The 72,089-nt window shown below is 43.8% G+C and overlaps 1 protein-coding gene, 1 long non-coding RNA gene and 2 pseudogenes across 4 annotated transcripts; all 4 read left to right on the top strand.

Moving 5' to 3' along the window:
• The first annotated feature begins 39,515 nt into the window (after positions 1-39,515).
• LOC119323850 lies at positions 39,516-40,085 on the top strand (annotated as a pseudogene).
• Positions 40,086-40,968: 883 nt separating this feature from the next.
• LOC119321754 lies at positions 40,969-41,922 on the top strand (annotated as a pseudogene).
• Positions 41,923-48,447: 6,525 nt separating this feature from the next.
• Positions 48,448-66,982, top strand: LOC119324486. 3 transcript variants are annotated; one of them, XR_005156974.1, is made up of 4 exons: positions 48,448-48,461; positions 50,561-50,562; positions 63,538-63,545; positions 66,858-66,982. It is a non-coding gene; the product is annotated as an uncharacterized LOC119324486 (long non-coding RNA). The 3 variants fall into 3 exon arrangements; XR_005156973.1 differs by having other exon boundaries at positions 66,866-66,970; XR_005156972.1 differs by having other exon boundaries at positions 66,776-66,970.
• LOC119324485 (ATP synthase protein MI25-like) lies at positions 49,559-50,219 on the top strand. Its single transcript, XM_037598278.1, has one exon. It carries the CDS (start codon positions 49,559-49,561, stop codon positions 50,135-50,137), a length of 579 nt encoding a protein of 192 aa, XP_037454175.1. The 3' UTR covers positions 50,138-50,219.
• Positions 66,983-72,089: the final 5,107 nt, after the last annotated feature.

Genomic DNA, 72,089 nt, shown 5'->3' with positions numbered 1-72,089 from the left:
ATGGTTGTTTTTGAGGCAAAAAGGCAAATGACCAAAGTCCAAACTAAAGAGTGGCAAATGATTAATTACAATGTAACTAGTGGCAAATTATCAAAGTGCAATGTAAGTTGTGGCAAAAAATCAAATCGCCCATTTGAACCACTAAGATTTCTCTGTATCAAAACTAATGCATCAACTTCCTTCCCCTACAACCAACATCAACACCACCGAATATAGCATGCAACCAAGGAATTGAAACTATAAAAAGAAGCGAACTGGAGTCGCTAGACAGGACGAACTTCAGTGGTGGTGGAGGTTGAGGTTGCAGTGATGCTCGCTAGGTGCACGAGCTGAAGGGTTGCGGCGGTGAGGGGATGCCCGGTTGGGGCAGCGCTAGTCCGGCGGGTTGGTGTGCCGCGGCGGCGAGAAGACCGTAAGAGGACAGATCCAGGTGCTTTTGGTGGTCGCCCTGTTACCTGGCAGGCGCGGCACCGGCACCGGGTGCGCATCCTTGTTTTCTTCACCCAAGCCCCCAGATATGTCAAGCTTCCCAAGCGAATTTGCATCACCACCAAGACACCAGGCTGCTCACAGAAACAACATCAGGTAACACTGTATCTGTATCTGCTGAGCAAAATGTGCCACAATTCGACAATTTTCTAGGTAGAACTGTATATGTTACGGCCACCATTAGACACAAAAATATTTTGTTTATGTACAAGTAGAATTACCAAAACAATGCATTGTAGTATATCGAATGGGCTAAATCTATGTTTATACGTACAAGCTGAAACAAACACTATATTTTTAGCAGAATGATTAGCTAGCTCGCACACACACGAGGCACTGCGCATATGGTATCTGATCTTGACGTAAACGTGAAGTACAACCCATGCGCAGCAAGGGTAGAACCCAAAAGCCTGAACTAAAATTCAGTAGTGTTGAACATCTCCCTGAACTGAAATGGCCCATACTGTCTTGCAACATCTCACTGACCTGAAATCTTTGCTGAACTTGAACTATCTAGTGAGTACTAAGGTTCGTGCCAAAGCATACCACCAAAAATTTTCCATGAACCGATGAGCAACAGGAAGGTTGTTTTGTTGTGAACTTCCTTTTCTTTTGCTCAACTTAGTGGAACAATTCAGTGGTGTAGCTTCCTCCCATTTGTGAGATCCATCGATTCGTTACTAATTATTCAGCCATCTCCATTTCTTCAAAAGTACACATTGAACTGATGTGGCTGGCCAGGTTAAACTGAACTGAAATGTGATGGGATTGAACTGATGCAGCTTCACGGGGACGTAGGACGGCAACAAGAGTGATCAACTTGGCCACCATTGCCTACTTCTTTTTTAGAAAAGGAGGAGGACCCCGGCCTCTGCATCTGGACGATGCATGCAGCTATTTTATTAATTATTCACCCAAGACCATACAAACTCACCGTCCAGGCAACATGTGTCGCTACTCCTATCCATTTAATGAAGGGATGCTGATAGTCTGGACCTAATACCAAACAAACATCGCAGCCAAACCTAACATCTAAGACCTGAGGTCCCATCAGGACGCCTGCCGGGTATGGGGCACCTACCAGTCCGGCGCACTCCTCAACCAGGATGCCTGCCGGGTATGAGGCCGTCGCAGCCACCTGCCACCAATCCATCTTCAGTGTTGTACTGCTGCATCTACCTTGCCTGGTCTAGTTGCCGTCGAGTCCACCACGACGCCAGACAACGCCATCATCCTGCGCTCGTCCATTATCACACGCCCACCGGTGATACCCCGATGCTCCATGCCGCTGAGACCCGCCGATGTCGACGTGCCAGATGCCACGCCGCTCCTCCGTCGCGAACACCACCTGTTGCCACTGATCCCATCCCCTCCGCCTGTAGTTCCTCTAATCGAGTACCCAAACGCCCCAGGTGGCGCCTCCAAGAAGGGTACGACACACACAGTGCCGCCGCCGCCCAATCTAAGGAGATTTGGGTTTTCACCCGGGCATGGGGTCGGGGTAGAGGGCAGGGACCTCGACGACGCCTGCAAGTAGGAGAACAGCGACCATGGTCGTCGCCACCGTCGGGGTGAACGAGTCATCCAGAGTTTCCTCCGGTCCGATGTCACCTCTACTAGCCCCAGCGAACGCACGGGGTCGACGACCGCGATCGTAAGCCACCAAGTGCAGCGGGAGAAGGCCTGCAACGTGGAGGAGATCCACGGCAACTCACAGCCCAGACGGTCAAGATGTCGTCCATCCACCCCCCGCGAATGTCGCCAGCCGAGGGCGATGTCACCATGCCTAACGAGGCCGCCGCCCCAGGTCCAGGTTCGTCCATGATGGCCGGAGTGGCAAGATCCGCCACGAGCGACGAATTCCGGCACTGCGTGGACGACGCCATCGCCCAAGCCCGCCGTCGACCAATCCTGCCACCGCCGGGATCCCGCACGCTGCGGGAGACCCACACCCATGGATCTGGGCGCCCGTGCACCGCCGCGAGCCCGCCGCCTCCGGGATCCGCCACACCGCCGGGAGGGCCGCAACCCCTCGGATCAGGACGTCCGCGCCGCCGTGGATCCGGGAGAGGGAGGAGAGACCCTCTGCCGCCGCCGTCGCACGCACAGGCTTTGCCCGGCGCCGTTCATCGGCAGCGGTGGAGGGGGAGAAGAGCGCTGGAGGGAAACTAGGCGGCGGCGGCGGCTGAGCCCTTCCTAGCCGCCCGCGTGGGATGCGACGCGAGAGAGCCACCGTTGCCTACTAGCTCTCACTGTTGCGGCAGATGCGCGAGGGTTGAGTCCATCAGCATCCGGCAGAGAGGAGCATTCCCATGAGATTCCCGTTGGGAACGGGAACAGGGAACAACCTATGCGTGCTGGTGGCCGGAGTGGTGTGACGACGATGGTGGCGTGGAGCATCATCGGAAGGGTGAACATAAGAAGGGATGGTGCACCTTGCTGGAGATGGAGCGGCTTGAGCGGCCGCTCCATGGATGAACCTTCCTTCGGGAAGGTCAAGGTAGCCCTCATGAGAAGGTCCATGTGGCCGGACAGGACGACGCGAGGGCAGGGAATTCAAGCCAACGGGGTGAGGTGGCAGCCCGCATCAGCTTCGGTGAGGAAGGAGGGCATGAGCGGAGAAGAGTCACTGGGGCTGGGGAGCTCCACCATGGCACGGGCATGGGAGGGTCCTCTCCAGGGCGGCGGCGAGAGGAGGAACACGGGGGGTTGCCGTGGCTAGCTCCGCCGGTGGGATCTGGTAGGAGGTGGAGGCGCCTGGGTTTCTAGTGGGCGGCGGCGCCCAGGGTTTCTGGGGGCGGTGGCGTGCGGGGTTGGCCGGTGGCGGCGGCGCGTGGGGTTGCCGGAAGGGTGGTGCACGGGGCTACCGAGGGTGGCGGCCCGTGGGGTGTCTGGGGAATCATGGGGGTCGGAGTGGAGGTCGACGATGCGGGGTGGTTTTTTTTTTCTTTTCGGGTTGTACCCGTAGTTTCTTTAGTTCGGGAACAACATGATCGCTCCTATATATAGGGGACATTGTATCTGAATATTATTGTGATCTAGGATCAGAATATAGTTACTCTCTATATATACTCCTTCTGTCCTAAAATAAGTGACTTAATTAAAGTTAGTATAAAGTTAAGTCATTTATTTTGAGACGGAGAAAGTATGTATTATGCACTAATATATATATAGTGCTGGGAAAGAAAAAGGAAAGGAATAGAAAAGAAAATGAAAAAAAAGAAAGAAATAAGAAAAGGAAAGGAAAAATGAAAAATAATAAAAAGAAAAAGGAAAAAAGAGAAGGAAAATAAGGAAAATAAGAAAATAAAAACACTAGTTGTAGCTTGGGACTTACCGGACCACGCTACTGCTATGAGTCTTTTAGAATAAAACAAAAAGGGACAGTTAGCAGTAGCGTGGGGTCCTACATCAGTTCTATAGCTAACTTAGTTGTAGCGCGGGTGTGGGACCCCGCGCTACTGCTAATTTGACTAAACCCCCGCGCTAGCCTCCCTCCTTTCTCCCCCAATTCCCCCTTTTCCCTTTCTCTTCGCTGTCGCCTGAGCCCCTGTGTCGCCGTCGCCCCAGCCTCCTGCCTCGCCGTCGCCCGGGCCATCGTCATCGAACCCGCCCTCGAACTCACCGCAGCCGCCCGAGGCCCTGCCCCGTCGTCGTCGCTGCCCCGTAAGCCTCTTCCCTCCCCTCTCCCCTCCTCCCCTGCCCTATTCTCTCTCTCTCTCTGGTCTCTCTTTCTCTCTCATATGAACCCTAGGAGGCAGAAATTTAAACCCTAGCTATTTTACTGCTAGATTAAAATTTGTAGTCTTTTAGTGCTAGATTATGAACCATAGGATCAAATTCAAAAAAATGTCCTAGAATTAAAATTTGAGTGTATGAACCCTAGGATTTTTAGTTCTGTTCATAGTGATTTGGTGAACTTAGAACAAAAATGAGCTGTGAAGAGGAAGGAAGGAGTTCAGAATTGAGTTTTGGGCATCTATGAAATTTTCAGTTAACATACTAATTAAAAATACTTTATAAACCTCCTTTTGCTTCTAAACATAAGTAAAGAAGTTAATTTGTATTTGTTAAATTAGGGCTGAATTTTTTTAATTATTCAGTACATGAAAAATACTAGGTCTTGTTATTAGCAAAAATACTAGCAAAAATTCAGTTAAGACAATGTCAAACAAATTCAGTTAACTCTAAGATATATACAAAAAAATGTCATGTACTACTGTTGTGATGCTAATATATATGCCAGTTTGGCAATGAAACACTGGTTTTGATGTTATCAAGCACTTGAACCACTACTAGATTTGATGCTAAACTTTGATAAAAAAATGGTTTCATTTCAGTTGAGAAGTAGCACCGGGGATCCACTGCTGTTCTTCCTACATCGGCAACATCTACAAATAGGTAATAGCTTATGTAGTTTAGTGTTGAATGATGAGAGAGAGGTGAGATGGAACATGTGTATCCATAAGATCGTGTGCTGAAGTTCCTTGTCTGCATCAATAAGATCATGTTCCAGCAATGTCATGTGTATTTTGATTATCATGCACAAGATCATGTGATGATGTGGATCATGCACCCAAGTGCTATCTTGCCTTATATTATTTGCAGGGAAAATGACCCGAGTGGCCTATGTTTTGCTGGAATGTGGATTCATTTTCGTTCTGAGGAATTTCAAGCACTCGATATGTCCACTTTTTAGCAAAGGTTATGCCGAAATTACCCATGAATTTTAGCATAGAAAGTAGGACATGTCGAGGGCTCGGTATTTGGCGGGACGGGAATGGAACGATATACCCACAAAACATAGGCCTTTTTTATGTCATTATTCATTTTAGTATAGTTTGAGAATTAAACGAGCACGCTTAACCGTAGGAAACATGTCAAACAACGATGAAGTTGGGGCTTCTGATCACGCCGGCATCGCTATAGAGTATGGACACAATTACCTTGACTTTTTGGCTCGTCAGCAAGGAGAAGGGTTGTAGGGCCCCCTTGTCATAGCGGACGGTGGTACTGCCGCCGATCCCGACACCGACACCGGCACCAAGACTAGCACGGATGGTACCGGTGCCAAGCCGCTAAAGAAATGAAGAAGAAGAAGACGAGGACACAACACCCAAACAAGCTCGGCACTAGAAGACTGGTGGTCACAGAGGTGCACCCTAGCAAATTCGAGCCAATAGCGCCGGAGGAAGCTTGCAAGTGCTACATCAACAAAGTCAGATGCATCCTACAGGAAAACCGCGAGCATTAGCGACTCAGACTTAAGGAGTAAACCAAATATGGAGCACTTCCTCCTAACAAAGTTGCACAAAAGATTCCATTTCCCCAGCCGAGATGACAATAAACTTCAGTGGGAAGATGATGCCATGGACAAGATAAACAACCACACCACGGACAAGTTCAGCAACACATTGGCTCCCTGGAAATTCGAGGTGAAACGAGTGGTTGAAGATAAACAACCCTACTCCCAGATTTTTGCGGACAATCCAACACTTATGGAACCGGAGTACGACAAATTCAAGGACACTTACAAAACTGAAGAAACAAAGCTTAAGTCCGAGAAATTCAAGGGGCTTCAGGAAAGGAACACAGGGAACCACCAACTTGAAAGCTGTGGTTACATTGGCAAGAGGCCCATATGGGATAAGGTGGACATGGAACGTGAAGCCCAGAGGATCCCAGACCCCTCGGCAGAGTTCACCGACCCATAAGAGCATGACTTCACTAGAGCCCGATACAAGCGGGACAAGGAAAAAAGGTTTCGTACACAGACGCGCCCACGAGGCATCCGATGAGATTACTAGTAATTATTATTTTACCACCTTATATTAGCTTCTGATCAAGTCGACTGCACGTTCTAGTAACATTTGTAAACGCTTCACGTTCCTTTTGAAGAAACAACAACACAAGCTTGCGGCCGAAAGTGACTCATCGTCCCAGTTGTCGATGAGGCCCAAGTGGGACACCCCTCTCAACCGGGCCTTGAACATACTAGAGGGACTCCCGGTGCACCAGCGGCCGCAATATGGACGTGTGCACATTGCTGGAGATGGCACCAGGTGGAAGTACTACTACCACGAGGACTGGAGGCCAAAAGGCAGATAAGTAAGTCCAGTCTAGTGAACATCGATGATAAGGTGGCGCTTGCGGTCGAGAAAAAAACATATGAGGCCGCAGAAGCGACCAAAGCTGAGTTGGTCCACGAGGCAGTCCAGGCAGCGGTAGCTGCCTACAGCAATAATTTCGCAGCTATGGTTAGTAGCTTGATTCTAGCTGTTACCGACTGGATGAATCATAATCCAAACAAAAAGTTAAAGGATTATTCTCTGCCCAGCTTCGCCAGGAGCAACTCGGTGAACATCGCGCCAACACCTCCTCCCGCAACCGCACCTGCTCCTACACCTGCTCATACCAGCCCATCTTTCGTCTTTAATGTGCTTAGCGGGGCTTCGACTTGGCTGAGCTCGATGCTGAAAGGATCAAGAAGAGGTGTCTCGAGGGGGGTGATTAGACCTTCACCAGTAAAGGTAACAATTTTTAAGTTTTTCAAGTTAAGGTTGGAGATTAGCACAATTTCAAGCATTCACAATACAATTCAAGCAAGCATGGCAAGAGTATATGAGCAGCGGAAAATAAAGCATGCAACTTGCAAGAAATAAAGGGATGGGATTGTAGTGTGCAAACGCAATTGGAGACACGGAGATTTTTGTCGTGGTTCCGATAGGTGGTGCTATCGTACATCCACATTGGTGGAGACTTCAACCCACGAAGGGTAATAGTTGCGCGAGTACACGGAGGGCTCCACCCATGAAGGGTCCATGAAGAAGCAACCTTGTCTAACCCACCATGGCCATCGCCCATGAAGGACTTGGCTCACTTGGGTAGATCTTCATGAACTAGGCGATCTCCTTGACCTTACAAACTCCTTAGTTCAACTCCACAATCTTGACGGAGGCTCCCAAGTGACACCTAACCAATCTAGGAGACACCACTCTCCAAAAGGTAATAGATGGTGTGTTGATGATAACTCCTTGCTCTTGTGCTTCAAATGATAGTCTCCCCAACACTCAACTCTCTCTCATAGATTTGGATATGTTGGAAAGATGATTTGAGAGGAAAGCAACTTGGGGAAGGCTAGAGATCCAGATTGGATTGGAATGTCTTGGTCTCAACACATGAGTAGGTGGTTCTCTCTCAGAAAATGAGTAGTGGAAGTGTAGGCATGTTCTGATGGCTCTCTCTCTAATGGAGAAGGGGGTGGAGGGGTATATATAGCCTCCACACAAAATCTAGCTGTTACATACAATTTACCAAACTCGGTGGGACCAAATAGTGAAACTCGGTCAGACCGATATGGTTGAAAATGTGAACATTAGAGTTTTCGGTGGGACCGACAAGGTCAACTCGGTGAGACCGATGTGCTAGGGTTAGGGCAAAACCTCATCTTGGTGAAACCGATTGCATGAAATTGGTGGGATCGGTTTCAGCAATAAGCAAATAGAGACTTGGTCAAGCAAACTCGATCGGACCGACTGCATATCTCGGTGAGACCGAAATAACTGCAATAGGTAACAAAGAGTTTGCAAGGCCATCTCGGTGAGACCGAGATCCCATCGGTGTGCCAAACTGATTAGGGTTTCTGGCATTGGCTATGTCAAGTGAACTCGGTGGCGCCGGATAGATCAAATCGGTGTGGCCGAGTTTGACTTTTCGGTTTAGGACATATGTGGAAATGAGAAAGTGGTTGAGGGCTTTGGAGCATATCGCTAAGCACTTTGAGCAAGCAAGCCATTAAGCAACACCTCATCCCCTTTTAATAGTATTGGCTGTCCTATGGACTCATGTGATCTTGGATCACTAAAATAAAAATATAGGTCTTGAGCTTTTGCCAATATTTGTCCTTAGCAACTTGAAGGGGTTCCACATCCTCTTGTCCTGCCACTCCAATGTTGAACTCATCAGAAATATACTAGATAGAAGTATTAGTCCAACAAGAGATATGTTGACATAAATTGCCAAAATCACCCAGGGAGCACTTGTGCTTTCAGTCTCCCTTTTTTGGTAATTGATGACAACATACATCAAAGCTTTAGATAAAGATGTGAAGTGTAACAAGTAATGCTTTGGAAGAACATGCGACATGCATTGGCTCCCCTTACATGTATGCAATCATGTGAAGATAGATTATAAAAGTGTGTGAGTGCAGAAGCATGTCAGAGCAAGTAATGAGTTACATGTATCTTGGCTATATGCATCAGAGCAAATGATGTGAAATGCAGAAAATATACCTACATGTTCATGAGTCCTTCTTGCACAATATGTACATCATCAAGAGATCCTCATGCACATGAGTGTGATGCAAATACTTACCTTGTGGTGTTGAGTTAACTTGGGAAGAGATGAACCTGAGAAAACAGGGTTAGATAACACAGGAACATCTACTAAACAGAGCAAGAATGAGAAACCACAAGAGTACCAAGACTGGGATGACATGCAGAAAGTGAGTACTTAGTACTCTATTTGGATATTAACATGTACCCAAGGGATAAAGATATGCAATGAATTCCAAAGATTTTCTTCCCTTAAGTGTCTTTCTCCCCCTGAATCTGATATTGGATAATGGGAGAAGATAGGGTAATAGAAAATCAGAGCAAAAGACACAATGAAACATCTTCTACTAACATGTCTTTCCCCTCTTAAAGACATGTGGCTTCTCTCCTCTTTGTATACCAAGCATCTGGGAAGATTACGAAGTCTTTCTCTCCCATAGGGTCTCTCTCTCCCTTTGATGTGATTAAGCTTTGATGTGATCTCTCTCTCCCCCTTTGACATCAATTTCCAAGAAGGGATCTTCTAGAGCACAAGTCAACTAGGTTTGGCCCTTGAGTCACATGACAAAGCAACATGGAGAATGTGATGCAGGTAGAGGATAAGAATCATCGAGTGGGACTGGATTAGATATGCATGATGTAAATGGCAAAATGTTTCCATAGTAGTGAAATCGGTAGCACCGAGTCCTTTTCTTTGGTGAGACCGAGTTGTTTCGGTCTGGCTGAAAAGGAAAGATTGGTGAGGCCGAGTTCGACACAGAGAAAGATTTTGTCATCTCAGCTCACTAGGCAAATAAGATCTCACAAAGATTTTCAGGGAATTAACTAAAGGATTTGCAATGAATTAAATGCAGGGAATGCAAAAAATAACAGAGAAAAGAATTGAAATCTAGATGAAGTTTTTTTTGAAAGGGGAACAAACATGCAAAAGACAAATGCAAGAACACAGGGAAACACTAGAGAGCTTCATCTAGAATTGGTCGGCGACAAAGTGACCTATGTTAGAGTATATTGACTTAGGAGTCAAGTGAGGGCACTTGATCATAGGTCATACTCACCGTTTAAGCTCAAAACGGGGTTGCCATTTTTCGTTTAAGCATTTTGATGTATTTACATCTTGTTGAGTTGCTTTGACCCATGTGTTGTAGGGTCAAACCCTAGAGGGGATGTTTTCACACTTGGAGGGGGAAAAGGAGGAAGAACACTCAAGAACACAAGGAACAAAACACTCAAACAAACCCAAATATTGTTGGGTTTCGTAGTAATTTCAAAAAATTTCCTACGCACACGCAAGATCATGTGATGCATAGCAACGAGGGGAGAGTATTGTCTACGTACCCAACGCAGACCGACTGCGGAAGCGATGACACGACGTAGAGGAAGTAGTCGTACGTCTTCTCGATCCAACCGATCAAGTACCGAAACTACGGCACCTCCGAGTTCGAGCACACGTTCAGCTCGATGACGATCCCCGGACTCCGATCCAGCAAAGTGTCGGGGAAGAGTTTCGTCAGCACGACGGCGTGGTGACGATCTTGATGAACTACAGCAGCAGGGCTTCGCCTAAACTCCGCTACAGTATTATCGAGGAATATGGTGGCAAGGGGCACCGCACACGGCTAAGGAATAGATCACGTGGATCAACTTGTGTTAACTTGTGTGTCTTTGGGGTGACTCTACCTCAGTATATAAAGGAGCCAAGGGGGGAGGGGGCGCCGGCCAAGAGAGAGAGGCGCAGGAGGAGTCCTACTCCTACCGGGAGTAGGACTCCTCCCCCCAATCCTATTCCAACTAGGATTCCCAAGGGGGAAAGAGGGAGAGGGGTGGCCGGCCACCTCTCCTAGTCCTAATAGGACTAGGGGAAGGGGGGAGGCGCGCAGCCCCCTTGGGCTGCCCCTTTCTCCTTTCCACTAAGGCCCATGATGGCCCATATGGTTCCCGGGGGGTTCCGGTAACCCTCCCGGTATTCCGGTAAAATCCCGATTTCACCCGGAACACTTCCGATATCCAAATATAGGCTTCCAATATATCAATCTTTACGTCTCGACCATTTTGAGACTCCTCGTCATGTCCGTGATCACATCCGGGACTCCGAACAACCTTCGGTACATCAAAATGCATAAACTCATAATATAACTGTCATCGTAACCTTAAGCGTGCCGACCCTACGGGTTCGAGAACAATGTAGACATGACCGAGACACGTCTCCGGTCAATAACCAATAGCGGGACCTGGATGCCCATATTGGCTCCTACATATTCTACGAAGATCTTTATCGGTCAGACCGCATAGCAACATACGTTGTTCCCTTTGTCATCGGTATGTTACTTGCCCGAGATTCGATCGTCGGTATCCAATACCTAGTTCAATCTCGTTACTGGCAAGTCTCTTTACTCGTTCCGTAATACATCATCTCACAACTAACATATTAGTTGTAATGCTTGCAAGGCTTATGTGATGTGTATTACCGAGAGGGCCCAGAGATACCTCTCCGACAATCGGAGTGACAAATCCTAATCTCGAAATACGCCAACCCAACATCGACCATTGGAGACACCTGTAGTACTCCTTTATAATCACCCAGTTACGTTGTGACGTTTGGTAGTACCCAAAGTGTTCCTCCGGCAAACGGGAGTTGCATAATCTCATAGTCATAGGAACATGTATAAGTCATGAAGAAAGCAATAGCAACATACTAAACGATCGGGTGCTAAGCTAATGGAATGGGTCATGTCAATCAGATCATTCAACTAATGATGTGACCTCGTTAATCAAATAACAACTCTTTGTCTATGGTTAGGAAACATAACCATCTTTGATTAACGAGCTAGTCAAGTAGAGGCATACTAGTGACACTCTGTTTGTTTATGTATTCACACATGTATTATGTTTCCGGTTAATACAATTCTAGCATGAATAATAAACATTTATCATGAAATAAGGAAATAAATAATAACTTTATTATTGCCTCTAGGGCATATTTCCTTCAGTCTCCCACTTGCACTAGAGTCAATAATCTAGTTCACATCGCTATGTGATTAACACCAATAGTTCACATCTTTATGTGATTGGTTCACATCTCTATGTGACTAACACCCAAAGGATTTACTAGATTCAATAATCTAGTTCACATCGCTATGTGATTAACACCCAAAGAGTGATCATGTTTTGCTTGTGAGAGAAATTTAGTCAACGGGCCTGCCAAATTCAGATCCGTATGTATTTTGCAAAATTATATGTCTACAATGCTCTGCACGGAGCTACTCTAGCTAATTGCTCCCACTTTCAATATGTATCTAGATCGAGACTTAGAGTCATCCAGATCAGTGTGGAAACTTGCATCGACGTAACTTTTACGACGAACCTTTTTGTCACGTCCATAATCGAGAAACATATCCTTATTTCACTAAGGATAATTCTGACCGCTGTCCAGTGATCTACTCCTAGATCACTATTGTACTCCCTTGCCAAAACTAGTGTAGGTATACAACAGGTATGGTACACAGCATGGCATACTTTATAGAACCTATGGCCAAGGCATAGGGAATGACTTTCATTCTCATTCTATTTTCTGCCGTGGTCGGGCTTTGAGTCTTACTCAACTTCACACCCTGTAACACAGGCAAGAATTCTTTCTTTGACTGTTCTATTTTGAACTACTTCAAAATATTGTCAAGGTATGTACTCATTGAAAAAACTTATCAAGTGTCTTGATCTATCTCTATAGATCTTGATGCTCAATATGTAAGCAGCTTCACCGAAGTCTTTCTTTGAAAAACTCCTTTCAAACACTCCTTTATGCTTTGCAGAATAATTCTACATTATTTCCGATCAACAATATGTCATTCACATATACTTATCAGAAACGTTGTAGTGCTCCCACTCACTTTCTTGTAAATACAGGCTTCACCGCAAGTCTGTATAAAACTATATGCTTTGATCAACTCATCAAAGCGTATATTCCAACTCCGAGATGCTTGCACCAGTCCACAGATGGATCGCTGGAGCTTGCATATTTTGTTAGCACCTTTAGGATTGACAAAACCTTCTGGTTGTATCATATACAACTCTTCTTTAATAAATCCATTAAGGAATGCAGTTTTGTTTATCTATTTACCAGATTTCATAAAATGCGGCAATTACTAACATGATTCGGACAGACTCAAGCATAGATACGAGTGAGAAACTCTCATCGTAGTCAACACCTTGAACTTGTCGAAAACCTTTTGCGACAATTCTAGCTTTGTAGATAGTAACACTACTATCAGCGTCCGTCTTCCTCTTGAAGATCCATTTATTTTCTATGGCTTGCCGATCATCGGGCAAGTCAACCAAAGTCCATACTTTGTTCTCATACATGGATCCCATCTCAGATTTCATGGCTTCAAGCCACTTTGCGGAATCTGGGCTCACCATCGCTTCTTCATAGTTCGTAGGTTCATCATGATCTAGTAGCATGACTTCCAGAACAGGATTACCGTACCACTCTGGCGCGGATCTTACTCTGGTTGATCTACGAGGTTCAGTAGCATCTTGTTCTGAAGTTTCATGATCATCATCATTAGCTTCCTCACTAACTGGTGTAGGTGTCACAGAAACATTTTTCTGTGATGTACTACTTTCCAATAAGTGAGAAGGTACAGTTACCTCGTCAAGTTCTACTTTCCTCCCACTCACTTCTTTCGAGAGAAACTCCTTCTCTAGAAATGATCCATTCTTAGCAACGAATGTCTTGCCTTCGGATCTGTGATAGAAGGTGCACCCAACAGTTTCCTTTGGGTATCATATGAAGACATATTTCTCCGATTTGGGTTCGAGCTTATCAGATTGAAGCTTTTTCACATAAGCATCGCAGCCCCAAACTTTAAGAAGCGACAACTTTGGTTTCTAACCACAGTTCATAAGGCGTCGTCTCAACGAATTTTGATGGTGCCCTATTTAACGTGAATGCAGCTGTCTTTAATGCATAACCCCAAAACGATAGTGGGAGGCATCATAGATCGCACCATATCTTATAAAGTACGATTACGACGTTTGGACACACCATAATGTTGTAGTGTTCCAGGTGGCGTGAACTGTGAAACTATTCCACATTGTTTTATATGAAGGCCAAACTCGTAACTCAAATATCCGTCTCCGCGATCAGATCGCAGAAACTTTTATTTTCTTGTTACGATGATTTTTCCACTTCACTCTGAAATTCTTTGAACCTTTCAACTATCTCAGACTTATGTTTCATCAAGTAGATATACCCATATCTGCTCAAATCATCTTGTGAAGGTCAGAAAATAACGATACTTGCCACGAGCATCAACACTCATTGGATCGCGTACATCGGTATGTATCATTTCCAACAAGTTAGTAGCTCGTTCCATTGTTCCGAAGAACGGAGTTTTAGTCATCTTGCCCAAAAGGCACGGTTCGCAAGCATCAAATGATTCATAACCAAGTGATTCCGAAAATCCAGCTTTATGGAGTTTCTTCATGCGCTTTACACCGATATGACCTAAATGGCAGTGTCACAAATAAGTTGCACTATCTTATTAACTTTGCATCTTTTGGATTCAATATTACGAATATGTGTATCACACGATCGAGATCCAACAAACCATTTTCATTGGGTGTATGACCATAGAAGGTTTTATTCATGTAGACAGAACAAAATTATTCTCTAACTTACATGAATAACCGTATTGCAAAATATGATCAAATCATATTCATGCTCAATGCAAACACCAAATAACACTTATTTAGGTTTAACACTAATCCCGAAAGTATAGGGAGTGTGCGATGATGATCATATCAATCTTGGAACTATTTCCAACACACATCGTCACTTCACCCTTAACTAGTCTCTGTTTATTCTGCAACTCCCGTTTCGAGTTACTAATCTTAGCAACTGAACTAGTATCAAATATTGAGGGGTTGCTATAAACACTAGTAACGTACACATCAATAACATGTATATCAAATATACTTTTGTTCACCTTGCCATCCTTCTTATCCACCAAATATTCAGGGCATTTCCGCTTCCAGTGACCATTTTCTTTGCAGTGTAAGCACTCAGTTTCAGGCTTTGGTCCAACTTGGAGCTTCTTCGCGGGAGTGACAACTTGCTTGTCTTTCCACTTGAAGTTCCCTTTCTTTCCCTTTGCCCTTTTCTTGAAACTAGTGGTCTTGTCAATCATCAACACTTGATGTTCTTTCTTGATTTCTACCTTCGTCGATTTCAACATCACGAAGAGCTCGGGAATCGTTTTCTTCATCCCTTGCATATTATAGTTCATCACGAAGTTCTACTAACTTGGTGATGGTGACTAGAGAATTCTGTCAATCACTATCTTATCTGGAAGATTAACTCCCACTTGATTCAAGCGATTGTAGTACCCAGACAATCTGAGCACATGCTCACTAGTTGAGCGATTCTCCTCCATCTTTTAGCTATAGAACTTGTTGGAGACTTCATATCTCTCAACTCGGGTATTTGCTTGAAACATTAACTTCAATTCCTGGAACATCTCATATGGTCCATGACGTTCAAAACATCTTTGAAGTCCCGATTCTAAGCCATAAAGCATGGTGCACAAAACTATCAAGTAGTCATTATATTGAGCTAGCCAAACGTTCATAACGTCTGCATCTGCTCCTGCAATAGGTCTGTCACCTAGCGGTGCATCAAGGACATAATTCTTCTGTGCAGCAATGAGGATAAACCTCAGATCACGGATCCAATCCGCATCATTGCTACTAACATTATTCAACACAATTTTTCTCTAGGAACATATCAAAATAAACACAGGGAAGCAACAATGCGAGCTATTGATCTACAACATAATTTGCAAAATACTATCAGGACTAAGTTCATGATAAATTAAAGTTCAATTAATCATATTACTTAAAGAACTCCCACTTAGATAGACATCCCTCTAATCCTCTAAGTGATTACGTGATCCAAATCAACTAAACCATGTCCGATCATCACGTGAGATGGAGTAGTTTTCAATGGTGAACATCGTTTATGTTGATCATATCTACTATATGATTCACGCTCGACCTTTCGGTCTCCGTGTTCCGAGGCCATATCTGCATATGCTAGGCTCGTCAAGTTTAACCTGAGTATTCTGCGTGTGCAAAAACTGGCTTGCACCCGTTGTAGATGGACGTAGAGCTTATCACACCCGATCATCACGTGGTGTCTGGGCACGACGAACTTTGGCAACGGTGCATACTCAGGGAGAACACTTCTTGATAATTTAGTGAGAGATCATCTTATAATTCTACCGTCAATCAAAGCAAGATAAGATGCATAAAAAGATAAACATCACATGCAATCAATATAAATGATATGATATGGCCATCATCATCTTGTGCTTGTGATCTCCATCTCCGAAGCACCGTCATGATCACCATCGTCACCGGCGCGACACCTTGATCTCCATCGTAGCATCGTTGTCGTCTTGCCAATCTTATGCTTTCACGACTATTACTACCGTTTAGTAATAAAGTAAAACATTACATCGCGATTGCATTGCATACAATAAAGCGACAACCATATGGCTCCTGCCAGTTGCCGATAACTTGGTTACAAAACATGATCATCTCATACAATAAAATTCAGCATCATGCCTTGACCATATCACATCACAACATGCCCTGCAAAAACAAGTTAGACGTCCTCTACTTTGTTGTTGCATGTTTTACGTGGCTGCTACGGGCTTAAGTAAGAACCAATCTCACCTACGCATCAAAACCACAACGATAGTTTGTCAAATAGACTCCGTTTTAACCTTCGCAAGGACCGGGCGTAGCCATACTTGGTTCAACTAAAGTTGGAGAGACAGTCGCCCGCAAGCCATCTCTGTGCAAAGCACGTCGAGGGAACCGGTCTCGCGTAAGCGTACGCGTAAGGTTGGTCCGGGTCATCTCGTCCAACAATACCGCTGAACCAAAATATGACATGCTGGTAGGCAGTATGACTTGTATCGTCCACAACTCACTTGTGTTCTACTCGTGCATATAACATCAACATCAATAACCTAGGCTCTGATACCACTGTTGGGTTTCGTAGTAATTTCAAAAAATTTCCTACGCACACGCAAGATCATGTGATGCATAGCAACGAGGGGAGAGTATTGTCTACGTACCCAACGCAGACCAACTGCGGAAGCGATGACACGACGTAGAGGAAGTAGTCGTACGTCTTCTCGATCCAACCGATCAAGTACCGAAACTACGGCACCTCCGAGTTCGAGCACACGTTCAGCTCGATGACGATCCCCGGACTCCGATCCAGCAAAGTGTCGGGGAAGAGTTTCGTCAGCACGACGGCGTGGTGACGATCTTGATGAACTACAGCAGCAGGGCTTCGCCTAAACTCCGCTACAGTATTATCGAGGAATATGGTGGCAGGGGGCACCGCACACGGCTAAGGAATAGATCACGTGGATCAACTTGTATTAACTTGTGTGTCTTTGGGGTGCCTCTACCTCAGTATATAAAGGAGCCAAGGGGGGAGGGGGCGCCGGCCAAGAGAGAGAGGCGCAGGAGGAGTCCTACTCCTATCGGGAGTAGGACTCCTCCCCCCAATCCTATTCCAACTAGGATTCCCAAGGGGGAAAGAGGGAGAGGGGTGGCCGGCCACCTCTCCTAGTCCTAATAGGACTAGGGGAAGGGGGGAGGCGCGCAGCCCCCTTGGGCTGCCCCTTTCTCCTTTCCACTAAGGCCCATGATGGCCCATATGGTTCCCGGGGGGTTCCGGTAACCCTCCCGGTATTCCGGTAAAATCCCGATTTCACCCGGAACACTTCCGATATCCAAATATAGGCTTCCAATATATCAATCTTTACGTCTCGACCATTTCGAGACTCCACGTCATGTCCGTGATCACATCCGGGACTCCGAACAACCTTCGGTACATCAAAATGCATAAACTCATAATATAACTGTCATCGTAACCTTAAGCGTGCGGACCCTACGGGTTCGAGAACAATGTAGACATGACCGAGACACGTCTCCGGTCAATAACCAATAGCGGGACCTGGATGGCCATATTGGCACCTACATATTCTACGAAGATATTTATCGGTCAGACCGCATAACAACATACGTTGTTCCCTTTGTCATCGGTATGTTACTTGCCCGAGATTCGATCGTCGGTATCCAATACCTAGTTCAATCTCGTTACTGGCAAGTCTCTTTACTCGTTTCGTAATACATCATCTCACAACTAACATATTAGTTGTAATGCTTGCAAGGCTTATGTGATGTGTATTACCGAGAGGGCCCAGAGATACCTCTCCGACAATCGGAGTGACAAATCCTAATCTCGAAATACGCCAACCCAACATCGACCATTGGAGACACCTGTAGTACTCCTTTATAATCACCCAGTTACGTTGTGACGTTTGGTAGTACCCAAAGTGTTCCTCCGGCAAACGGGAGTTGCATAATCTCATAGTCATAGGAACATGTATAAGTCATGAAGAAAGCAATAGCAACATACTAAACGATCGGGTGCTAAGCTAATGGAATGGGTCATGTCAATCAGATCATTCAACTAATGATGTGACCTCGTTAATCAAATAACAACTCTTTGTCTATGGTTAGGAAACATAACCATCTTTGATTAATGAGCTAGTCAAGTAGAGGCATACTAGTGACACTCTGTTTGTTTATGTATTCACACATGTATTATGTTTCCGGTTAATACAATTCTAGCATGAATAATAAACATTTATCATGAAATAAGGAAATAAATAATAACTTTATTATTGCCTCTAGGGCATATTTCCTTCAAATATCACATCCACTAGAGTAGCATACATGAGATCCACAAGATTACATGAACAATTCAAGGAGAATAGCACTAGGTAAGTTCTTCCCACTAGGTGAGGTCTTGATGATGATCTTCTCCAAGAGGAGGCCTTGACAATCCAAAGGATTCTTCCCTAGGTGGGGGCTTGATCTCCAAAGAGGAGGGGATACAAGGAGAAAAGCTCATAATGTTTTATCTAATACTTTGTTGACCTTCCAAATGAGCTAGGAGATGGGTATATAAAGGCTAGGGACGAAACTTGGGGAAAGAGGGATATAAAGGACTAAAAAGTCCCTAAAATGTGTGGCCACGGAAGAAGGGGCCGGGCACCCGGGGAGGAACCGACCGGGCACCCGGACCGGTCCGAGAGCAGCACCCAGGCGGGACTGGGCACCCGAAGGCGAAGTGGCCGGGCACCCGGCCAGGTCAGGGGCTGGTCGGCGAGTGGCCGGGCACCCGGGGTCCCAAGTCCGGGCACCCGGGATGGCTCCCACTGGCTGGCGGTGCATGGGCCTGGCACCCGGGGCCTTGGGGCCGGGCACCCGGTGCCGAGATGGCCGGGCACCCGGGATGTCCAGGGGGGTCGGACCTCCCCATGTCTTCGCGTCCGGGCACCCGGGTCCTTCCGATCGGGCACCCGGGGTGTCCAGGATCTTCTCTCCTTCATTCTTCTTGTTCTCCTCTCCCTTCCCTTGCTCCATGGACGCTCGAGTATCCATCATCTCCTTCTCACGATCGTCTTCTTGGTGCCTAAGAATGCATAGCGAGTCCCTTTGAGGTAGAATCCAATTCTCATGTGAAACCGAACGAAACTCGAAGAGGAGAGAGTCAACCTCGTTCTCGATGGCGCGTGCATGTGCTCTTGTCATTGGTCCACTTGGTGCTTGCGGTGGTGATAGAGTGTCGGTGCGAGTAGTCAAGGAATGCTCCGCATCATCTTCCCTCCCTTGGGAGAGATCCGTCCATGGATCGTGCTCTTCATCACCATGGTACCTGGCCAAGTCTTTGACATTGAAGATGTCGCTAACGTTGTACTTGTCGCGTGGGATGTCGACCTTGTAGGCGTTGTTGTTGTAGCATGCGATCACCTTGAATGGTCCGTCGGCTCTTGGGAGTAGCTTGGACTTGCGTTCCTTGGGGAAGCGGTCTTTGCGGAGATGTATCCATACTTGATCACCCGGTTGGAACACCGTCGGAGACTTGTTGATGTTGAGCTTGGCGGTGAGGCGTTGTACTTGGCGCTCAATCATGGAACGTGTTTCTTCATGCATCTTCTTGAGGTAGGCGGCTCTTGCACTTGCCTCCATGTTTGCTCGTTCTTGAAGCGGTAGAGGAAGGATGTCCAATGGCGACAAAGGGTTGAAACCGTAGACGACCTCGAAGGGGGAATTATCGGTGGTAGAGTGTCTTGTGCGATTGTAGGCGTACTCGGTTGGTGACTTCCATTTGTCCATTGGTTTGAGGATGATACGTTGTGGAGAATAGTAGCTTGATCCCGAGCTTGGCGCATAGTGTCTTCCAAAAGTAGCTTAAGAACTTGACGTCTTGATCCAACACAATTGTCTTTGGTATACCGTGCAACCTCAAGATTTCCCTACAAAAGAGATTGGCAACATGTGAAGCGTCATCTATCTTATTGCATGGGATAAAATGAGCCATTTTAGAGAATTGGTCCACCACACAAAAACGGAGTCCTTGCCATTTTGAGTCCTAGGTAATCCAAGCACAAAATCCATGCTAATGTCTTCCCAAGGTTGATGTGGAATAGGTAAAGGCATATGTAAACCATGGGATTGAGAGTGTGACTTAGCTTTGCAACATGTAGAGCACCGGTTGGTGAAGCGAGCGACATTGCAAAACATCTTGGGCCAATAATAGTTCTTGGAGAGCGTGGCGAAAGTCTTGTCGCGTCCAAAGTGTCCCATGAGTCCGCCTCCATGAGCCTCTTGCAAAAGGAGCAAACGAAGAGAAGACTTGGGAATGCATAGTTTGTTAGCTCTCATAAGATAACCATCTTTGATAAAATATCTTTCCCAAGAGGTGTGCGTCACACAGTTAGCATAAGGAGTAGCAAAAGTCACATCACCCTCATACAAATCTTTTATATGATCAAATCCAACTACATTCAATTCAAGTTGAGTAAGTAACATGCATTTGCAGGAAAGGGCATCCGCCACCACGTTTTCCTTGCCCTTAATGTACTTTATCACAGAGGGAAAAGATTCAATGAATTCACTCCATTTAGCATGCCGTTTATTCAACTTGGTTTGACCTTTAAGGTATTTATGTGTTTAATGATCGGTATGTATGAAAAACTCATGCGGTCTAAGGTAATGCTCCCACACATGTAACACACGCACTAAGGCATACAATTCTTTGTCATAGATGGGATAGTTAAGTTGAGCACCGGAAAGTTTTTCACTAAAATATGCAATAGCTCGTTTTTCTTGCATCAAAACTCCACCAATTCCGGTACCACTTGCATCGCAATGAACCTCAAAAGTTTTGTCAAAGTTGGGTAAAGCAAGAATCGGAGCATGTGTAAGCAAAGATTTGAGCTCAACAAAAGCGGTTGATTGCAAAGGTCCCCAAACAAAAGGAGCATTCTTCTTACTCAAGGCATGCAAAGGAGCGGCAATAGTGCTAAAATCTTTCACAAAACGACGATAAAAACCCGCAATGCCAAGAAAGCTACGCACTTGTTGCAAATTTGTGGGTTGGGGCTAAGTTTTAATTACTTCAATTTTAGATTCATCAACATGTACACCCTTGGAAGAAACAACGAATCCCAAGAAAACAAGCTTGTCAACACCAAATATGCACTCTTTCATGTTGGCATAAAGACGTTCCTTGTGAAGAGTTTGCAAAACAGCCCTTACATGACTTAGATGCTCTTTCATGGATTTGCTAAACACAAGAATATCATCAAAGTAAACCACAATGAACACTCCAATATAAGGTCGAAGCACAAAATGCATAAGATGCATGAAAGTACCGGGAGCTTCCGATATAACCATAGGCATAACCAACCACTCGTACAAGCCAAATTTAGTTTTGAAAGCGGTTTTCCATTCATCACCTTATTGTATGCGGATTTGATAATAACCACTTTTAAGATCAATTTTTGAGAAAATGGTGGCACCGCTAAGTTCATCAAGCATATCATCTAAGCGAGGAATGGGATGCCTATAACAAACGGTAATAGCATTGATAGGTCTACTATCCGAGCACATGCGAAAACTACCGTCTTGCTTGGGCACAAGTATAAAGGGAACGGCACAAGGGCTTAAGATTTCACGTACATGACCGTTGTCGATTAGTTGTTGTACTTGCCTTTGGATCTCCTTTGTTTCTTCGGGGTTGATGCGGTAGGGAGCCTTGTGTGGAAGAGGTGCGCCGGGGATGAGGTCGATCCGATGTTCAATGCTACCTAGAGGAGGGTGCTACCTCTTGAGCACTGCGTTGGATTTCCCCGAAGAGGAGAGGATGATGCAGCAAAGTAGCATAAGTATTTCCCTCAGTTTTTGAGAACCAAGGTATCAATCCAGTAGGAGACCACGCACAAGTCCCTCGTACCTACACAAAACGATAGCAACTCGCAACCAACGCTTAGGGGTTGTCAATCCCTTCACGGTCACTTACGAGAGTGAGATCTGATAGAGATAATATTTTTGGTATTTTTGATAGATAGATGCAAAGTACAAGTAAAAGGCAAAGTAAAAACAAAGCAAGTAAATAAAGTGATAGAGATTGATATGATGAGAATAGACCCGGGGGGCATAGGTTTCACTAGTGGCTTCTCTCAAGAGCATAAGTATTCTACGGTGGGTGAACAAATTACTGTTGAGAAATTGACAGAATTGAGCATAGTTATGAGTATATCTAGGCTATGATCATGGATATAGGCATCATGTCCACAACAAGTAGATCGAAACGATTCTGCATCTACTACTATTACTCCATTCATCGACCGCTATCCAGCATGCATCTAGAGTATTAAGTTAAAAATAGAGTAACACCTTAAGCAAGATGACATGATGTAGAGGGATAAATTCATGCAATATGATAAAAAACCCATCTTGTTATCCTCGATGGTAACAATACAATACGTGCCTTGCAACTCTTTCTGTCACTGAGTAAGGACACCGCAAGATTGAACCCAAAGCTAAGCACTTCTCCCATTGCAAGAACTACCAATCTAGTTGGCCAAACCAAAAAGGATAATTTGAAGAGACTTGCAAAGATAACTCAATCATACATAAAAGAATTCAGAGAAGAATCAAATATTTTCCATAGATAATACTGGATCATAAACCCACAATTCATCGGTCTCAACAAACACACCACAAAAAGAAGATTACATCGAATAGATCTCCACGAGAGAGGGGGAGAACTTTGTATTGAGATTCAAAAAGAGAGAAGAAGCCATCTAGCTACTAGCTATGGACCCGAAGGTCTGAAGTAAACTAGTCACACTTCATCGGAGGGGCTATGGTGTTGATGTAGAAGCCCTCCATGGTGGATGCCCCCTCCGGCGGAGCTCCGGAACAGGCCCCAAGATGGGATCTCGTGGATACAGAAGGTTGCGGCGGTGGAATTAGGTTTTTGGCTCCTGTTCTGATCATACGGGGATACATAGGTATATATAGGAGGAAGGAGTACGTCGGTGGAGCGTCAGGGGGCCCACGAGGTAGGGGGCGCGCCCAGGGGGGCCCTCCACCCTCGTTGACAGCCTCTGACACTTCTTGGAGTAGGGTCCAAGTCTCCTGGATCACGTTCGATTGGAAAATCACGTTCCCGAAGGTTTCATTCCGTTTGGACTCCGTTTGATATTCCGTTTCTTTGAAACACTGAAATAGGCAAAAAAAATAGCAATTTTGGGCTGGGCCTTCGGTTAATAGGTTAGTCCCAAAAGTAATATAAAAGTGGAAAATAAAGCCCAATATAGTCCAAAACAGTAGATAAAGTAGCATGGAGCAATCAAAAATTATAGATACGTTGGAGACGTATCAGAGGGAGACTGGGAGGTAGCTCATCAGGAAACACATCCTCGAATTCTGGAAAAACACTAGAGAAAGAGGATTAGGATTGTTAGTTTTGGTAACCTCATCTTTGCATAGGAGGACAAAGTGGACGACACTCGATGGGTTCTCACACACTGCTCTCATCTCTCTTTTTGTGGCTAGGAGGACTAAGTTTTTCTCTCTTGGCGAAGAGGCGCTCAATTTTTTCTTGTGGCTCTCACTTCTTTTTGGTGGTGCATTCTCTCACTAGTTTCTCCATGATGGGTGGAAGCTTGCTTGTCGGTGATCACTTGGCTTGGTGACATTGGTCGAAGCTCATACTCCTTGCCTTTCATCTTGAAGCTATAGTGGTTGGTTCATCCGTTGTGGATGACACCGCAGTCGAATTGCCAAGGTCTTCCCAAAAGAAGGTGGCACACGGTCATAGGAACCACATCACACTCTAGGGTGTCCTCATATGCGCCGATCTTGAAACACACTTGCACCATGTGCTCCACTTGAATAGTGCCGGAGTCACTTAGCCATTGCACCTTGTAGGGACGGGGGTGCTTCTTCTTGACCAATTGCAGCTTGGAACATAGCTCTTCACTTGCCAAGTTGTGACAACTACCTCCGTCGATGATGACCTTGATGGAGCGCCCATTGATGCCGGCCTTGGTGTGGAAGATGTGGCACCGTTGGTCTTCATCTTGGTGGTGTTGGAGCGTCAAGACCTTGGAAACCACGAGAGAGGGACTTGAATCGTTGTCACAAAAGACTTGATCATATTCATCTTCGTTCACGCGCCGGTGCATGGCCACGTGCTCAATGGCTTCCATTTCTTCTTCACTCATTGAGTCGTATGTGCCGTCATCGTTGAAGATCATTGTTCGCTTGGTGGTGCATTGGAAGGACTTGTGTCCTCGGCCGCCACATGTGAAGCACTTGAATGAACTTGTCTTGACGGGATCATCGGGAGGCGCCGAAGATGAAGGAGTCTTGGATTTGTAGGTGCTTGCTGGAGGATGAGTCGAGGAAGGTGCCACTTGCTTGGAACTTGACTTGTTGCCGGTACTTGGTGATGCTCGAGTTGATGTAGGAGGTGCTGAAGTCGCCGGAGCTTGAGAGTAGGAGTCGTAGGTCTTGGACGAGTACTTGGCGTATTTGAAGTCATCTTGCACTTGTCGCTCAGCCTTGGTCGCTTGATGAACTAGCTCGAGAAGGTTGGAGTAACATATAACTAATAGACTAGCCTTTGGAAATATCTTTTAGCACTTGTTAGTATCCTATAATTGGCCATAGGATGCTATTTTTGATTCTGATACTTTGCTTTTTTTGCATAATGACATGGAGTCTATTACTGGATTCTATTTCCTTCTCTACTGTTTAGAGGAAATGTCTAGCATGAAAGTCAATTACTTGAAGAGTGATATTTTCACAGTAGGGTTGAGTGTAGAGGAGGAGCAGAGGGTAGCTGATATAACTGTGAGATAGGCAAATTTCCAATAAAATATAATATCTGGGATTACCAATCAGCAAAGACAAGATCTCTTCTAATGATTTTTTTCATTAAAAGGTAGAAAGAAGTTGGACTCTTGGCAATGCAAACATTTCTCTTATGGAGGAAGAGATATATTGATCAATGCATGTTTATAAAATGTCCCTATGTACCTTCTGGGTTGCTACACTTTGCCTGTCAAAATAGAAAAAAAAGTTGATACAATAAGAAATCACTTCTACTGGGAGTAAGAAGAAGAAATTTCACATGGTCAGATGGGAACACCTATGCACCCCTAAAGATTATGGTGGTGTGGGCTTCATTGATATGAGAGTCAGAAACATTTGTTTACTGTCAAAGTGGCTGGAGGAGGTCAATTAACTACTGGAGCTTACACTACAGATACTACTTATTAAAGGGCACACATTTCAAGATACCTTCAAGCTACTGAAATTGGAAAGCAATGATGTTATACTGGGTTATGATTGGCTATATCGTCACAGTCCAATCAATTTAGATTGGAAGGCCAGAACAATGAGTATTTGTCACAATGGGCAAGAAACCATTATTCTTTCTGACAGCAGCAATACTACTTCTCCAACATTGTTAGACCCTGCTAAGTTTCAGAAGGAAATTGATAAAGGAGCTATGGGCTACTATCTTTATCCCTTATCTTGTGACTCTGCTGAAACCGATGATGAAAATACTTTGGAGGAACTTAACTTGGTATAGTGAGCCTAGCAGGCGGCAGGAGTCCAGTACGATTGATTGCATTTCTCTGGAATTGAACTAGCCCTTGGGAAAGGTAGACGTGAAGGTACCATGATTTCTCACTTTATAGAAGCGTTAGAGCTTGGCTGACACATTGATCGAAAGCTGCGCAACCAAAACAACTTGAAACCGCCCATGCACCTTTTGCTTTTCCCGATATCGTCCCTTCGGGTAGTTGGATATGAGCACATTCAAATTGGAATTCTTCTTCTCCCAGATCCAATAGAAGTTTTGAGGTAAGAGGTACCGTGAGCAGATTTCTTTGTTTGATACCCAGTTTTTGATCTCGCAAGCAAGGAAATCGAATAATAGCTCAGTATTATTACGTCTCCCTCCGATAATGAGTGGTAGTGAGCTCTGCCCTAGAGAATGAAGACTCCAAGCAGCATCTCAGTCTCGATATTTGCCTTTTCGGGAGACGACTTGTGATAAGCAAGTCAGCCATGTCCTAAAGAAGTAGTGGGAGTGCATGGTTATAAAGGAAGGCACAAGTGTATTACGGAGCGAAGAAGCTTTAGAGAAAGTTCTACCTCGCGGGTGAAACCATAGATTGGAAGGTGTAGGTCACTCACCCATGTAAACAAAGCAAAATCATAGAGTATAGCTCGTTTGTAATGCCCCTGTCCGAACTGACCACATGATTTAGGTCGTCCTGACCAGTAACATAGGAGAAATTCCCCTGCTTGTTAGGAGTTCCTTTAGTTTGCAGTTGAGTGCAGCCTGATGGTTCTCTCTGTGTATTCCTGAAAAAGTGATTGGAGGTTCGTTGCTCACCTTAAGTCATTATCAACCGAAACTCATAGAGAAAGGGATCCGCAAAACCCCTCGCCATTACTGTATGAGCAGGTTTGAAAGCCTGCAAGTTAAGTTGTAGTTACTCTTAGCAATTGAGTGCCAACATGAGACCTATTTTTTAGCTTTAAACCGAGAAGGTCCCTCAACCATAGCGTGATACGAACCAGTGGCTTCCCTACCAAAACCGAAGAAATCCTCTGGGCAGGTTCCTTATCTTTACTTAATACGGAACCGAGACCTTGACTTCTTCTTATCAGACTGAAGAGGGGAACCTCATGACCCAGGATACAAGCACTATTATAAGGGAAGTGAGGTGATTGTAAGCAAAAGGAGGAGGAATAGTTTCTCATGCCAAGATCAAAAACTCAAGCGCCATCCCTTTCCTATTTGATTTCAGAACAGCGGAATATCATCACCCGTGGTTCACTTGAGCATGAATAGAGTTCGGTCTCCTAATGAATTCAAGTTGGTAAAGAAGTGGACTTCGGAGCTTTTGCTACAACCCCTCCAAGGTGGGCAACTGTCTCATTTGACACTAGCACTTAAATAAAGAAAGGTAGGAAGGGCTCCCTCCCTCTAATGAAATGGGCTTCTTTAAATTATGTAATACGTTCACCAGTCTCGGATCTTTAGAAAAAGGAACCAATCCTATTTCGGCACTCTTTAGAGGCTATCGCTCGTATACCGCAGATCTCTATCCCACAGCTGGCTAATAAAATCGCCTTGGCAATGTGTCAAGTCCTTTCAGTCAGAGTTCAACTCTTCAGCGAAAGTGAAAAATCTACGGTCTTCCATCCGCGGAGGTAGCCATGGACTCCATAGTATATGTTGGTAGCTAGCGTACAAGCTTGATGTGAGGGGGGGGGGTTTACCTATTCTATTCCCTTGCTTGGATAAAACACCCATCTTTCCGTACGAAAGACACGCAACTAGAGCAACTTGATATTACGTATGTAGACCTGGCCTCCCTCAATAATAGTTGGCTCACCCGATTGACGATTTTCAAAGATCTACGCCAAGCACCTCGAAGCGGGGATCCACTTTTTACTACTTTAGAAAGTGAGAAGCCTTTGGCTTGATTTCTTCTGTGGCTTCTTTATGTTTACCCACGCCGCGGCTATTCAATAAAAGGATTGGTAGTTAGTTGCCTCACCCTATTGGTTGTTGGTTTTCTTTCTCCTCTGCGTTCGTGAAAAGCTAGTATGCTCGTGGAAATCGTCTAAAGGAAACTACTCGCTAACTCGCTAACAAGACGGACTTCTTCCTCTGGCTCTGCCAGGCTATGCTGCTCGCCTAAATCGGTATCAATAACTTCTATCGTACTTCGACCTCTCATTGGAATGATAAGTTGGCTACGATGAACTAATAAGTTTCTCTTCTTGTCACCTTCTTTAAGCCTTTCCTTCTGCTTCCATCGAGAAATATATATAGATAAGCTTGGAGAAGCGATTAAGGTTGTTTCTACTGAACCTCATAGGTCTACCAGAGTAAGATCCGCACCAGAGTGGTACGGTAATCCTATTCTGGAAGTCATGTTACTTGACCATGATGAACCTACGAACTATGAGGAAGCGATGATGAGCCCAGATTCCGCGAAATGGCTGGAGGCCATGAAAATCTGAGATAGGATCTATGTATGAGAACAAAGTGTGGACTTTGGTGGACTTGCCCGATGATCGGCAAGCCATAGAAAATAAATGGATCTTCAAGAGGAAGACGGACGTTGATAATAATGTAACTGTCTACAAAGCTCGACTTGTCGCAAAAAGGTTTTTGACAAGTTCAAGGTGTTGACTACAATGAGATTTTCTCAATTGTAGCGATGCTTAACTCTATCCGAATCATGTTAGCAATTGCCACATTTTATGAAATCTGGCAAATGGATGTCAAAACTGCATTCCTTAATGGTTTTCTTAAAGAAGAGTTGTATATAATGCAACCAGAAGGTTTTGTCAATCCTAAAGGTGCTAACAAAATGTGCAAGCTCCAGCAATCCATCTATGGACTGGTGCAAGCACCTCAGAGTTGGAATATACGCTTTGATAAGTTGATCAAAGCATAAAGTTTTGTACAGACTTACGGTGAAGCCTGTATTTACAAGAAAGTGAGTGGGAGCACTATAGCATTTCTAATAAGTATATGTGAATGACATATTGTTGATCGGAAATAATGCAGAATTATTCTGCAAAGCATAAATGAGTGTTTGAAAGAAGTTCTTCCAAAGAAAGACTTCAGTAAAGCTACTTACATATTGAGCATCAAGATCTATTGAGATAGATCAAGACGCTTGATAAGATTTTCAATGAGTACATACCTTGACAAGATTTTGAAGTAGTTCAAAATGGAACAGTCAAAGAAAGAGTTCTTGCCTGTGTTGCAAAGGTATGAAATTGAGTAAGACTCAAATCCCGACCACAGCAGAAAATAGAAAGAGAATGAAAGTCATTCCCTATGCATCAGTCATAGGTTCTATAAATGTATGCTATGCTATGGACCAGGCCTATTGTATACTCTGCCCTGATTTGGCAAGGGAGTACAATAGTGATCTAGGAGTAGATCACTGGACATTGGTCAAAATTATCCTTAGTGGAATAAGGATATGTTTCTCAATAATGGAAGTGATAAAAGAGCTCGTCGTAAAAGTTACAACGATACAAGCTTTTACACCGATCCAGATGACTCTAAGTCTCAATCTGGATACATATTAAAATGGGAGCAATTAGCTAGAGTAGCTCCGTGCAAAGCATTATAGACATAGAATATTTGCAAAATACATACGGCTCTGAATGTGACAGACCTGTTGACTAAACTTCTCTCACAAGCAAAACATGATCATACCTTAGTACTCTTTGGGTGTTAATCACATAGCGATGCGAACTAGATTATTGACTCTAGTAAAACCCTTTGGGTGTTAATCACATGACGATGTGAACTATTGGTATTAATCACATACAGATGTGAATATTGGTGTTAAATCACATGGTGATGTGAACTAGATTATTGACTCTAATGCAAGTGGGAGACTGAAGGAAATATGCCCTAGAGACAATAATAAAGTTATTATTTATTTCCTTATATCATGATAAATGTTTATTATTCATGCTAGAATTGTATTAACCAGAAACATAATACATGTGTGAATACATAGACAAACATAGTATCACTAGTATGCCTCTACTTGACTAGCTTGTTGATCAAAGATGGTTATGTTTCCTAACCATAGACATGTGTTGCCATTTGATTAACGGGATCACATCATTAGGAGAATGATGTGATTGACATGACCCATTCCGTTAGCCTAGCACTAGATCGTTTAGTATGTTGCTATTGCTTTCTTCATGACTTATACATGTTCCTGTAACTATGAGATTATGCAACTCCCGTTTACCGTAGGAACACTTTGGGTGCTACCAAACGTCACAACGTAACTGGGTGATTATAAAGGAGTACTAAAAGTGTCTCCAAAGGTACATGTTGGGTTGGCGTATTTCGAGATTAGGTTTTGTCACTCCGATTGTCGGAGAGGTATCTCTGGGCCCTCTCGGTAATGCACATCACTATAAGCCTTGCAAGCAATGTGACTAATGAGTTAGTTGCGGGATGATGCATTACGTAACGAGTAAAGAGACTTGCCGGTAACGAGATTGAACTAGGTATTGGATACCGACGATCGAATCTCGGGCAAGTAACATACCGATGACAAAGGGAACAACGTATGTTGTTATGCGGTTTGACCGATAAAGATCTTCGTGGAATATGTGGGAGCCAATATGAGCATCCAGGTTCCGCTATTGGTTATTGACCGAGAATAGTTCTAGTTCATGTCTACATTGTTCTCGAACCCATAGGGTCCGCACGCTTAAGGTTTCGATGACAGTTATATTATGAGTTTATGAGTTTTGATGTACCGAAAGAGTTCAGAGTCCCGGATGAGATTGGGGACATGACGAGGAGTCTCGAAATGGTCGAGACGTAAAGATCGATATATTGGACGACTATATTCGGAGTTCGGAAAGGTTCCCAGTGATTCAGGTATTTTTCGGAGTACCGGAGAGTTACGGGAATTCGCCGGGGAGTATATGGGCCTTATTGGGCCATACGGGAATAGAGGAGAGAGGCCGAAAGGAAGGAGGCGCGCAGCCCCCCTCTGGTCCGAATTGGACAAGGGGTGCGGCCCCCTTTTCCTTCCTCCTCTCCCCCTCTTTCTCCCTTCTCCTCCAACAAGGAAGGAGGGAGTCCTACTCCCGGTGGGAGTAGGACTCCCCTTGGCGCGCCCCTACTAGGCTGGCCGCCCCTCCCCCCTTGCTCCTTTATATACGGGGGCAGGGGGGCACCTCTAGGCACAACAACAATTGATCCCTTGGATCTCTTAGCCGTGTGCGGTGCCCCCCTCCACCATAATCCACCTCGATAATATCGTAGCGGTGCTTAGGCGAAGCCCTGCATCGGTAGTACATCAAGATCGTCACCACGCCGTCGTGCTGACGGAACTCTCCCTCGACACTCGGCTGGATCGGAGTTCGAGGGACGTCATCGAGCTGAACGTGTGCTAGAACTCGGAGGTACCGTAGTTTCGGTGCTTGATCGGTCGGGCCGTGAAGACGTACGACTACATCAACCGCGTTGTTCTAACGCTTGCGCTTTCGGTCTACGAGGGTATGTTGACACAGTCTCCCCTCTCGTTGCTATGCATCACCATGATCTTGCGTGTGCGTAGGAAAATTTTCGAAATTACTACGTTCCCCAACAGTGGCATCCGGGCCTAGGTTTTATGCATTGATGTTATATGCACGAGTAGAACACAAGTGAGTTGTGGGCGATATAAGTCATACTGCTTACCAGCATGTCATAGTTTGGTTCGGCGGTATTGTTGGATGAAGCGGCCCGGACCGACATTACGCGTACGCTTACACGAGACTGGTTCTACCGACGTGCTTTGCACACAGGTGGCTGGCGGGTGTCAGTTTCTCCAACTTTAGTTGAACCGAGTGTGGCTACGCCCGGTCCTTGCGAAGGTTAAAACAGCACCAACTTGACAAACTATCGTTGTGGTTTTGATGCGTAGGTAAGAATGGTTCTTGCTCAGCCCGTAGCAGCCACGTAAAACTTGCAACAACAAAGTAGAGGACATCTAACTTGTTTTTGCAGGGCATGTTGTAATGTGATATGGTCAATACGTGATACTATATTTTATTGTATGAGATGATCATGTTTTGTAACCGAGTTATCGGCAACTGGCAGGAGCCATATGGTTGTCGCTTTATTGTATGCAATGCAATTGCCCTGTAATGCTTTACTTTATCACTAAGTGGTAGCGATAGTCGTAGAAGCAATAGACGGCGTAAACGACAATGATGCTATGATGGAGATCAAGGTGTCGCGCCGATGACGATGATGATCACGACGGTGCTTCGGAGATGGAGATCACAAGCACAAGATGATGATGGCCATATCATATCACTTATATTGATTGCATGTGATGTTTATCCTTTATGCATCTTATCTTGCTTTGATTAACGGTAGCATTTTAAGATGATCTCTCACTAAAAATTATCAAGAAGTGTTCTCCCTGAGTATGCACCGTTGCCAAAGTTCGTCGTGCCCAGACACCACGTAATGATCGGGTGTGATAAGCTCTACGTCCATCTACAACGGGTGCAAGCCAGTTTTGCACACGCAGAATACTCAGGTTAAACTTGACGAGCCTAGCATATGCAGATATGGCCTCGGAACACGGAGACCGAAAGGTCGAGCGTGAATCATATAGTAGATATGATCAACATAGTGATGTTCACCATTGAAAACTACTCCATCTCACGTGATGATCAGTTATGGTTTAGTTGATTTGGATCACGTGATCACTTAGATGACTCGAGAGATGTCTGTCTAAGTGGGAGTTCTTAAGTAATATGATTAATTGAACTTAAATTTATCATGAACTTAGTCCTGGTAGTATTTTGCAAATTATGTTGTAGATCAATAGCTCGCGTTGTTGCTTTCATATGTTTATTTTGATATGTTCCTAGAGAAAAACTGTGTTGAAAGATGTTAGTAGCAATGATGCGGATTGGATCCGTGATATGAGGTTTATCCTCATTGCTGGGCAGAAGACTTATGTCCTTGATGCACCGCTAGGTGACAAATCTATTGCAGGAGCAGATGCAGACGTTATGAAAGTTTGGCTAGCTCAATATGATGACTACTTGATAGTTTAGTGCACCATGCTTAACGGCTTAGAATCGGGACTTCAAAGACGTTTTGAACGTCACGGACCATATAAGATGTTCTAGATATTGAAGTTAATATTTCAAGCAAATACCCGAGTTGAGAGATATGAAGTCTCCAACAAGTTCTATAGCTAAAAGATGGAGGAGAATCGCTCAACTAGTGAGCATGTGCTCAGATTGTCTGGGTACTTCAATCGCTTGAATCAAGTGGGAGTTAATCTTCCAGATAAGATAGTGATTGACAGAATTCTCTAGTCACCATCACTAAGTTACTAGAACTTCGTGATGAACTATAGTATGCAAGGGATGACAAAAATGATTCCCAAGCTCTTCGTGATGTTAAAATCGACGAAGGTAGAAATCAAGAAAGAGCATCAAGTGTTGATGATTGACAAGACCACTAGTTTCAAGAAAAGGGAAAAGGGAAAGAAAGGGAAACTTCAAGTAGAATGGCAAACAAGTTGTCATTCCCGTGAAGAAGCCCGAAGCTGAACCTAAGCCTGAAATTGAGTGCTTCTACTGCAAAGAAATGGTCACTGGAAGTGGAACTACTCCAAATATTTGGTGGATAAAAAGGATGGCAAAGTGAACAAGGGTATATTTTGATGTACAGGTTATTGATGTGTACCTTACTAGTGTTTATAGTAGCCCCTGAGTATTTGATACTTGTTCGGTTGCTAAAAATTTAGTAAGTCGAAACAGGAGTTACAGAATAAACAGAGACTAGTTGAAGGGGAAGTGACAATGAGTGTTGGAATTAGTTCCAATATTGATACGATCATCATCACACACTCCCTATACTTTCGGGATTAGTGTTAAACCTAAATAAATGTTATTTAGCTTTTGCGTTGAGCATGAATATGATTTGATCATGTTTATTGCAATACGGCTATTCATTTAAAGTCAGAGAATAATTGTTGTTCTGTTTACATGAATAAAACCTTCAATGGTCATACACCCAATGAAAATAGTTTATTGGATCTCGATCGTAGTGATACACATATTCATAATATTGATGCCAAAAGATGCAAAGTTAATAATGATAGTGCAACTTATTTGTGGCACTGCCGTTTGGGTCATATCGGTATAAAGCGCATGAAGAAACTCCATAAAGATGGATTTTCGGAATCACTTGGTTATGAATCATTTGATACTTGCGAACCGTGCCTTTTGGGCAAGATGACTAAAACTCCGTTCTCCGGAACAATGGAACAAGCTACTGACTTATTGGAAATAATACATACCAATGTATGCAATCCAATAAGTGTTGATGCTCGTGGCAAGTATCGTTATTTTCTGACCTTCACAAGATGATTTGAGCAGATATGGGTATATCTACTTGATGAAACATAAGTCTGAAATAGTTGAAAGGTTCAAAGAATTTAAGAGTGAAGTGGAAAAATCATCGTAACAAGAAAATAAAGTTTCTATGATCTGATCGCGGAGACGAATATTTGAGTTACGAGTTTGGTCCTCAATTAAAACAATGTGGAATAGTTTCACAGCTGACGCCACCTGGAACACCACAACGTTATGGTGTGTCCGAACGTCGTAACCGCACTTTATTGGATATGGTGCGATCTATGATGTCTCTTATTGATTTACCATTGTCGTTTTGGGGTTATGCATTAGAGACATCTGCATTCACGTTAAAAGAGCACCATCTAAATCCGTTGAGACGACACCATATGAACTGTGGTTTAGCAAGAAACCCAAGTTGTCGTTTCTTAAAGTTTGGAGTTGCGATGCTTATATGAAAAAGGTTTTCATCCTGATAATCTCAAACCCAAATCGGAGAAGTGCGTCTTCATAGAATACCCAAAGGAAACTATTGGGTACACCTTCTATCACAGATCCGAAGGCAATATATTCGTTGCTAAAAATGGATCCTTTCTAGAGAAGGAGTTTCTCTCGAAAGAAGTGAGTGGGAGGAAAGTAGAACTTGATGAGGTAACTGTACCTGCTCCCTTATTGGAAAGTAGTTCATCACAAGAACCGGTTCCTGTGACAACTACACCAATTAGTGAGGAAGCTAATGATATTGATCATGAAACTTCAGATCAAGTTTCTACTGAACCTCGTAGGTCTACCAGAGTAAGATTCACACCAGAGTGGTACAGTAATCCTATTCTGGAAGTCATGTTACTTGACCATGATGAACCTACGAACTATGAGGAAGCGATGATGAGCCCAGATTCCGCGAAATGGCTGGAGGCCATGAAATCTGAGATAGGATCCATGTATGAGAACAAAGTGTGGACTTTGGTGGACTTGCCCGATGATCGGCAAGCCATAGAAAATAAATGGATCTTCAAGAGGAAGACGAACGTTGATAATAATGTAACTGTCTACAAAGCTCGACTTGTCGCAAAAAGGTTTTTGACAAGTTCAAGGTGTTGACTACAATGAGATTTTCTCAATTGTAGCGATGCTTAAGTCTGTCCAAATCATGTTAGCAATTGCCACATTTTATGAAATCTGGCAAATGGATGTCAAAACTGCATTCCTTAATGGTTTTCTTAAAGAAGAGTTATATATAATGCAACTAGAAGGTTTTGTCAATCCTAAAGGTGCTGACAAAATGTGCAAGCTCCAGCAATCCATCTATGGACTGGTGCAAGCACCTCAGAGTTGGAATATACGCTTTGATAAGTTGATCAAAGCATATAGTTTTGTACAGACTTACGGTGAAGCCTGTATTTACAAGAAAGTGAGTGGGAGCACTATAGCATTTCTGATAAGTATATGTGAATGACATATTGTTGATCGGAAATAATGCAGAATTATTCTGCAAAGCATAAATGAGTGTTTGAAAGAAGTTCTTTCAAAAGAAAGACTTCAGTAAAGCTACTTACATATTGAGCATCAAGATCTATTGAGATAGATCAAGACGCTTGATAAGATTTTCAATGAGTACATACCTTGACAAGATTTTGAAGTAGTTCAAAATGGAACAGTCAAAGAAAGAGTTCTTGCCTGTGTTGCAAAGGTATGAAATTGAGTAAGACTCAAACCCCGACCACAGCAGAAAATAGAAAGAGAATGAAAGTCATTCCCTATGCATTAGTCATAAGTTCTATAAATGTATGCTATGCTATGGACCAGGCCTATTGTATACTCTGCCCTGATTTGGCAAGGGAGTACAATAGTGATCTAGGAGTAGATCACTGGACATTGGTCAAAATTATCCTTAGTGGAATAAGGATATGTTTCTCGATAATGGAAGTGATAAAAGGGCTCGTCGTAAAAGTTACAACGAGACAAGCTTTTACACCGATCCAGATGACTCTAAGTCAATCTGGATACATATTAAAAGTGGGAGCAATTAGCTAGAGTAGCTCCATGCAGAGCATTGTAGACATAGAATATTTGCAAAATACATACGGCTCTGAATGTGACAGACGCATTGACTAAACTTCTCTCACAAGCAAAACATGATCATACCTTAGTACTCTTTGGGTGTTAATCACATAGCAATGTGAACTAGATTATTGACTCTAGTAAAACCCTTTGGGTGTTGATCACATGACAATGTGAACTATTGGTATTAATCACATACAGATGTGAATATTGGTGTTAAATCACATGGTGATGTGAACTAGATTATTGACTCTAGTGCAAGTGGGAGACTAAAGGAAATATGCCCTAGATGCAATAATAAAGTTATTATTTATTTCCTTATATCATGATAAATGTTTATTATTCATGCTAGAATTGTATTAACCAGAAACATAATACATGTGTGAATACATAGACAAACATAGTGTCACTAGTGTGCCTCTACTTGACTAGCTTGTTGATCAAAGATGGTTATGTTTCCTAACCATAGACATGTGTTGTCATTTGATTAACGGGATCACATCATTAGGAGAATGATGTGATTGACATGACCCATTCCGTTAGCCTAGCACTTGATCGTTTAGTATGTTGCTATTGCTTTCTTCATGACTTATACATGTTCCTGTAACTATGAGATTATGCAACTCCCGTTTACCGGAGGAACACTTTGGGTGCTACCAAACGTCACAACGTAGCTGAGTGATTATAAAGGAGTACTACAGGTGTCTCCAAAGGTACATGTTGGGTTGGCGTATTTCGAGATTAGGTTTTGTCACTCCGATTGTCGGAGAGGTATCTCTGGGTCCTCTCGGTAATGCACATCACTATAAGCCTTGCAAGCAATGTTACTAATGAGTTAGTTGCGGGATGATGCATTACGTAACGAGTAAAGAGACTTGCCGGTAACGAGATTGAACTAGGTATTGGATACCGACGATCGAATCTCGGGCAAGTAACATACCGATGACAAAGGGAACAACGTATGTTGTTATGCGGTTTGACCGATAAAGATCTTCGTAGAATATGTGGGAGCCAATATGAGCATCCAGGTTCCGCTATTGGTTATTGACCGAGAATAGTTCTAGGTCATGTCTACATTGTTCTCGAACCCGTAGGGTCCGCACGCTTAAGGTTTCGATGACAATTATATTATGAGTTTATGAGTTTTGATGTACCGAAGGAGTTCGGAGTCCCGGATGAGATCGGGGATATGACGAGGAGTCTCGAAATGGTCGAGACGTAAAGATCGATATATTGGACGACTATATTCGGAGTTCGGAAAGGTTCCGAGTGATTCGGGTATTTTTCGGAGTACCGGAGAGTTACGGGAATTCGCCGGGGAGTATATGGGCCTTATTGGGCCTTACGGGAATAGAGGAGAGAGGCCGAAAGGAAGGAGACGCGCAGCCCCCCTCTGGTCCGAATTGGACAAGGGGTGCGGCCCCCTTTTCCTTCCTCCTCTCCCCCTCTTTCTCCCTTCTCCTCCAACAAGGAAGGAGGGAGTCCTACTCCCGGTGGGAGTAGGACTCCCCTTGGCGCGCCCCTACTAGGCTGGCCGCCCCTCCCCCCTTGCTCCTTTATATACGGGGGCAGGGGGGCACCTCTAGGCACAACAACAATTGATCCCTTGGATCTCTTAGCCGTGTGCGGTGCCCCCTCCAACATAATCCACCTCGATAATATCGTAGCGGTGCTTAGACGAAGCCCTGCGTCGGTAGTACATCAAGATCGTCACCACGCCGTCGTGCTGACGAAACTCTCCCTCGACACTCGGCTGGATCGGAGTTCGAGGGACGTCGTCGAGCTGAACGTGTGCTAGAACTCGGAGGTGCCGTAGTGTTGGTGCTTGATCGGTCGGGCCGTGAAGACGTACGACTACATCAACCGCGTTGTTCTAACGCTTCCACTTTCGGTCTACGAGGGTACGTGGACACACTCTCCCCTCTCGTTGCTATGCATCACCATGATCTTGCGTGTGCGTAGGAAATTTTTCGAAATTACTACGTTCCCCAACATAGACTTCGGATCGCCTTCCTACTGGTTTTCTTCTCGGTCTTCCCAACTAGGGGAAACCTCAAAGCAAACAACAGAGCAACACCTATCTTTTTTATTTAAGCACTGAACATCTGGATCCCCTTCCGACTTGCTTTTCTGGGCACTGGTCTTTCTAACAACTGGAACTCGTCTCCCTTTTCCTGATTCGCATCTTCTTCGGCTTTTGCTACGGTCTTTCCTTCAGTCAGTCCTTCCTTCAAGATTTTTGCCTGCGGATCTCTCTCTTCAAAACATATATATCTTTCGGCGCCAGTCTTTCCAGCCTTACCTTAACCCCGCTTTCACGTGGCGAATCAGTATGAGGTTTCAGTGATCACTTTACGGTATTCTTTAAGCTTTCTTGGTCACCGGATAGAGTGAGAACTGCTCAGCTTGCTTTCTTTCCCTAGCACACACTTAGTAGATAGTAGGCACAGGTCCACTAAGAGCTCATCGAACTTGACTTGTAGAGTGAGACCTATGCTAGATATGGTTCATTTCAGTGCTCTTTCTCTCGGTATCGTTCACCACATGCCTGTGATCGATCTCTCTCAAGCTAGGTTTGGTATCGGTATCGGTGAAGTCCGTCATTGAATTGAAGTGGTAGAGTGGTAAGTGGGCGTACGGTCTATGTATTTCCTATCAGTGGCATTAGTTCCTTTTCATTCTCTAGATAGATGGGCAGAACAAGCTTCTCTTTATACTCTATTCTAGAAAGGATCAATTAGATTCTCATCTCCTATTTGTTTGAGCCATTCATTATAGTGGTGGTGCCGGGAAGGCAGCTTAGCACTCTAGTCCTTTTGAGTAAGGAATTGTAGCATGGCAGGCAATCTCTTCGATTGATTCCCCTCCAGGAATTACTTGAATTAATTAGCCGGCCCACGGAGTGAAATATCAAACTTAACCTATAAATAACTAGTATCTCAAAAACCAAATAAAAGGCTTTCTTTTAAGCTTGTTAATGGAATTCCACAGGAGTCAAGCGCTAGCAAAGAAGAATTGGAAATCAGTCGCTTCCCTTCTGGACTCAAGTCAGCAGAAGAGTGAACTTCATATTAATAGGTAAATCCTACATCAAGCGTAAAGGAAGTACACTTTTTTTGATTTAGCGCTTAATAACTCGTACTTGACGTTGGTTTCGGTTCGATCAACTATCCTTTTTGAAGCAGATAGTTCACAGTGCTCATTCTCAAAAAAAGCGGAAAAGCCATGATGTTTCCACTCCATTTTCATTACGAAGATGTATTACGTCAGGATCTATTGCTCAAACTGAATCACGCCAATCTTATGGAAGTTCCTGGATTGTTTGAAATAAGATTAGTACCAAAAGCTGCCTCTGATTTAAGAATCCAATTTGGAAAATTGGCTATGGAGATTTTGTGCGGCCTGAGATTCATACAGACACAAAGGGGCCCCTATTTTCAAGCAAGAAAGTCGTTTCGATCCAATCCATTCTTGGGGTCCGAAAAAGACACTGGATATGTCAGTGACTTTGCATGACAAAGCGTTCTCCGAGGGCATGGAATGTACCATTTTTTGGTCAGAATATTTACAGTAATGTCTATGTTGGATTCTCCGGTCTAAATACGGGAAAACTCCATCAAATTCTTTATGGAAACGGAGTTTTGCGAATTCTCCCTGAAACTGGAAGATCATTTCGAGATCTTCGAGCATATTCGAGGGTTCAATGTGACTATTGTCACTTCGGCCAATACAAAAGATGAGACTTTACTACTGTGGAGCGGCTTTTTGCTAAAAGATGAGGGGGAAACTAAGTAAGATGTCGGAGAAGCGACGAAATATACGAGATCACAAACGTAGATTGCTCGCGGCTAAATATGAATTGAGACGAAAGCTTTCGAATTTTGTAACCCGATCTTCCGTCTGATATGCGGGACAAACATCGTTATAAGTTGTCCAAGTTGCCAAGAAAGAGTTCAATGGCACGAGTAAGAAACCGAGGTATTTTCACGGGTCGCCCTCGTTCCACAGTTGAGTTCTTTCGCATTTCTCATATCGTTTTTCGTGGATTAGCATCTCGAGGTTCTTTGATGGGCATAAAGAAATCGTCTTGGTAGCAACCACCAAACCAATAGAACAAAGGTTAGCTCTGCAGCTAGTCCACAAGCAAGGGTTGTATGTCCATTACCATCCGGCTCCCAACCGAAACTAACGGAGTCATCCCAACTCTCGGATCGGAGATGCTAACGGGACAGGAATCGAAGTGGGGGACCTCTCTACCGCACCTGTCTCCCCAGACATAGACTACGTAAAGGGTAGTACTCTTGGAAAGAGAGAAGATCACCGTGTGAACAAAATTCAAAGTAACGAATGTCACTCCCGAGGGATTCGACCACTATCATACATGAAATTTTGCATAGAATGATTGTTCATGTTCACGCCGGAGTGCTGAGGTTGTTCCCACCATTGAAGTCAGAGTCTGGGTGTGTTTTTCTTACTAATACGGAGAGGGTTCCGAATGATAAAGACCAATCAAAAACTTCTTCGTTTTGTTGGTAGAACCCACGCCAACTCTTTTCTCTAAATAATAGAGAGATCTTTTGATAGTCTCACTTCTATCAATGCAATGAAAGAACTATCCCTTCCTATTTGTTTGTCCTAATGAGACAAAAAAGAGCCTTCTTCTTTACCACCTTAGGGGATGGGGGTGAAGGGGGGTTTACATACAACCGGGGCAAAGTGGTTTATGATTGAATCTCAGTGGCATTCTAATCATTTGGTAGATCCAAGTCCATGGCCTATTTCGGGTTCACTCGGAGCTTTGGCAACCACCGTAGGAGGTGTGATTTACATGCACTCATTTCAAGGGGGTGCAACACTTCTCAGTTTGGGCCTAATATTTATCCTTTATACCATGTTCGGATGGTGGCGGGATGTTCTACGTGAATCCACGTTGGAAGGGCATCATACAAAAGCTGTACAATTAGGACCTCGATATGGTTCTATTCTCTTCATAGTCTCGGAGGTTATGTTCCTTTTTGCTTTTTTGGGCTTCTTCTCATTCTTCTTTGGCACCTACGACAGAGATCGGAGGTATTTGGCCCCCAAAAGGGATTGGGGTTTTAGATCCTTGGGAAATCCCTCTTCTTAATACCCCTATTCTCCCTTCATCTGGAGCTGCCGTAACTTGGGCTCATCATGCTATACTCGCGGGGAAGGAAAAATGAGCAGTTTACGCTTTAGTAGCAACTGTTTCACTGGCTCTAGTATCCACTGGCTTTCAAGGAATGGAATATTACCAAGCACCCTCCACTATTTCAGATAGTATTTATGGTTCTACCTTTTTCTTAGCAACTGGCTTTCATGGTTTTGATGTGATTATAGGTACTCTTTTCTTGATCGTATGTGGTATTCGCCAATATCTTGGTCATCTGACCAAGAAGCATCATGTTGGCTTTGAAGCAACTGCATGGTACTGGCATTTTGTAGACGTGGTTCGGTTATTCCCATTTGTCTCTATCTATTGGTGGGGAGGTATATGAAAGAAGGGAACGAATAAGTGGATTGAGGAATAAAAGCTCGAAGACAAAGAGAACTTCTCCGGGTACTCAAGATATTGTGTTTGGAGAGGTGTAGATTGTAGATTCCAGCCGAGCCAGACCCAGGAAGAATACGAAGTCCAATTTCCTCAACCGCACATATGGATAAGACGCGAGACAGTTTCTGAGGGATAGAAGTCTTGATCGGGCCAAGCCGACATAACAGTTAGTAGTTCACATTACTTTCTCTTCCAAAGCGCGCACATTTGAGTTCAGTATGGATGCACTGAGCGCTTAAGACCACTCGCTGGATGATATGGTCAACCATACTCTAGAGTGGGGACAGCATAACAATAACATTCTCTCTTTAGATTTGAGATGTATTGATCGAGACGTGCCTCACTCTAGTGAGGATTTGAGCTCCCCGATAGATATAGGGCCCGCTCGATACGCTGTCATTGTTTAGGGGGGTTCTTAATTCTAGCATGAAAGTCCAAGTTGGAGGAATGATATTGGGCTTGAGAAGTGAGCAAGGAACCTGACATAACATTCCTATGGTTCCTCTGTCCCGGTCTTGCACCACTCTCATATCCATCAATCAATTTCATAGATAGTTACTATGGTTGTTTCTTCCTCCATTCACTAAAGCAAATGAAGCCTTTCCCTCCTCGAGTCAGCAAGCCAACTCGAGCGTTTTACCCTCGTGTCACTAGCGCAACATGAGCCATTCAAAAAAAAGTCTTGGAACTGAAGAGAAATCCATCTCTATACAAACTCTTTATGTTCTTGATATTGATTGAGTTACGAGAATGAAGAAGCGTAGCACACCTTTTCTCTCAATTCAAGTTTCCATTCAATAAGTGCATCAAGTATGTCGTATAGAAAGAAAAGGAACCACTTCTCTTCTCTTAAGTATATGAAAAATAGCTTTTTGGTCCCTTTCGTCCAGAGGTTAGGACATCGTCTTTTCATGTTGAAGACATGGGTTTGATTCCCGTAAGGGATAGGTACTTATTCCCAGCCGGCGGTATCAAGAACCCGGATAGTCAGTAGGAAACTCCAATCTGCAAGCAGAACAACGAGTTTAGAAGGCACGTTCTTGAAAGAGCAGACTGACTATGAAACTCATATAAGGCTCACGATCGGGTGCATTGTTGACTCGGGGGCGGTTCCATAGGCGGCTACTCTAAGACGGATCAAGTTGGGCTATATATTATGGCAAGTTGACCCTACTTTCCAATTTCGTAGATAGAACAGTTTTAGTAGAAGGTTAACGCGGCCTTCCTAAGAGTACTAGGTTAAAGGGGAGACCTCTAAAGCCCAGAAAGAACTATCCTATCCCTTTAGGAATCCAAAAGCGCCGTATCTGTGGATCACTGACGGCTATACCCAATGAGAAAAGTAGAAAGAGCCTAGGAAAATGCATCTTCTCCCTATTCAGTCAGCAGTTGTCCATCGACTAGTCTTACTTACCACACCGCTCGGCAAAAAGGGATTTCTCAGTGATAGACCAACGAGAGCGTGTGTGCCAGTGACAAAAGAAGTGCGAGACGATCTGGGAAGTGAGGGATGACCTTCCTGGGTATCACGAGCGGCGAGGAAGGTACGGCTGGAGGAAAAGCAAGGCAACAGGGTGCTAGGTTTAAGCAAGTATTGTCCGTCCGATCATTGGAATCGGCTTAGCCGAAAAAGGCAGATCTGGTTTCACTAGTAGGAAGAACACCCTTCTAAGGTGAAGGTATTCCATTTCTAAGAAGGAAGTTCTATATATTCGAACTAGAGATAAGCTCTAAAATGGAAATCGAAAAGGAACCCCTTGTCCGTCCAGGTACTCACCCCGCCGGAACTCGCAATCAAACACAAGGTCGGCAAACTAGGAAGGCACAGAAAAGAAGGCAGTTGCGAAGGCGAGCAAGGTATTTTTGAATTTCCTCAAATTGATTCATCAATGAAGTAGTTGAATTGAAGTAAATGTGCCTACGAAAGAAGAGTTTTCGATATGGATATGCGAACAGGAAGAAAGCAAGCATATATTACTATTGCATTGGCAACGAACACCGTCAAACAAAGATAGCTGTTGAGGAGGAAGACCTGGATAGGGAGCCGGTTACGAATAAACCTGGGACTAGGAAACCCCAAACTACGAATGGAAACACTTTTTCAAGCAGGGGTAAACAGATCTGGTTAGGAAGCCGGAGATGGAAGAGAGGGTGTTGTGTCGGATCTTCAATCGGGGCAAACAACGGATGCTCGGGATAAAGCTGGACTTCGATTGGTTTTTGATGGATATGAGCTTTCCCTGAATAAGGATCAAAATATGCTTCCTAAAATAGCATGCGCAATGGTGGGCCGAGTACACAGCATAGCGTATATCAAGTATCCAACGCCTTCCGAATAAGGAATGGAAGCCGACTTAATAAAACTACATCTTGCTTATGTAGGTGTAGACAGGTATTCTAAAAGGAGTGACAATATTGGGTGTAAGGATTCTTCTATGCAAACATTGACCACTCGTATGGTAGCCTCACAACCATCTACAAGGGAGACTTCCACCTCAACCTGAAGTTCACCCACGTGGAGCCTTTACTAGTCGGAGTGGTAAGACTACAACCGATCCTCTTCCCCAATGCCAGCGTTGTATGTACCACCTGCCTTCTACCCTAGCCGGCCCAATACCTTCACCGCAGGGACCTCAACAATCCACTACTTCTGCTGCACAGCCTAGTTCTTCTACACCAGCAGCTATTGCTCCTAATGATCCATCATCAATCTGCTTCACCTGTCAACCCGAAGTTGCCATTTCCAGAACGGTTTGTGAAGTCAACTGAAGACAAGCAGATTGCAAAGTTTCTGGATATGATGACAGATATGCAGATTACCACCCCCATCCTTGATGGTGTCTTACAGGTGCCGATGTATACACAGTTCTTTAAGGACCAGCTCGCAAAGAAGCGAAACATTAACGAGCCAGAACTGGTTACTCTTACTAAGGAATGTAGTGCACTCGTTCAAATAAGCTACCTCTCAACTTAGATGAGCCTGCCAGTTTCAGTATTCCATGCTTGATAGGAAGTCAAACTTTCCATGCTTTATGTGGTCTTGGGTCTACTGTGATTCCCTTCACTGTCTACGAGCCACTACCATTGGGTGATGTACGGCCGACTAGCATCACTCTCCACCTTGCTGATCAGGATCCGGCAGACATTTTGGGTGATATCCCTGCGATAGTTGGTAACTTCGCATTTCCAGTTGATTTTGTTGTCTTGGAGATGTAGGATAAGAGCTTTCCTATTTTTTGGGAGACCTTTTCTAGCTACTGCAGGGGCTGTCATCGATGTGAAAGATGCTAAGCTCACGCTTCAATTTGGTGAGGAGAAAGTCTCATTTGACATTAGGTATATCTTCCAACTCACCTTCCTCACTGTCCAGACCATAGTAAGCAATATGAAACGAGTCACTTAAGCCCTAGTAAAAGGCTACTCTTTGAATCCCCTCTTTAAGGCATATAAAATTAGTACTCTTCCTGAGCTAGCTTAAGCATATCTCGAGCGAGTGAGTTTCCCTCCATCAAGTTCTAAGCGATCAAATAAGGTCCCTGCTCTCGAGCCAATGCCAATACCAATAGAGAGGGTCTAAATGAAGGATTCAAAGGAGGTTACCGGTTAAGGGCAAATGCAATCTCTGAGCTAGTTGGAGAAAAAAGGTAATCAAAGAAAGTTTCAGTTGGACTTTCCCTACCAACCCTACCCAAATTTGATGCCCTGCGGTTTTCGTTCCTCTATTGATATTTCGTTCCTCGAATCGAGACTTTCTTTGTCGAGGATCTCTGGTTTAGGGTACTCCATCGAGTTTCAGTTTCTTCTTCTAATGGCTGTGTCCGTCTAAGGTGGCTATTTGAGCAATTTAAGTATCGCGGTTGTCTTGGGCTCTGGATTGATGGACGGAAACCCGAGGCTGGGTTCGATTTCAACTCGGAGATAGCCGGGTCTATAGTAAGAGCCGCTTTGTGAACAGCATCAGATGACATAGCCAGGGTAGCCGCAATAGAGCAATTATGCCTTAAGCCCAAAACTCTTCCTTCTAGGGATCAGATCAACCTAAAGCACCATCAGTTGTGGATTCATCCACAAAGTCTTTCTACTTACTCGTCAAGCGAAGTAGCTATCAACGGCTTTAGCATGACAACTAGAACATCAAGCCATGTTAAACTGCCAAAGCTTCTGCTGTAGTGTAGCACCAGGGTTCAGCCGTCTCCTTGCCGAATTGCATCGCCCGCATCGTGTTCAATTGGAAAGTCTGGCAAAGGCGCTTCCAACTCCTGGTTCAGGGTCTGAGGTTACCAAACAAAGATGAATCCTGCGCAATCAGAGATTAAGCCATAAGATCCCACCCAGAAACTGGAAGAGTCGGGGGCACCTATCGAAGGAGTCTTCCCTCCATCGATTCAATGACAAAATAGCTCTATTGAGAGGGCCTTTGACAACCCTCTTGAATGTGGCTCGCTCCTAGTTTTTCTTCCCCTGCCCGTTCGATCTAGGCTGGTGGCTATACCAGATTTCATGTCTGATCGAACTTGAAACTAGCCCATTGAGCTTCTTGGATTCCAAACCAGAAAGAAGGATCGCACATAAGAAAATAGAGTTGGAATGAAAGATGGGGTAAAGATGAACTTTATTCTCCTAGCTGCTCTCCATCCAGCAAGTTACTCTCTTTCAAAAGATGACAACTCAAGATTACCAATCAAAACCAACGCTTTTTCTTCTCCTATAGCTTCATCATTACATCTTTCACTAGTTGTTGGATGTGAGTGATGAGATCGATCCATGGAATTTTTACCTCACTCACATACTTTGGAAGATGAAGAAATTCTCTTGAATTTACTTATGGGCTAGCTCTACATGTGGTCAGATGGGTTCCCCTCTTCAGTCATTTGGTACCTCTCCAACACTTCCTCCTATTCCTATTGATCAGATCAAAGCCAAACCTATCTAGTCTTGTCACCCACCGCTCTTACCAAAAACAAAGAAATTCTATCTTGGGAACTAAAAAAGAATCGGAATGGGAAGTATTTATTTCTTGATTCTCCGGCTAGCATCCTTACTTCCTTCTTCAATGGAAATTCTATGTTTTGGCTCGGTATAAACAAAAAATTGAGAAATTCTCTTATTTGTAGAAAAGTCTTCTTTTGGTTAAATCCGGAGAACCCAGTCGAAACACTGATTCATGTTTGTGGATTTTAATAGCTCTCCTATCTACCCGGAAATGATCTTCTATCTTTACTGTCTGTGTTCTTTACATATCTTTTGATTGTTTTTCAAATCATTGTGTCGTTACAAATCCAGTGGTTGCACCCTTGTGAGCAAGTTGTTGCTGGATTGGATAGGAGAAGTGAAACAAAGCTATGAAGGATCAAAATTAGCTGAAGAAGTTAAGAAGAGCATTAGTGAAGCGAGAGGAGGACAAGATGGTTGGGAAGAGGAGGAAGGGGTATTAAGGAAAAAAGGGAGGCTTTATGTGGGGACCGCTGGAAATGCAAGAGCCAGGATAGTGCAAGAACTGCATGGGACAGCTACCGGAGGCCATTCAGGTATACTAGCTTCCTATAAGAGAACTAATAGGAACTTTGTCTAGCCAGGAATGGATGCCGCTCTTGAGGACAGACTGTGACGGTAAAGCAACAACATCAACTCGCAATGGCCCTCGTGCCATGAGACATGGATTTTAGTCGACGTAGATTGGATCGAAAGATCGCATTTCTGCTCTTCTCCTATTGGACTAGTCACTTCCCACTCTCCTCAAGTGAACAGTTTAGCCACTATCCTCCCATATACTCTGCTTTTTCATTGCTTATGAACTGGAACTTGTTGGTGCATGGATTTCACGTTTCAGCAGCACTTTGGTTTGTGCATGGTTGTGAAAAGAAGGCTTTCTATACACTTATATGAACTTCATTGACGAAAGAAAGAGAAGCTTGCCCTGATAAAGCACAGCCTTTCGCACTCCAATAGGCATATATTGTTACAAGGTTATGCCCAAAGGTCTCAAAAACGTCGGTGCTACATATCAACGCGCCATGACTAAGATCTTCGATGAGATAATACATAAGATTGTCGAGTGCTATGTAGATGATCTCGTTGTAAAGGCGGTATCCTATGAAGAACATCTTCAACATCTCAGAATCTTATTCGACCGCCTAAGGCAACATGCACTCAAGTTAAACCCGTTGAAGTGCGCCTTCATGGTCTTGTCAGGCAAATTCCTAGGGTTTGTCATTCGACATCGGGGAATAGAAATCGATCCGAGTAAAATCAAGGCCATACTCGAAATGCCTCCTCCTCAAAACCTTAAGGAGCTGCGTTCGCTTCAAGGGCGCCTGTCATACATCAGGCGATTCATAGCCAATTTTGCAGGAAGAATCCAACCTTTTACAAGAAAAACCAAAAAAGACCTTCCATTCTTTTGGGATGAAAACTGCCAACAAGCCCTAGATGGCATCAAAAGCTATCTCCTCAATCCGCCAGTCCTGGCTGCGCCGATACCAGGGAAGGAGCTTATACTCTACACCACGGCCTTGGATGAATCTCTTGGGGCTCTATTGGAACAAGAAAATGAAAACGGGAAAGAGAATGCCCTCTATTACCTCAGTCGTGTGCTCGTAGGAGCTGAACATGCGTACTCTCCTATCGAAAAACATTGCCTTGCACTGGTGTTCGCTGTCAAGAAGCTACACCACTACATGATAGCACATCGGGTCACCCTCATCTCCAAAGTTCACCCACTTAAATATCTCATGACAAGACCAATGCTTACAGGAAGATTGGCAAGATGGGGCCATCATCCTTACTAAGTTCGACATTGTGTATGCGCCGCAGAAGGCCATTAGAGGGCAAGCGATGGAGGATTTCCTAGCAGCACATCATACATATTTCTACAATAAATAAAATATTTCCATGGATGGGATTTCACGTAGTCCATTCCACCTTTATCTATCTAGGTTATCCTTCTTTCTTAACAAAGCAGAATGTGATGATCGATCCCTCTATTATGGGATTTATGTTTATACCAAAGCCTCTACTTTAGATATTTACGCTGATGAAGGAAAGCCTTGTTAAAGACTACGACTTTGGACTTCCTTTTTCGTACTCTTCTTTCATCCTCCTTACCAGAACGCTTTTCCTGGTTCAGAAGAATAAGATACTTAAATTGTGGCTTACATATGGAAAATGCCTTCGTCTTGAAGCTACCAATGCACATCATGGTGAAATCATTGTCAATTAATTGTTAGATTCCCCATATCACCCATAGCCACCCAAATCTTTTTTTTGCCTCAAACTTTGCTGCCCTATCACTCCTCGATAAGTGTACTTACTCAGGTTGTGCACTTGGCTGAGCGAGATCTTCCCCTTTGGCATGAGAACCGCCTACCTACGCTAACGTAACTAATGCAGATGGCGGAAGTTAGTAGTTCTCCTATTCCAACATGAACACAAACGAAATCGTCGAATTTCGTATAGAAAGAAAAGGAACCACTTCTATTCTCTTTTCTTAAGTATAAGAGGGATAAGTACTTATTCCTGGCCGGCGGTATCATTGCTGCTCCCCGCCTAATGCGGATCATTGTGCAATGCTTATGTGAAATCTCACTCCAAAACTTATTCGTTTCGTTGGAAAAACCAACGCCGATGTCAAGATCAGTCTCCTTTCCTTTCAAAAGTGAGCGAGCAGAGCTGAAAAAGATGCAGTTACCTGGATATGAGATTTCTTTCTACGGATATGAAGGATAGAAATATGCTATTTGCTGCTATTCCATCTATTTGTGCATCAAGTCCGAAGAAGATCTCAATCTATAATGAAGAAATGATAGTAGCTCGTTGTTTTATAGGCTTTCTCATATTTAGTCAGAAGAGTTTAGGTAAGACTTTCAAAGAAACTCTCGATGGGAGAATCGAGTCTATTCAGGAAGAATTGCTGCAATTCTTCAATCCTAACGAAGTAATTCCGGAGGAATCCAATGAACAACAACGATTACTTAGGATCAGCTTGCGAATTTGCAGCACCGTAGTAGAATCATTACCAACGACACGTTGTGCGCCTAAGTGCGAAAAGATAGTGCAAGCTTTGTTATGCCGAAACCTAAATGTAAAGTCAGCAACACTTCTAAATGCCACTTCTTCCCGCCGCATCCGTCTTCAGGACGATATAGTCACAGGTTTTCACTTTTCAGTGAGTGAAAGATTTGTATCCGGGTCTACGTTCAAAGCTTCTACCATAGACCTAATTCGAGAAGGCTTGATAGTCCTAAGAAAGGTGAGGGTGGGGGGTTCTATTTAGGAAGAATAAGAAGAATCTCATTCATGTGTTCATGCTAACAGAAGAGCGGATCCAATACACATAAGACTTTTTTTCAGGAAATTCCTAATGTAAATGATGAATTTGGGATGTCATGCCCCACAAGTTAGTTGCCCAAGCGCTCCCTAGGAGGGCTGTCTACCAGAAGATAGAGTTTGAGCCTGGGGCCAAAGCCCCAACCCCTCCATTTTAGGTTTTTCTCAGGAAAGAATTTCAGGAAGTCATATCGGCCAGATAAGCCTCTGACGGCTCCATATTGATTTTTCCCCAGTTTTCTTTTAGAAGAAGCGGGAGCCATTTTGCATTGAAACTCGGTATCAGCAGAGCCATCTCCTAAGAAAGACTTCTTTCTTATTTATACAAGATTTCAAAGAACATAGTGAAGCCCTCAAAGCGCTAACAAAGTTGTAAGTAGAGAACTTTTCCAAAAAGATACCTCGTTTTTCCATTAAGTGTGTGTTGTCTGATGAAGAATAACGGGGGAGCCAACTCAATAACCTAGCGAAGGAACCGTCCGGACTTGAAACAGCGGATGCAACCCTTGCATTTCGTTCTTTTGTTCTTTACTCTATTTTCGCTTTGGCACTCACTTCCTTTGGAATAAGGGCATTTTTCTTCTCTACTCGTTCCGTTGACCATCAAACAGTTTCTTAATTATGTTATGTCAAATGATGGGAAAAAGGAAGGAGTAATAAAAAAAGACTAGAACTACCCGATCCGTTGAAATACGATACGAAGGAAACGGATTTCAATCCCTCATTCTTATTGTTTGTTCTTCTGATCCCCTTGTTTTTAACTCGCTTAATTTGGAAGAGGAAAACGACAGCAGCTAAAGTGAGAAATAAACAACTGCTTGGAAAGCTTCGGTTTGAGCATTGGTTTTGATGACAGTGAAGAAAGCTCGCCCAAAAGACGTACGTGGAACCAATGATACCAAAAAAAGAATCAAATATGAGGAGAACTGGGTGCATTGGTAAACAGCTCCGCCATAGCTTGTACGACTTCTGAATCCTATTAATGGCGCTCTCGAAATAAATAAGTAGATACAGGCGGACTACATACACGTGCTCTCCGAGTAGGGAAAGTGAGAAATCTACGGTCTTCCATCCGCGGATGTGACAAATCCAATCCAATTTGGTCTTGTCCCGTGGCTTAGACCCGGTCGCATAAATGCAGCTACCACTACGACGAGATACTATAGTTATTTACTCTGTTTCAATCCCTATTTGGCCATTCAACAGTAGCGTACGGCCTTTGGAAAGCATCTCTTCCTAGAGGGGACTCCCGCTTGTGATCTTCTTCCTTGGGTCGGAGAAAATAGAACTTACCAATTGGAAATGGAAATGCCGAATGAATTGAACCAAACTACGGAAACTGTGGTTGAGCTTGCCTGTCATCAACGAAGGATGGTTGTGAAGTTGGTGGAAGAAAGCAAACCAATGAATGCAGCTAGTCACCCCGAAAGTCGAGCCCATGTCTTTTGAGAAACTGACACAACCTATTGTGTTGACTTATCTTATACTAAGGGCCCGTCCTAGCCAACAAGGGATTTCTCATAATTCTAGGATGAAACAACATCATATCTCAGCTTGATTATGAGAGAGATTGAAGTGAAAGAACCCGGTTTCAGAGCGTGGAAACGGAAAAGAATGAGGTGAAAGGGCCGACCCATGCGGCCCACTTAGAATGTGCTTTGACTTCCCCAGGTTGTACAATAGCACTATTTTCTGGACCCAAGTTCTAAAGGATTAGGGCACTGGATTGAAGAATAGCTCAGTCCGATAGAAACTTAGGTTGGGCTGGCGGAGGGATGAGTGGAGCTTTTGTATGACATGTACTGGTGTTTCATTAGTCCCTTGATCGCGTACCCGAAGCTCGCTTTGAGGAAGCAGTGCCATTTGGTTCTTCCTTCTTTCACGTCCATCCGCGAATGATTTGAGAATTCTTTTCATCACTATTTGGATAGCAGACTTGACCGTTGTCTATAGTAAGAAAGTGCTCACTCGTTTTCTGTTTGTTTTCATGTGCGCATACACTCAGCCTAATTTAGTAAGTGTGAAGTGGAAGGGCGAGTACGGGTGAAATCCCACTACCTTCCGGATAAAATATATGCTCGATTTATAGATAGCTTTGCTTCACTATATAGCGTGGGACGAATTGATAAGCTCTGAATGCAGGAAGGGAAACCTTAGAGCTTTCTTCGCTTATCTTCCCAAGAAGACCATATGATTCTCATTATTCTATTTCTCTGTCTTTTCAAACAGCATTCCCGCTTATTCTGATTGGAGTGATGTGTGGTACCGGGGATAATGCAATTGATGGTGCTTGTGGCCCCATGGAATGACCGTCTAAAAGGAAATAGGCAGCAAGGGAGTTGGGTAGACTAAAGATACTGCCTTTAGCCCTCTGTGGCCTTTTTTTTGAAGTCGAGTCGTAAGGAAAGATCAAGAGGATTTGGTCCATTTGGTGTCCTTCCAGACGGAGAAGCGAGAACCCTTTCTGCTTTGACCGCTTGCCCTCGTGGCACAGATGTGGGAAAATGTCTCAGTTGCGGAATCAAATATGAATGAAGTTAGAACAATCAGCGTAAGCTCTTTCTCTGGGGCCACTATCAATAATGACAAGAACTCTTACCAACTAGCTTAACGTATCCGGTCTCCTTCTCCTTCGTACCCCTAGCGGATATGAATAATAGGAAGAAATAGGTCCTTTCTAAAGGCGGGCATTAGACCAGAGTTTCGTGAGCCGGAGAAGATCGATAAAGCTTAGAACTTGCTCGTTTGTAGGAGGAGGCGGTGGTATGACTCCGTCCGTTGAATGAGCATTTCATGCCACCTGTTCGGCGTCCACATCCACTACCATTTTTTGATCCCAGTATCTATAGCAAAATCGCTATTTGCCTCACTCTATAGAAGGCCTCCCGTATGTAAGATCACCAACCAAGTTCCTTTCTTCTTTTGTTTGTGCCATCTTTACCAACTTCTACTTCTTGGCTGGCTTGATGCTTACAGGTCTTGCCTCTGCTGATACTGGTCATGGGGATAAGAACTCCGTGGGAAGAGAGCAGATACCAATCCTAAACAACCCTTAGAATGGCCTCATCCAAATGGATGATCGTCATTGATAAGACGGGCAGGTGGTATGTTGATACTGAGCCGCTTCCCCTGTAGTTGTTAGCTCGTTCTTGACAAATCCGATTGGGTCTTCATAATCTGGAGTAAAAGGATTCGAACCTTTGCATGCCGATACCAAAAACCGATGCCTTACCACTTGGCTATACTCCAAACAAACGGTAGGTTCCTGGAGAACCGTGGAAACTAGTTAGTTCAAATCGAACTCAAAAGCAATGCGCATTATCTACGCCTTTTTTTGATTCACCAAGACCCGCTAAAGGCTAATACAAACGAATAGTGGGAGTTCTTTCTTACGAATATAAATGGAGGAAATATCCCTAGTACCTTTGTCCTCTGCAAAGATCATAAGATCAGATGGAGTTGGATCGATTTCACGCATATACTAGATCAGAGATCAGAGTCAGGGGAGCTCTCGTAATTGAGCCTAAGTAAGTAGTGTGGTTCGAGCGGACCAGTCACCGCTGAGTTCTACTTTCCTCGCAGAGTTGGTTTTAGCCGGAACCGCGCTCTTGCCTTCTTATTGTGCCCCTTGATTATTGATCTGAATTCAAGTTAGATTAGAGAATACCGGTGGCTTTTGAGCCACCCTTAGGTTTGAAAACTGTGGAGGTTCAGTTACAAAATGCAGTTTATGAGGCTGCTTTGTATGCCAGTGTGCAGGAAGGAGAGTTGGAAGATATACCTAGATCCCCCAATAGAGAAACGAGCGAGCAAGTTACCTACTCTTGTGGTGGATGGCGGCACTAGAAGTTGATGCTTTTTATGGATGGACATAGGAATTCGATTTCCAATAGAGCTGCAAACGCTACTGTAAGCCGAAGACGAATGCTGGCCAAAAGTAAGCAAAGCAGGAGAGGCGTCGTTTCCTTCAGTTGGTCAACCAACAGGTCTCCTCACTCTAGCATTTCTTCTTTGTTCGGTCGCAAGGCAGGGAAATGGAGGATTTGTTTCTACTCTGTCCTTTACCGCATCGATGGATTCCATTTCAGTGGATAGAGCTCAACCTGTTGCCATCGTCATTTCAATCACAATTCACTTGGTAGGTAGACGCTTGTTCCGACCTCCATAGTGGCACTTTGACCTTTTCTCAATAACATCTACTTCTAATCTGCTTGAACGGCCCTCTTGTCATTTGACCCAGAATTGAACGAGATGACACCCACCAATATCTTCCAACACAGGATCTCCCTTACAGGGCCGTCCTTCTCTCTTTCTTCCCAAGACCATCGGGGGTCTGTTCTCTGAACAAGTCAGCACTAGCCCCGTTACCAATACGGGGATCTCAGCCATGAGAACTTGTAGAACTTGTCTCTTGAATTGCATCCCCCCTAGGCCGACCAGCTAAGTAGGACCCACTTAGCAAAATAGGTCTATAGGGCGCTAGGGAAGGGGTATAGAATGGTACTTGAATCTATCTATAGACATAGGATCCCCCAGCCACTGGAATCCATTGGTTTCTGTCTCAATTCGTCATTTGAACTGAAACTAACCACGAAGGGAAAAGAAAAGAAGGATTCTAGTTTGCCACTACTTGGACTCAACTTGGACTTTCGGAGGAGCAAACCATTTCCATTAATATATGACTCAGTCATAGCCAAGAAATCATCATTCTAATAACAAGGATCTAGTTTATATATCTCAAATTGGGTTCCATAAGATGCCAAAATAGTGGAAGTACCATCACGTCTACCTAAAGCAAATGGTTTCTATAGATTGAGAAATGGTTTCTATAGAATGAGATATAGTCGAATGTACCTTTAATACTTCACATGCATTCTTCGCTTATAAATTTAGCCAAGATCCAAACATCTCAATCTCTTCATACGTTCTTCCTGTTGAACTCTTCTTTTCGCTCAACAAATGCAAGTTCGTCAGGGTTTGGTTACTAGTTTTCTTGGAAGGGTTTTCTCCCTTGATCTTTTCCCTTGTTTTATGATTGGAATGAAAGTAGGATTGTTTATCCAATCCAAACTATTTATTGAGGGAAAGTAAGATCAATAGTTGGCACTATTGTGTGTGCTCTGTTCTGTTAAGAATTTCTGTATTCGAAACATAGGCATCCTGGTATTCCCTACTCTAGTTTTAGTTCAGTTATAAACCTATTGCCCGGGTCCTTTGATACTTGATTTCCTGGGTCAATGGTACCTAGATTCCCCTTTGGCTTGATCTTACCTTGGATTTATGATTGGAATACAGATTGGATAAACAAGAGGAACTTGGAAAAGAGGGTTGGCCAAAGGATAACGATAGTGCATTCAATCGATTCCACTCTAGTTTTTCATATCTTTTCCCTCAATAAATAGTTTATATATGAAAGAAAGTGCCAACTTATTGTTCTTGGAATGCTGATTTCCATGGATTTCTTCTTGGCATATCCCCCCTGATTTGATGACCTAGCTAAAACACCTATTCCTTTTTTCTGGAATTGCTGCCGAAAGCCTGTTTGCAGCATCCATAGCAATACGTGTTAGTACTCAATTTGTTTGATTTTCATTTGATGAAGTGAAGACACTTATCTATATGCCATTTATAGAGTGGTAGAGTAATCTTGCAATGCGACATGAATTGGATGACTTAATAGTTTTCTGCAGTTTAGTACTAACATGCCTGTGTGGTGAACTAACTACCTTGGGAAGCAACAAATATGCCCCCAATCATGCTGCCTATGTGAAAAAATTCTAAAACTTTGCATAAGCAGCTTAATTAAGTAGAAAAACCTAATCGATAGCCTACTACTTATACTTCTTACTTTCACTTTGATTTATACTTTGACTTTCGATACCTCTCCCCTAGTGTACTCGAGAGCTTGAAGGGGAAGACAGACTAGAAGACTTCCACACCATAACTTCCTTCCTTGGCTGACTGCCTGGCCTTCAAGAAACTCGAAAAACTGTAATAACTCACTTCACTATGATAACTATCTTTCGAACAGGACTACTACTTAAAGGCTAAAAAGACCTACCGCGACTGGCTCACTTGCTTGAAGGACTAATGAAAACACGTCGAACTAGCTAAAAGGACGTAAGCTAACAGTGAAACTCAAACAAAAACAGATGCTGACTCCGATATAGATATTGAGGATTTTCTAAAAGCCGCCGCCTCACCCTGCTCGCTTACTTCCTACATGCTTGCTTAACTCACTATCTTTTGGGGTAATACACTGTATAGATAGGAAAGAGATAAATGAAAGAAAAAGAAGATAGAAATGAATTGATAGACTCAGATATTGTCACTAGCTTCAATGAAAGGACTATTGAGAACTTTGAAAGTTCTTCCTATCAGCATTAGTCAGCTTTCGAGTCCTTCAAGCGAGTGCCGTTGGGAAAGGAAGAGTATTTCAACATGGCCATTTATTAGGACTACTTGGATAAGTTAGGACAGTTTCTCTAAGGCCAGCTGTTGAGTTAGTCGGTTCATAGGTTGTCGTAAAATATGGGTGTAGGAAGCCTGGACTCTGATTACCGATTATGAAAGCGAGGACTCTTTTTATCTCTCCCCATTAATGGAAAACTATCTTAAACTCCTTCAGCAAGTTCTTTATCTACAAGTAAGTTAGAGAATTCCTGTTGTCAAGCTAGTTATCTTATACAAGACTTTTCTATAAGGCCTGCAAGCAGGTTCAGGTGGAAGCAGGAAAGTAACACCACCTATTTTTAGACCGGGTGTAACTCTTTCTCTTTTGCCCTTTATGCTAGCCTGTTCCCTAAGTAGGATAAGTTCATTGTGTTATTACAGGTAGTATTGCTCTCAAAGCTAGGAAGGAAAGGTAAGGAGTAAGCTTATTTACTAAGATCCTAGCGAGTGGAATACTTTGAACGAGCAGGGGAGCGAGCGGAGTACTTTACGCAAGTAGTGGTTTACCAGGAACTCGTATAAGAGCTAGTCATATAGTCCTTGAAGCATTATTCCTTTTATCGGTAGGGCTGTTAGCAAGGAGTTTGAAGCTTGAGTACTTTCAGCTTTCCTGTTTTAGCTAGGAATGAAGTTGGTTCAGAGGTGTCAAGTAGAGAGGTTAGATCTTCTCTTCCTTCTCATACTACGAGTAATATCTCTACTACACTTTCCACTTTATGTTGATCAGTTTGAGCATGAGCAGCTTGTTCAGGAGCAGCCGCCCGTGGAACTCTTGTTTTGAGGAAGCAATGAACATTGTCTTTTTCCATTCTCAATAAATGAGGAAGGATGGGTGAGGTCCTCACTTGCGAGTGAGGCAAGGCTTTCTTTTAGAATACATCCTACCCGATTTTGGTTGATGATTGCGTTCTATTCCAATTATTCACTTGTTTTTCTTGTCACTGTGGCGAGACCAGATGAGAGAGAGAACTATTTTCCATTTCCAGACAGACCCCGAGTCGAGGTTGGAACAATTCTTTATTTTCTTGTTGGTTCCTTCTTTATTATTTATTCCAAGTTTTTCTCTTCCATTCGGTTCATTAGCTTTAGGAAAAATAGAAGCTGCGGAAATGCTCGCTTCTAAAAGGCTTAAAGGCTCTGATCAAGGCAATGGACATTTTGCACTTTGAAACTAATAAGAAAGGAATTCAAATCAGAGTTCAATACAGACTTTTTCTCTTTTAAGAAGGGTGAAACTTTCCTTCCAATACTTGTGTGCTCTACCATCTCTACTGAACAAACCCACTACACATCGAGTGGCAGGGTATGTGTGTAGGCCTTTTCAAGGACATTCGAAACAACATGTCGATAAATTGCTATAGAAAGTGGGGCTAGATCGAGAGTTCTGACCTTTTCGTGGGTGGGTTGATCTTCAAACTCTTGTTTTTCTAGTGAAAGAACGCCCTTCTGAGCGATGATCTCCTACAAGCGAGTATAGTAAGGTTGACTTCAATTGAGACAGAAATGTCACTGATCAGCTCCTTAGCGTGACAATTAACACCACCTTCTTATTACCTAAGAGATTAGATAAGGGAAGAAGGCAGGCCAAAGCTTATAGATTCGAAGATCGTACTTCTAACGCTTTGTCTGAGTCAGTCCTATGACCCCTTCCGGCCGAGACACGAATCCTAGCCTATCTGAGTTGTAGAATGAAGGGCTCTTCAGAAGGTGCCGCCCAAGTCTCCTTTGAGACTTCGGAGTCAGGATTTTTTTCCAAGGAAGGCGGATTTTCTGCGTTCCACAGCACGAAGAGGGTGTACAGAAGATCGATGTGCCATCTTTCTAACCACCTTCATTTGTTGTATGATCAGTAGGGAAGGGAGCCTTTGATAAAGGGACCCCCAACCAAGAAATCTATTGTCTCAGAGCGACAGTCAAGCTCGTATCGCGGAACTAGAACATTTCTTTGATTGATAGGTCAGATAGGAAGCAGGCAAGCAAACCAAGTTATAGGTTTGGAAGTTAGAACTCGGAAAGGTTGTCCTATGACTACCTTTGAAGTCTTTGGGTAGGACATCAGGCTAAGGTCTTATGATGAGCCACGCGCATATGAGGTTTACTGCAGCCCTAAAGCTCTGTCCCCTATCCTACCACTAGATCTCCTATGCCGGAACATGAACAGAGAAAGCTGTGAGTGTAGTCTTAGGAATGAACCCGGGGTTGCTCTCGCAAAAAGATTGTACTAAAGAAAGCTAGAAAGCTCAATTCCAAGCTTTAAACCTCTGGTCCACGGGTTGGTGAACAAATGGGTTTTGGGAAATAGAGAACATGGACTCTATTTAACAAAGGTGGCACCGGAATGAATAGCCCACTTGTTTCGGGCAAGAATGAATGGGACTGATCGACTCGAGTTACCGAGCGACCTCCACTCTTCGAATCAAGATTTCGCTTCTGCTTTTCTCTTGTTTTGATTTATTAGCTTTTTAGGGAAAGAAGAGGGTCTGAAATACAACTATGTCTACGAGTCCGCGAATGAACCTTCGGTTCTTCCCAAGAACAAGGAGACACGAACTAAATAACTCGTATCAAGCTACGGGAATAGTGAACGGGAAGAAGGAACTAGTGAGGCTTCTGTTGGAAATATGCCCTAGAGGCAATAATAAAAGGATTATTATTATATTTCCTTGTTCATGATAATTGTCTTTATTCATGCTATAACTGTATTATCCGGAAATCGTAATACACGTGTGAATACATAGACCATAATATGTCCCTAGTAAGCCTCTAGTTGACTAGCTTGTTGATCAACAGATAGTCATGGTTTCCTGACTATGGACATCAGATGTCGTTGATAACAGGATCACATCATTAGGAGAATGATGTGATGGACAAGACCCAATTCTAAGCATAGCACAAGATCGTGTAGTTCGTTTGCTAGAGCTTTTCCAATGTCAAGTATCCTTTCCTTAGACCATGGGATCGTGTAACTCCCGGATACCGTAGGAGTGCTTTGGGTGTACCAAACGTCACAATGTAACTGGGTGACTATAAAGGTGCACTACAGGTATCTCCGAAAGTGTCTATTGGGTTGACACGGATTGAGACTGGGATTTGTCACTCCGTATGACGGAGAGGTATCTCTGGGCCCACTCGGTAATGCATCATCATAATGAGCTCAAAGTGACCAAGTGTTTGGTCACGGGATCATGCATTACGGTACGAGTAAAGTACTTGCCGGTAACGAGACTGAACGAGGTATTGGGATACCGACGATCGAGTCTCGGGCAAGTAATGTACCGATTGACAAAGGGAATTGTATACGGGGTTGATTGAATCCTCGACATCATGGTTCATCCAATGACATCATCGAGGAGCATGTGGGAGCCAACATGGGTATCCAGATCCCGTTGTTGGATATTGATCAGAGAGCCGTCTCGGTCATGTCTGCGTGTCTCCCGAACCCGTAGGGTCTACACACTTAAGGTTCGGTGACGCTAGGGTTATTAGGAAGACTTGTATGTGATTACCGAATGTTGTTCGGAGTCCCGGATGAGATCCCGGACGTCACGAGGAGTTACGGAATAGTTCGAAGGTGAAGATTTATATATAGGAAGTGCTGTTTCGGCCATCGGGAAAGTTTCGGGGTCACCCGGTATTGTACAGGGACCACCGGAAGGGTCCCGGGTGTCCACTGGGTGGGGCCACCCGTCCCGGAGGGCCCCGTGGGCTGAAGTGGGGAGGGGACCAGCCCCTGGTGGGCTGGTGTGCCCCTCCTGGCCCCCCCTCTGCGCCTAGGGTTGGGAACCCTAGGGGAGGGGGCGCCTCCACTTGCCTTGGGGGGCACTCCACCCCCCCTTGGCCGCCGCCCCCCTAGAGATCCCATCTCTAGGGCAGGCTCCCCCCCTGGGGGCCTATATAAAGGAGGGGGGAGGGAGGGCAGTTGGACCATGAGTCTTGGCGCCTCCCTCCCCCTGCTACACCTCTTCCTCCTCCCGCGGTTGCTTGGCGAAGCCCTGCCGGAGTACTGCTTCTCCACCACCACCATGCCGTCGTGCTGCTGCTGGAGTCTTCTTCCTCAACCTCTCCTTCCCCCTTGCTGGATCAAGAAGGAGGAGACGCCATCCGCTCCGTACGTGTGTTGAACGCGGAGGTGCTGTCCGTTCAGCACTTGGTCATCGGCGATTTGGATCACGGCGAGTACGACTCCATCATCCCCGTTCTCTTGAACGCTTCCGCTCACGATCTACAAGGGTATGTAGATGCACTCCTATCACTTGTTTCTTAGATGAACTCATAGATGGATTTTGGTGAAACTGTAGGAAAATTTTTAATTTTTCTGCAACGTTCCCCAACAGCTTTCATTGGTCAAACAATATGCCCTCCTCACTTGAGGAGAGTGAAGGTCATGACTTATTGAGGTAGAACGTCAATTGTCCAAGAGAAGGGGGACTCCTTTCCTCGGTAACTATTGAATTGTCTATCTAACAGTGGAGCGAAGCGGAACGTTGAACGGGAAACTCGTGTCGTCGGTTATCCAATTTCCCTCCTTTCTGTTTCGACAAAGAAAATGTTTAGGTATCGGTAATAGGATTCCCACTATGATTTGTAGAAAAAGATAGATTCTATAATAATCCATAAAAAATATATAGAATCAGGATCCGTAATCAAGTGCTCGCTGTGAGAAGAAGATCTACAAGCATGTACCCATTTCTCCCTGCAAAATAAGTTTGAACCCGAGTGAGTATGGACCATACGCTCATCTTTCTTCTCAATCTACACCTCATTCTGCGAGAGACCTATCCTCGTTTCGAAATAAAGGACCATAGTGAGGATCGATCCCGGATAAGTGAGTCAGTGTAGGGACAGAGGCTGATGATTCTAAAGGTGATTTCTAACTACAAGATGACTTTATTTGAAAACAGAATCCAAATATGAACAAAAAGATGAATGGAAAGTCTTGTCGATATGAATTGATCTTCAACCCAATGACAATGCTTCGATTTCGATCTTGTCTTCTTTCTTGGATGCCTGAAGTTTGTGTTCGCATTTCATCAAAGGAAAAGTGGGCTGTACCCATATGAAGAAAAGAGTTGCTCGTGTAAAAGCAATATCTTCTATTTGACTTATCTAGCCGTGTCTTGTCTTGCAGATACTCAGCTCGGTGAATGGTTCATCTTCGATTGGCATGGTCCTTTGGATGTAAGAGATCTCGTTTGCTGGCCGGGCCCTTCCATGAGTTTAGATCTCTATGTATGAATCTCTTATGAAATCCCATACTTTTTATCATTTCAGAACGATCAACATACTGTGTGACTTCTGCGTGACAGTTCTTGCATTTCATTTGTTGCTTTGCATGAACATTTAGATATTGGAAAGAGAACTCCCTGCATTAGGAATTTCATAGATAGAGAAGGACGGGCAAAAAGAGAGAGACTGACTAACTACCCGGATCAATGCTGATTGACGACTGAATAAATAGCCGAAAGCAACAACTGCACGAGAGAGAAAGAGCGGATCCAACTAAGGAAATGCAGTACCTATTCTGTTGGAGCTAATCATGCAAAGCTAGCGTAGCGCCAGCCGTTGAAGTGAATGAATTCGAAAGAACGCAGAAGTAAGGAAATGAGACGACTCTTTCTTGAACAATTTCATAAGCAGATCTTCCCCTCCACACCAATCACGAGTTTTTTTATTCCTCTCTATATCGTCGTCATGCCCTTAATGATAGGTTTTGAAAAAGATTTTTCATGTCATTCCCATTTAGGTTCGATTCGGATCCCTCTGTTGTTTCCCTTTCCTCCCGAACCTTTTCCTCAAAATGATAAAGATTTTGGTACACTCGAATTGTATTATTTAAGTGCTTATTGCTTGCCAAAAGTCCTACTTCTACAATTGGTAGGTCACCGGGTTATTCAAATAAGTCGTGTTTTCTGTGCTTTTCCCATGTTACAACTTCCGTACCAATTCGATCGATCCGGAATGGATCGGTTAAACATTCTATTAGGGATCCCGGTCTTGACTCTTCTGTGTGGTATTCATTCTCGTTTGGCTCTTGGAATCACATCCAACAGTGGTTGGAACTGCTCGCAAAATCCAACCACTTCACCTACTTTATTGCCCCCAACCGTTTCCCGTACCTCTATAGAAACAGAAGGGTTTCATGTTCTTTCATCGATTGGGTATTCCTCTCCTTTTGTATCTCTTTATCCAATTTCGGTCTCGATTAGTTCACAAGATTGAATGGCCAAGTCATGGAAAAGCCATTATTCGATTGTTTTAAAAGAATGTTGAGCCGGGCCCGGGTATGTAAGTTCAACATGTACAAACACGGATTTATTTTACTTCCGCACCTAGGTTGGGGGTTCTATTTAGGAAGAATAAGGAAGAGGAATAGAATCTCATTCATGTGTTCATGCTAACAGAAGAGCGGATCCAATACACATAAGGCATCGGTTGTTCTTAACAACGATGGCTATCATTTAAGTCTTCGGGTAGCACCACCAGATCTTCAACAAGGTGGAAATTCTCGTATTTCGTATGTACATGTTCCTACGGCTCGGACGAGTATAGTTATTTATATCGTGACAGCTATAAACAGTTCCTTGTTCCCATTAACAAAACATCCCCTTTTCTTTGCTCTTCCGGAACCGGTACAGAAATTGGTGCTTTTTCTACTTTGTTTACATTAGTGACTGGGGGGTTTCAGGGAAGGCCTATGTGGGGTACCTTTCGGGTGTGGGATGCTCGTTTAACTTCTGTATTCATCTTGTTCCTTATTTACCTGGGTGCACTGCGTTTTCAAAAGCTTCCTATCGAACCAGCTCCTATTTCAATCCGTGCTGGACCGATCGATATACCAATAATAAAGTCTCCAGTCAACTGGTGGAATACATCGCATCAACCTGGGAGCATTAGCCGATCTGGTACATCAATACATGTTCCTATGCCCATTCCAATCTTGTCTAACTTTGCTAACTTCCCCTTCTCTACCCGTATCTTGTTCGTTCTGGAAACACGTCTTCCTATTCCATCTTTTCCTGAATCTCCCTTAACGGAAGAAATAGAAGCTCGAGAAGGAATACCACTAAAAACCTAGTTCGCTCTCAAATAAAAACCTAGTTCACTCGCTAAGTCCATGGCTAAATGGTGAAAGAGCTCACCAACCTAGAAAGGAAAATTGGTCAAAAAGTAGGTTCGATTCCTGCCGGATGCACTGCCTCTTAAAGACAGAAACAGAGAAGGGAAAGAAGATTATAGGGAACTTGCTTTTGGATTCTTATCAAAAGTGAATCCCTCTAACACTTCTGTTAGTGTTTTATGAGAAAATCTTTTATAGACACAACAAGTGTGAAAATCCTTAGTCACTAGGCAAGAAAGCTCGATGGGAACAAAAAGGATACAATTAGTTCATAATAAAAAAAATGTACAATTTCAAAGGAAAGAAGGAATGGCAAGTTTCCCTCCATTGAACATCAATCAATCTAGAAATAGGTAAAGGAAGGCGTATCACAGGGGTATTTTGCTTTTTTCTATTCACTTCCGTGGGGTTCTAAATTGAAAACATGAACACAAACGAAATTGTATTGAAATTACATAAAAAAGAAAAGGGAGGAGTAGCTCTTGGTTTAAAGAAAAGGGAGGAGATGGATTGAATTCAGTCTTTTTCCTTTCTTTGATGATCTTCAACACATCTATTTGAATTCCCTGCGAGTGAAGGATTTCTCGTATGGAGAAAAACCTCTTGAGCGCTATCTGATCTTATTTTTGTATTTCAAATATGGGACCTGCCTTTTTAATGGTACATCCCGGCAACAGGCCTACTCATGCATGTGGCCAAGTACTCGACCAATCCTCGGAGCGAAGGGATGAACGAATTCTCGAGGTCGGGTTCATTGAGGTCAGCATCACATGAAACCTTTAGTACTTCCGTTCGATATTGGATGGAGTATGGCTGGAAGGTCAGCCTAGCTAGTATTGTCAATCGGCCCTGACTTGTCTTCTCCTTGGTACCTACCGCTATTGAACTTCGGTACCTATATTCCTGAAACAAGACAGACCTTCATGAAGACCTTCTATTTTGGAATAAGATCAGACATTTCCACAATGAGGTGAAATTACATATGAGGAAAATAATCCTGGACTACGAAAGCTGCCCTTGTGTGGTAGAACCAGGTCTTCCACCGGGCGGTTAGCCAAGTACTGAAGCCCCTATGTTGATATAGAATAGAAGTGAGTTCACACTAAAAATAGAAGAAGCCCTATGATTTTGGAGCCCTGCGATCAATCACTTCGTTAAAGGGATCGAAAGATTATGGTCTGAAATAGAGATTTGAGAGTCCCTCGTGTGAGTACGTGCTGAAGAGCAAGGAGTGAAAGTGCATTCATCTTTCTTTCTGCTAGTTGTTTCCTACTAATAGTGATTAGTGAGTGCCCCATACATAGCCAATGTCCGCCCGTGTTCACATCCAGTCTTCTCTGTACACTAGTGCAGCTTCCAGCTCTATGCTATGTATGGTAGTCATTTGACTCGGGAATCCCTGATAAAAGCTTTTAGTCCGTGCCTGGCAGTTTCAGCCGTGGTCCAGTCCAGCAGCCTCTTTTCGATCCAAGAGTCGCATGAGAAGAAAGCTTCCGACTAGCTTTAGTTAGTGTTAGTTAAATAGAACGGGAACCTCGTAACTATGCCAAGCCCGATCTTGGTTCCAATGCTACAGAGAAAGGTTATGGGTAAAAAGAAGGTCTTTATCCTGGTGCTGCGGAGACCGGTGTTGCTGATCGAACTCATTTTCTTTCGATGACATCGAAAATCTCTGAATTTCTGCGAAACGAATTTACATATTTATTGCGAGGGGCTTTGAAAAGCGAAAGGATGAAGACTGATTTAGATCCTCTGTAAGCGCAGGAAGTATGCCTTTTGAGCTTTTTCTCCACCCACCTCTGAGCATCCTGTTGGAATGGTCCTAGGAAAGACTACGTACGAGAAATCATTCTCACAACCAACTTTCCTTCTTCTGAGTAAATAAATGTAGTATTTAGTCCAACCAATCATTTGTGAATCTATGTCTTTCGTGAAAAGTGGAGTATTTGTGCCCAAGATCTTTCTATTCCCTTTAGTAGGTGCACACATCTCGTATGGTAAATATACCTTTGTGCCCTATAAGGTAAGATTGATTTATGGAGTCAAGAGATGGAGATCTTGGTTTAGCAGCGGCTACCTGTCCTTTTCTTTTGTGAAAGGTATGATCTAGAGTGTGATTCTAATCCCGTGATTGGGTGCTTGGCGTAGAATGAGTGGAGCATACTAGGAATTCCGAATGCTCTCTGAGTAAGGGAGCTCTGTTGGAGAAGAGTGGGACTAGAAAGAGGGAATACCCATGTTAGGCCATGTAAGGCCAATAGTTGAGGTACCTGGATCCAGACAAAACTCCAAACATGTAAGAATCTACCTTGAAGCAAGGTTTCTACTAGTTAATGCGTTCCACCCTATTGATGACAGCTAATGTTACTAAAAGCTTAGATGAAGAAAGAGCTTCTGAGCGAAGGCTGGTTGGCTTTGGTTGTTGGCGTGGATTATCTTGCTAAGCTCTGCAGAGATGGTGAGCGTGAAGAAAGGACACTACCATCAAAGAAAGACAGCTCTCAAATGGATTTGCTGGTCTATGATGACCAAGTAGAAGCATCCGTTCCACATAGGTGATTTTTATAGAAGCATAGGCGCACGCTCTTCTCAAAAGAATTTCATTTATAGGATTCAATCGTCCATTTGTTTTGTTTTGAATTGACATAGAGAAAGATTTCTCGCGTTCCCTTAATTCAGGAATAGGTGGCGAAGGCTACTTGTTCCTTGTATATATATATATATATATATATATATATATATATATATATATATATATATATATATATATATAAAGGAAAGGGGTTATTTTTCCTTTACGACAATAAGAGTTGATTCCCTTGCTTGTAGTTTTGGATCGATTCCGTGTATTTCACATATTTAAGAGTGGTTAGGAGAGAGAATCAATGTTTATGGGAAGAGGGAAAGAAAGATCAGGGGAAGAAGCGGGGTAGAGGAATTGGTCAACTCATGGCTCATGACCTGAAGACTGCAGGTTCGAATCCTGTCCCCGCCTAATCATAGTCAAAATCTGAGTTTGATCCTGGCTCAGAAGGAACGCTAGCTATATGCTTAACACATGCAAGTCGAATGTTGTTTTCGGGGAGCTGGGCAGAAGGAAAAGAGGCTCCTAGCTAAAGTTGTCTCACCCTGCTTCAAAACTACAGGGCGCGCGCTACGGCTTTGACCTAACGGCCTCCCTTTGCTGGAATCGGAATAGTTGAGAACAAAGTGGCGAATACCTTGCTATAAAGATCCGAATCAAAACAAGACCATCCCTCCTATTACCTTTGCAAAATATTTGTCAACCTTAATTATAACAAGTAAATACCATCTTCAGAGCACTTATTATAAATCAGTAAATAAACGTAGGATAGATGGTGGTTACTTTGAGGTGTTTACGTAACTCATATAGTCCAGAAACAAGAGACATGACATGTATGAATCACTAAACTTGAGAGCTTCCTTCTCTTCTCCCAAAGCCAACTCTGCATTTTCCTCCTTCTAGCAAAGTCAGAGTGATGCTATCTCTCCTCTCCCCGGCCCTCCGGGATGAAGAATGTCCAACATCCTCTTCTTGGATACCAGATTCCATCCTTATCCACCTGGCTAGAAGCTGGCTAGAAGATCGAATTTCTTGGAATGAGTATCTTTGAGGTGTTTACGTAACTCATCCAGTCCAGAAATAGCTTGACCTGTCCAATTTCGAACGAATCAAGATATCCTATCGTTACGGTAGCTATAGTAGCTATCTGTTCTTCCACTGGGAGAATGTTTGATTGGGATTGTTTAAGCAATTCCCGTCATAAAAACAATGGATTCTGGCTAGTTTTATCGAGAGCAGAGGCGAATAATAGGCTTGTCACTATGTGAATTGAGCTAGTTCCAATTTGGATTTGCCAGCTACTTGTTTCATTGCGGCACATTTGAGCCGCTGATCCTACTCTGGAAAGTGAAATACCCACATGAATAGCAGGTCGAATTCCGGCATGGAATAGATCCGCAGATAAGAAGATTTGTCCATCTTGGAGATTACATTAGTAGGAATATAGGCGGAAACCACTCCAGTTGGGCATACTCTCTTCGCCTAAAAGAGAATTGCATTGAGTGGCTCTTTCTAAAAGGCGTGAATGCCAATCAAATCAACCCTATCCTTATGGAGAATAGAGATCCACCCACCCACCTTCTATATTCTCCCATCCCCGAGGGAAGACCACGCACGGCCGAGAAAGAATTGTCTCATATTCAGCAGCTCGCCTAAGTCCTAACGTTTGTGGAAAGAGTAAGATAAGAAAGCTTAAGCGTGGTAGCCCACAGACCAAATATGAGAAGTTATGTTTTGAAAGCTTCTTATTGAGTCTAATACTATCCTTTTGAAATTCTTGGTCCTTAGATCTGATACCATCACCAGCATCTACATGCTCATGTTGCAAACTATCACATAGGTCCTATTTCAGGTTCATTTACTTTCTCAAATAAGTAACTTTGTCTAATGTTCCCCGAACGAGTAGTTAAAACAACCACCCCCTGATCCGAAAGGAATGGGTGTTCCTGAGGCTTATTCAAAGGGCTTTCTAGTGAGTTAATGGGGAATCAGGGTATCACCCATAACCAGTTTGAAGATGCAAAAATTCTGTTCTTGTCAAGGAGGGGGATTAGCTACACAACCAAGGAAGGCCTTTTTAGATTATTAATATTCTGACTGCTTTTCACTCTTGTCTAGATCTTGCTTTTGCTTAGAGGGCAGGCCGCAGGACAAAGGAAGAGCTTGAATGCGAGGGGCGCTGCGAATGTTTGCTTCGAAGGAGCCTGTGACCCAGCGATAATTAGACCCGTTAGTTAGTAGGGACAACTTGAATACTCCGCCTGTGTCTAATCATCCACTCGACCAGCCAATGAAATGAATTGAGATGAAAGTGATCGAAAGTTATCTCCCGTAGAAGGAGCTATGTTTGCGAAGGATCGAAGAGAGCGTTGAGGGCGCTAGCAACAGCGTGTTTGTTTCAACACAAGAAGTGCCGATCCAAGCTTTAAGAACTCAATCGTCCGTCCGACCGAATCACTCGTTTATGGCTCTGATTCCAAGTCAGGGTTTAAAACAGCGGTGACCCAGCTAGTTGAAAAGTTTTTACTTGGAATGCCAGACATGAGAGCCAGCTACAGAGACAGCTAATGATATCAAAGTTGACGAAACAAGAGAGTTTCATTCAATTCTTTTCAGAGTGTACGCCTATGATCAATAGTTCCTTATGTAAAGGATCTTTCCCTTCTCATATTCTATTTGAGAGTTCTCAGTATTTAGCAAAGCTGTTCCTATCTAACGGAGGCTATTGGATCAAATGAAAAAACATTGTTGAGAAATAGTAGCCACCCGAAGTAGAGGGAATCCAACCTTGCCCAGTCGATGCTCAAGTGGCCCAAAGAAGCAATCTGAAAAGGGAAGAGCTTGTTCCGAAGGAACCACACTCAAAGGGAATGTTTACTTTATCAAATCATTCTTACTCCTTGGTTACCCCTGATGAAACGAGCCTATTCATTTGACCATTCACCAGTTTGTAAACTGCGCCTACTTCATGCACAGAACTCCGCTCTACTGGAGGCTTGGCATGCTCGAAAAGAAAAAAAGCAGAGTCAATCTTTTCAAATTCCTTGCGAACAATACCGAAGACTTGCGGCGTGTAGTTGCTTGCGTGGGATTTCTCAAGATTGTAGAAAGGGGTTTTTAAAACAGGTTCCTTCCGTCTGAGAGGCTTTGCAATCCAACTCAGTCTCCTTTGTGTGCGCGCACACGCAAGCCAAGTTTCACTTTTAATACCCCTGCCTTCGCGACCACGGATAGGCTGCGGGGCTTTGCACTTCGGCCTCATTGTGTGAATACCACATCAAGGTGACAGGATTCGAACCTATGGCCCTCTGTACCCAAAACATATGCGCTGACCAGACTGCGCTACACCTCGTCCCCCCTTAGAACATATGGATCTACCCGATCGATAAAGAAAAGAACCGCAATGCTGTCGCCCACCCCGCTTTGGGCATGGGGAGGCGAGAACCACCGCTTTCAGGAAAGAAGCCTACAATTTGATTCTCGTCTCGTTTCACTTGCATTTTATTTCGTTCAGTCTCGTTCTGATAGTGGAATCGAACCACTCACTCCGTTTGGATTTCGAGTCCAAAGGCCCAGCCAGCGAAAGAGGATTTACAATCCCACACAGCCTGCCAGAACCTTTTTCTTGCTTGATTTTTATACAATTTTTTGAGAAACTAGCGCGAAAGCCGTTGCGCATTAGCGCATCCGTTTTCTTGCTTGATTTTTATACAATTTTCTGAAGTGATCTGTCCAACGAAGTAGAAAAGGACACTAGAGTGTGGCTACACATGGTATAAGGCTGCTCGTCCCACCTGGTATTGAGAAATGACATCCAATCTTTCGGTACCTATCATATATTTTAGGTGGATAAACTTATTTTTGATCAGGATCAATGGGAGATCTGATGTTTTAGAATGACCTTCCCCCGATCAGAGAAGGGGCTTGGTCTGGAATGGATTGATACGGAAAGCGGTAATCAATCGCCACGTGGTGGAACGCTTGTTGGAGAAGGGTAAGCGCCTCCATGTCGTAGGGGTGGGTAGGCCAATAGAAGACTAGGGAACTTAGCCTAGCCACTCAGTTCTGCCCCGAGCCAAGTCTATTTTGTGTCAGCGAACACATACCACTATCTATATATAGGTTTTTCTTTTTCGTAGAGGTTGTCGCTTAGGTCCTTGGACCCTTCCTTCATGAAGCTCGAGGAAGCACTCACTTTTCTATCCACGACATTCTTGGTTCTGCACTTAGTCTTGAACCTGTGTTGGTTTGGGACGTCAATCTCATTCGTCAGTGGTGTGTGCCGCGTACTATGATTGCTTTCTTCTTGCTGTCAAATCCCAGTCTATCTTTCACTGAGCTTCCTTCCCTTGGAATTCAAAGTCCAAAAAAAGAAAGAAAGCGTGCTGTGAGGTATGAATGATCAAATGTCTACGGGTGTCATTGAATATCATGGGGTACGAACTTCTAAGGTCATGGCATAGGGTAGGCTGGTCCGCTGGTCGAAGTCATTGCAGGGTGTGCTACAGACAGCTATTGTTCCTGGGCATTTCCTTTCTCTCGTCATCACGCCAACATACACAAGGCTTGCCTTCACAGGGCCCCACCTTGACTTGCCATCATGGCTACACTCTTTTCATCAAAGCAACTCTTCTTAAGAAGACCCCTTGGTCCCCACAACAAAGTTCTTCCATAGAGAACCCAACTGCACAGCACCATCGCAAAGGTTTCTTCGTAACTCGATTAGTCTCACTCAAGAGAACTCATCTACACGAAAGGTCTTTTAAGTGCCAGTTGTACCCGCACAGAAGTTCTGCGCCCTCAACTACACCAGGATGCCCCCTGCAGTAGCATCACAACTTTTCTCACCATGGACAGCTCGCCAGTCTTCTTGCATCAGCCACACCTAATTACAAATGACCTTGGCCTCTCCATGCTCATCATTTACATTTAAACTGCACACCCCCTTGTTGAGGTCTTACTCCAAAGGTACGACCTCTAGCACATGACCATTCCTCACTCAAGTCATCGACACCCTCGTCGATGTACGTGTTGAAAAAATAAATTCCACTATCTCTCAAACGAAATGAGGTTTTTGGACTCCTATATAACAGAGTTTCATTGATGCCAAAGGGGGTTTTCCTCAAATGATTGGAACCAGAATAAAATAAAAAAAAGAATGAAAGAGTCAATCTATCTTAGTCAAGGCGCTTGCTCTGCCACAAAGGGAGGCACTGGCAAAATCTAAATAGAAAAGAGATGTTTCTAGTTAAACCATAGATGTCCACTTCATACTTATAGTATTCTATTTCGGCTTGCTTGGGTTCATTCAAGGCATCTTCATATCTATTAAAGAAATCAATCAGCTCCTAATTAGGTCCCGCAAGGTGAGCGAAGTGACGTTTTTATTTCTCTTCCTCCGGTCAGAAAAAAAAGATTTCTAGGACCGGATGCATAACAAGAAAAGACAGAATAGTAGTGGTGCCTGCGCGCAAACAATCTTAGAACCGAGCTCTTGTAAAGGTGGGAGTTCCTACGCTCAAAGCCCATATCTCAGATGCATGCCCATTGGAATAGCCCATCACCAGGATGAAATTATCCATTTAGCGCAGTTCCCCTTTCCTCTCTTTTTATATAAACTTCACATCCTAAACACCAAAAGGAAGGGAGAAGCGAACTCGACCTGGTGGTTTTTTATCATTTCATTGACCTTCGAACCGCTCTTTCCCTCCCCTTTCACTTTCTTTCCTAAATGTGTGACTGATA

This window comes from Triticum dicoccoides, chromosome 6B, assembly GCF_002162155.2.
Source record: "Triticum dicoccoides isolate Atlit2015 ecotype Zavitan chromosome 6B, WEW_v2.0, whole genome shotgun sequence".
Lineage (NCBI taxonomy): Eukaryota > Viridiplantae > Streptophyta > Magnoliopsida > Poales > Poaceae > Triticum > Triticum dicoccoides.
Note: the sequence above shows the minus strand (reverse complement) of the source record. Positions and strands in the feature narration are given on the sequence as shown.

Excerpts from the sequence above, each read along its gene's own strand:
- LOC119324485 (XM_037598278.1), top strand. The coding sequence starts at position 49,559 with ATGAGATTTCTTTCTACGGATATGAAGGATAGAAATATGCTATTTGCT.